The sequence below is a fragment of the Hordeum vulgare genome, chromosome 4H (assembly GCF_904849725.1).
Source record: "Hordeum vulgare subsp. vulgare chromosome 4H, MorexV3_pseudomolecules_assembly, whole genome shotgun sequence".
Classification (NCBI taxonomy): domain Eukaryota; kingdom Viridiplantae; phylum Streptophyta; class Magnoliopsida; order Poales; family Poaceae; genus Hordeum; species Hordeum vulgare.
Genome location: NC_058521.1, coordinates 9,632,611 through 9,703,744, shown reverse-complemented (window position 1 = coordinate 9,703,744; position 71,134 = coordinate 9,632,611). Strand labels below are relative to the sequence as shown.

The 71,134-nt window shown below is 44.8% G+C and overlaps 4 protein-coding genes and 2 non-coding genes across 6 annotated transcripts; 3 read left to right on the top strand and 3 right to left on the bottom strand.

The window, feature by feature from the left end:
* The first annotated feature begins 10,184 nt into the window (after window positions 1-10,184).
* Window positions 10,185-13,633, top strand: LOC123447175 (uncharacterized protein C6C3.02c-like). The gene is made up of 5 exons (XM_045123755.1): window positions 10,185-10,343; window positions 12,286-12,342; window positions 12,470-12,550; window positions 12,626-12,795; window positions 13,300-13,633. Exons 1-5 carry the CDS (start codon window positions 10,322-10,324, stop codon window positions 13,399-13,401), a joined length of 432 nt encoding a protein of 143 aa, XP_044979690.1. The 5' UTR covers window positions 10,185-10,321; the 3' UTR covers window positions 13,402-13,633.
* Window positions 10,819-10,970, top strand: LOC123451654. The gene has a single exon (XR_006632481.1). It is a non-coding gene; the product is annotated as a small nucleolar RNA snoR138 (small nucleolar RNA).
* LOC123451641 lies at window positions 11,136-11,251 on the top strand. Its single transcript, XR_006632469.1, has one exon. It is a non-coding gene; the product is annotated as a small nucleolar RNA U19 (small nucleolar RNA).
* Window positions 13,634-15,819: 2,186 nt separating the features above from the next.
* On the bottom strand, window positions 15,820-19,148 carry LOC123447174 (gamma-glutamyl peptidase 5-like). The gene is made up of 4 exons (XM_045123754.1): window positions 18,642-19,148; window positions 16,580-16,735; window positions 16,303-16,470; window positions 15,820-16,207 (listed from the first exon to the last, which is right to left on the bottom strand). Exons 1-4 carry the CDS (start codon window positions 19,020-19,022, stop codon window positions 16,061-16,063), a joined length of 852 nt encoding a protein of 283 aa, XP_044979689.1. The 5' UTR covers window positions 19,023-19,148; the 3' UTR covers window positions 15,820-16,060.
* Window positions 19,149-40,349: 21,201 nt separating this feature from the next.
* On the bottom strand, window positions 40,350-42,157 carry LOC123447173 (uncharacterized tRNA/rRNA methyltransferase YsgA). Its single transcript, XM_045123753.1, has 4 exons — window positions 41,808-42,157; window positions 41,433-41,715; window positions 41,173-41,223; window positions 40,350-40,770 (listed from the first exon to the last, which is right to left on the bottom strand). The coding sequence occupies exons 1-4, from the start codon at window positions 42,074-42,076 to the stop codon at window positions 40,351-40,353; spliced, it is 1,023 nt and encodes a 340-aa protein (XP_044979688.1). The 5' UTR covers window positions 42,077-42,157; the 3' UTR covers window position 40,350.
* Window positions 42,158-58,359: 16,202 nt separating this feature from the next.
* LOC123447171 (protein tesmin/TSO1-like CXC 3) lies at window positions 58,360-64,026 on the bottom strand. Its single transcript, XM_045123752.1, has 11 exons — window positions 63,729-64,026; window positions 62,346-62,515; window positions 61,496-62,237; window positions 60,760-61,187; window positions 60,590-60,661; window positions 60,256-60,436; window positions 60,072-60,167; window positions 59,909-59,975; window positions 59,227-59,389; window positions 58,750-59,126; window positions 58,360-58,660 (listed from the first exon to the last, which is right to left on the bottom strand). The coding sequence occupies exons 1-11, from the start codon at window positions 63,768-63,770 to the stop codon at window positions 58,650-58,652; spliced, it is 2,349 nt and encodes a 782-aa protein (XP_044979687.1). The 5' UTR covers window positions 63,771-64,026; the 3' UTR covers window positions 58,360-58,649.
* Window positions 64,027-71,134: the final 7,108 nt, after the last annotated feature.

Below are 71,134 nucleotides of genomic sequence, written 5' to 3'. Positions count from 1 at the left end.
GCACCAGCTGACTGCCCCACCATTCAACACATATACGTATCCGGTTTGTGACTTAGAGTCATCCAGATCTGTGTCGAAGCTAGCATCGACGTAACCCTTTACGACGAGCTCTTCGTCACCTCCATAAACGAGAAACATTTCCTTAGTCCTTTTCAGGTACTTAAGGATATTCTTGACCGCTGTCCAGTGTTCCGCACCGGGATTACTTTGGTACCTCCCTACCAAGCTTATCGCAAGGTTTATATCAGGTCTGGTACACAGCATGGCATACATTAGAGAGCCCACGGCTGAAGCGTAGGGGACAGAACTCATCTTCTCTCTATCTGCTGCCGTGGTCGGCGACTGAGTCTTACTCAATCTCATACCTTGCAAAACTGGCAAGAACCCTTTCTTTGAGTTTTCCATATTGAATTTCTTCAATATCTTGTCAAGGTATGTACTTTGCGAAAGACCTATGAGGCGTCTCGATCTATCTCTATAGATCTTGATGCCTAATATGTATGCAGCTTCTCCAAGGTCCTTCATTGAAAAACTCTTGTTCAAATAGGCTTTCATGCTCTCCAACATCTCTATATCATTCCCCATCAATAATATGTCATCCACATATAGTACGAGGAAAGCTACAGAGCTCCCACTCACTTTCTTGTACAGACAGGCTTCTCCGTAAACCTGTATGAACCCAAACGCTTTAATCACCTCATTAAAGCGAATGTTCCAACTCCGAGATGCTTGCACCAGCCCATAGATGGAGCGCTGGAGCTTGCATACTTTGTTAGCACCTTTAGGATCGACAAAACCTTCTGGTTGCATCATATACAACTCTTCCTTAAGATTCCCGTTAAGGAATGCTGTTTTGACGTCCATTTGCCAAATTTCATAATCATAAAAGGCGGCAATTGCTAACATGATTTGGACTGATTTCAGCTTCGCTACGGGTGAGAAAGTCTCATCGTAGTCAACTCCTTGAATTTGTCGAAAACCCTTTGCGACAAGTCGAGCTTTGTAAACGGTTACATTACCGTTCGCATCAGTCTTCTTCTTGAAGATCCATTTATTTTCTATGGCTCGCCGGTCATCGGGCAAGTCCACCAAAGTCCATACTTTGTTCTCATACATGGATCCTATCTCGGATTTCGTGGCCTCAAGCCATTTGTTGGAATCCGGGCCCGCCATCACTTCTTCATAGTTCGAAGGTTCACCGTTGTCTAACAACATGATTTCCATCACAGGGTTGCCGTACCATTCTGGTGCGGAGCGTACCCTTGTGGACCTTCGCGGTTCAGTAGTAACTTGATCGGAAGCTTCATGATCATCATCATTAACTTCCTCTTCAGTCGGTGTAGGCACCACAGGAACAACTTCTTGCGCTGCGCTACTTTCCTGTTCGAGAGGGGGTGTAATTACCTCATCAAGTTCTACCTTCCTCCCACTTACTTCTTTCGAGAGAAACTCTTTCTCTAGAAAGGATCCGTTCTTGGCAACAAAGGTTTTACCTTCGGATCTAAGATAGAAGGTATACCCAATAGTTTCCTTAGGGTATCCTATGAATACGCATTTCTCCGCTTTGGGTTCGAGCTTTTCTGGTTGAAGTTTCTTCACATAAGCATCGCAGCCCCAAACTTTAAGAAACGACAACTTAGGTTTCTTGCCAAACGACAGTTCATACGGTGTCGTCTCAACGGATTTAGACGGTGCCCTATTTAAAGTGAATGCTGCAGTTTCTAATGCATATCCCCAAAATGATAGCGGTAAGTCGGTGAGAGACATCATAGATCGTACCATATCTAATAAAGTGCGATTACGACGTTCAGACACTCCGTTGCGCTGCGGTGTGCCAGGCGGCGTCAGTTGTGAAACGATTCCACACTTCCTTAGGTGTGTGCCAAACTCGTGACTCAAATATTCTCCTCCACGATCAGATCGTAGACATTTAATCTTTCTGTCACGTTGATTCTCAACCTCACTCTGAAATTCCTTGAACTTTTCAAACGTCTCAGATTTGTGCTTCATCAAGTAGATATACCCATACCTACTCAAATCATCGGTGAGAGTGAGAACATAACGATAACCACCGCGAGCTTCAACGTTCATTGGACCACACACATCAGTATGTATTATTTCCAATAAGTCGGTGGCTCTCTCCATTATTCCTGAGAATGGAGTCTTAGTCATCTTGCCCATGAGGCACGGTTCGCATGAGTCAAATGATTCAAAGTCAAGAGACTCTAGCAGTCCATCAGTATGGAACTTCTTCATGCGCTTAACGCCGATATGACCAAGGCGGCAGTGCCACAAGTATGTGGGACTATCGTTATCAACTTTGCATCTTTTGGTACTCACACTATGAATATGTGTAACATCACGATCGAGATCCATCAAGAATAAACCATTTACCAGCGGAGCATGACCATAAAACATATCACTCATATAAATAGAACAACCATTATTCTCTGACTTAAATGAGTAGCCGTCTCGCATTAAGCAAGACCCTGATACAATGTTCATGCTTAAAGCTGGTACTAAATAACAATTATTAAGGTTTAAAACTAATCCCGACGGTAGATGTAGAGGTAGCGTGCTGACGGCGATCACATCGACCTTTGAACCATTCCCGACGCGCATCGTCACCTCGTCCTTGGCCAGTCTTCGCTTATTCCGCAGTTCCTGCTTTGAGTTGCAAATGTGAGCAACAGCACCGGTATCAAATACCCAGGAGCTACTACGAGCGCTGGTAAGGTACACATCAATAACATGTATATCACATATACCTTTAACGTTGCCGGCCTTCTTGTCCGCTAAGTATTTGGGGCAGTTCCGCTTCCAGTGACCTTTTCCCTTGCAGTAGAAGCACTCAGTCTCAGGCTTGGGTCCGTTCTTTTTCTTCTTCCCGGCATCTGGCTTACCGGGTGCGGCAACAACTTTGTCGTCTTTCTTGAAGTTCTTCTTACCCCTGTCTTTCTTGAAACTAGTGGTCTTGTTGACCATCAACACTTGATGCTCCTTCTTGATTTCTACTTCTGCAGACTTGAGCATCGAGTACAACTCGGGAATTGTTTTCTCCATCCCTTGCATGTTGTAGTTAAGCACAAAGCCTTTGTAGCTTGGTGGGAGAGACTGGAGGATTCTGTCAATGATAGCATCATCCGGAAGTTCGACTCCAAGTGAAGTCAGACGACCGTGTAACCCAGACATTTTGAGTATGTGCTCACTGACAGAACTGTTCTCCTCCATCTTACAGCTGAAGAACTTGTCGGAGACTTCATATCTCTCGACACGGGCATGAGCTTGAAAAACTAGCTTCAGCTCTTGGAACATCTCATATGCCCCGTGTTGCTCAAAACGTCTTTGGAGCCCCGTTTCTAAACTGTATAACATGCCACACCTGACCAGAGAGTAGTCATCACTCCGCGCTTGCCAGACGTTTAGAACGTCCTGGGCTGCTGCGGGAGCGGGAGGGTCACCTAGCGGCGCATTAAGGACATAAGCCTTTTTAGTTGCTTCAAGGATGAGCTTCAGGTTGCGAACCCAGTCCGCATAGTTGCTACCATCATCTTTCAGCTTGTTTTTCTCTAGGAATGCGTTGAAGTTGAGGTTGATGTTGGACATCTACAATATTTATAACGACAACTTTTAGACTAAGTTCATGACAATTAAGTTCATTTAATCAAATTAAGTATGAACTCCCACTTAAATCGACATCCCTCTAGTCATCTAAGTGATACATGATCCATGTTGACTAACCCGTGTCCGATCATCACGTGAGACGGACTAGTCACCATGGTGAGCAACTTCATGCTGATCGTATTCAACCATACGACTCATGTTCGACCTTTCGGTCTCTTGTATTCGAGGTCATGTCTGTACATGCTAAGCTCGTCGAGTCAACCTAAGTGTTTTGCGTGTGTAAATCTGGCTTACACCCGTTGTATGCGAACGTTAGAATCTATCACACCCGATCATCACGTGGTGCTTCGAGACAACGAACCTTCGCAACGGTGCACACTTAGGGGAATACGTTCTCGAAATTTTAAGAGGGATCATCTTATTATGCTACCGTCGTTCTAAGCAATAAGATGTAAAACATGATAAACATCACAATGCAATCATATAGTGACATGATATGGCCATTATCATCTTTGCTCATTCGATCTCCATCTTCAGGCATCGCATGATCATCATCGTCACCGGCATGACACCATGATCTCCATCATCATGATCTCCATCATCGTGTCTCCGTGAAGTCGTCAAGCCAACTACTACTATCACTACTACTATGGCTAACCGTTAGCAATGAAGTAAAACAGCAAGCACATGGCGTTGCATCTCATACAATAAATTAAGACAACTCCTATGGCTCCTGCCGGTTGTCATACTCATCGACATGCAAGTCGTGAAACCTATTACAATAACATGATCATCTCATACATCATACATGCAACATCACAACTTTGGCCATATCACATCACATGTCAAACCCTGCAAAAACAAGTTAGACGTCCTCTAATTGTTGTTGCAAGTTTTACGTGGCTGATTTGGGTTTCTAGCAAGAACGCCTTCTTACCTACGTGACAGCCACAACGATGATATGCCAAAGCTATTTACCCTTCATAAGGACCCTTTTCATCAAATCCAATCCGACTAGAGTAGGAGAGACAGACACCCGCTAGCCACCTTTATGCACGATGTGCATGTCTGTCGGTGGAACCAGTCTCACGTAAGCGTACGTGTAAGGTCGGTCCGGGCCGCTTCATCCCACAATACCGCCGGAAAAGAATAAGACTAGTAACGGCAAGCAAATTGACAAACCATCGCCCACAACTTTTGTGTTCTACTCGTGCATAGCATCTACGCATAGAAAACCTGGCTCGGATGCCACTGTTGGGTAACGTAGCATAAATTCAAAAAATTTCCTACGCATGTTCAGATCTTCCTATGGAGAGACCAGCAACGAGAGAGGGGTAAGAGCATCTTCGTACCTTTGAAGATCGCTAAGCGGAAGCATTGCTAGAACGCGGTTGATGGAGTCGTACTCGCAGCGATTCCGATCCAGTGCCGAACAACGGCACCTCCGCGTTCAACACACGTGCAGCCCGGTGACGTCTCCCGCACCTTGATCCAGCAAGGAGGAGGGAGAGGTTGGGGAAGAAGACCAGCAACACGACGGCGTGGTGTTGGTGGAGAGACGAGGTCTCCCGGCAGGGCTTCGCCAAGCGCCGGCAGAGAGGAGGAGGAAGAAGTGCAGGGCTGCGCCGAGGGGGAGGGAAAACTGTGTCCTCCAAAGGCCAAAAGTGCCCACTATATATAGGGGAAGGGGAGAGGGGGTGCCACCCCTAGGGTTCCCACCCTAGGGGGTGCGGCAGCCCTCCCAGATGGGGTTTGTGGCGGCCAGATGGGGAGGAGGGGGTGGCGCACCCCTCTGGTGGGCCTAAGGCCCACCTAAGTTAGGGTTCCCCCCCTCTTTTTCTTTCCCCTGCGCCATGGGCTGAGTGGGGAGGCGCACCAGCCCAACTAGGGGCTGGTTCCCACCCCCACTTAGCCCATCTTACCTCTTGGGGTCGCAGCCCCCCCTTCGGTGGTCCCCCGGGACCACCTCCGGTGGTCCCGGTGGTCCCGGTACGTTACTGGTGATGCCCGAAACACTTCCGGTGTCCGAAACCATCCGTCCTATATATCAATCTTTACCTCCGGACCATTCCGGAGCTCCTCGTGACGTCCTGGATCTCATCCGGGACTCCGAACAACTTTCGGTAATCTCGTATAACAATTCCCTATAACCCTAGCGTCATCGAACCTTAAGTGTGTAGACCCTACGGGTTCGGGAGACAGGCAGACATGACCGAGACACCTCTCTGGCCAATAACCATCAGCGGGGTCTGGATACCCATGGTGGCTCCCACTAGTTCCACGATGATCTTATCAGATGAACCACGATGTCAAGGATTCAATCAATCCCGTATACGATTCCCTTTGTCTGTCGGTATAGAACTTGCCCGAGATCCGATCGTCGGTATACCTATACCTTGTTCAATCTCGTTACCGGTAAGTCTCTTTACTCGTTCCGTAGCACGTCATCGTGTGACTAACTCCTTAGTCACATTGAGCTCATGATGATGTTCTACCGAGTGGGCCCAGAGATACCTCTCCGTCACACGGAGTGACAAATCCCGACCTCGATTCGTGCCAACTCAACAGACACTTTCAGAGGTACCCGTAGTGCACCTTTATAGTCACCCAGTTACGTTGTGACGTTTGATACACCCAAAGCACTCCTACGGTATCCGGGAGTTGCACAATCTCACGGTCGAAGGAAAAGATACTTGACATTAGAAAAGCATTAGCATACGAACAATACGATCTAGTGCTAGGCTTAGGATTGGGTCTTGTCCACCACATCATTCTCCCAATGATGTGATCCCGTTATCAATGACATCCAATGTCCATGATCAGGAAACCATGATCATCTATTGACTAACGAGCTAGCTAACTAGAGGCTTGCTAGGGACACATTGTGATCTATTCATTCACACATGTATTAGTGTTTCCTGTTAATACAATTATAGCATGAACGATAGACGATTATCATGAACAAGGAAATATGATAATAACCATTTTATTATTGCCTCTAGGGCATATTTCCAACATTACCGCCCGCGAGCCACGAGATCCATCTACCCAGTTGTTGATGTTTGTTTGCCTTCTGCTACTATTTGTTTGGATTGAGGGAAGCTAGAGAGGCTTGCTTGCTACTGTGTAAGATGCGTGAGAGAGCAAAGGGGATTGAGAGATCAGAGGGATGCAGTGTACAGATGAGCTTGGGGGAGCGGTCGTAGCAGGGATATGATGTCCACTTGATGGAGAAGACTGAGTGCAGGGAATGTTGCTTGCTGCTGCTATTGCAATTGATGTGTTGTTTTGTAATATTTTTGATGACCCGCTCCTGTGTGAGACTGAAAATTGGGCTGGGGGAGTTGTAATTCAGTTACATTGTGGTTCGGTTGAGAGTAAAACGGAGGAAAGAAGCAAAAGAGAAAGGATAAAAAAAATCCATGGTAGACAAAAAAGTCATTTCCTTTTTCTACTGTCCACCGCATTAGCAGCAGTTTGGGACAATCCATATTGTTAACAGTACACTCCCCTATGTATAGTTTAGTGGCTTGTTCCTACTTATGTGAAAAGATTCACGACTATTTCTATCAAGTAGAGAGCATTCTTCTTGTTGGACCATTAGTATACTTCAGTTCTACTCGAGCATCCATCTTATTTGTGTGATGTTTTCGTACATAAATTTGATTTTGACGAAAGACAACAGTCTAGACCTGCTTTAAAAAAATTATGATACCATCACCTAATATGTTTTTGTTGTTATCAAGGAACACATATTACTTGCATGGTTGTGACGATGAGCAAGCACACAAGATGATCTGATTGAGGTTTCCCGAGATAGTGTGTATCATTGCTTTGTGCATGCTGAAAAGGTTTTGTATATGTACTGAATTGATAAAATTATAGTTGCCTTCGGATTATTAATTAGCAGACAGATCGAGACTGGAAGATTCTTCGGGAATAGAGGTGCCGCAAAGGCCCCAACAGTTAGATTCTTCAAGAATATTATTTCTCCTTTTTGCTGAAGGAACTCTTCTTTTAGTTGTGGTTCTCACAAGATTCTGAAAAGGCGGGAAACATGGAACCATATGTTGGCTGAAGAAGGCCAACATCCTTGATTGCCCGTTGCCTTCTGGTTCAAAGGTAAATCAACAAGCACGCTTACCTTATTTAAGAACAGGTTCTGTGTGAAATATTGTTATTTATTTAATTTGTGTTTTATTTAGTGGATTCTTAAAGATGAAACCAGTATGATGGCATCTACCAAACAGAACCATGGCATATCTTTTTCATATAAGTCGTGTGATGGCAAGAAGACTGCAGCAATGAGGATTGCTATGTAGAATCTATTGTTGTACTATAATATTGATTTTATAGTCATATGTATATTATTTTAATCTTACAAAGTAACAAGTGAGTTGAAGATCACAAAGTCATGTTTAGCTATATAGAAGTGAACTCATTTATTAGTTTACTGAAGTGATTATCTAGAGCTTGTGAGGGAAAGGAGAAAGCCAACAATCCTAGTGAATTGTCTACTGGCAGTGGCCTGATATGGTGACATGCCTGCATCTTTTTCCAAGAGATCATTAATGTATCATATGATCATGCTGTAGTTTTATCCTTTTCTCTTGTTTGATGTACTCCAGTTTCATTTATTCAGTGGTGACGGAGGACAATTATTTACTGTGGAAGTGTTCTGAGATATAGTAGTCGAAGTTGTGGTTGATCATACTGTAGTCAAAGATGAGTACAAACACAAGCTGTTTGACACGATGTGGTTTCTGACTGCATGGGACGCATGCATATATAGTACGTTTGTGAAGCTAAATGGATGCATGATTCTAGGCTCTAGATATCTTGGATAAAGATTAGTGTATGTAAACATTGCCTCTTTAGCTCTCTAAATGAAACACCTGATAGTTAACATGATTTCTGGACATTTGTTTGGAGCTTAGTAGGCTTGAACACGCTGATGTTTATTAAGATGATTTTGGAATGTGCTTTGCTCTCGATGAAACCATTTCCCCTGTAGCAATGCACGCACAACCCCGAGCCTTAGATTGTAGGTTGTGACATCGTTGGTGATGGCTCATTAGAACCTCACCAAATTCGAATATGGTGTGGCTTGCCACGCCATTGCTGACGTAAGAGAGGCAGGGGTTAACGAACTGGAGTGCAGGATGCGGGAGGTCGACGATGCTAGGGATGATCGCAAGGTTTAGAGGGTTCGCCTACAACGGAGACGACCGCTTATTTTTTGCGGAGGGGGCTTCCACTCGGGCAAGGGGGCGATGAGGTAGCGAGTGACAACACTTGCTGACCGTGGATGGCGGACACAAGTGGTTGAAGGTAGAGTTGGGCGGGTCGATAGGGTAGAGAAGAAAAAGGTAGGCGTCGGAAGAATAGCGACAACACTGGGTTGTCGTGGCGGAGGAGAGGCAAGGGGTTAATGTACTCGAGTGTGTGGGGTGCACGAGATCACGGGCACGAGTGATGGTGGTAGGGTTTAGAGGGATGGTTGGCATCGTCCTGGCGGCGTGAAGAGGGGGTAGCATGTGACAACACTCACCAGTTTTAGGGTGGCGGCGACAGGGAGAGGTAGGCGGGGTTACAGGGTGGATGAAGAAAAGAGCAGCAACGGGAAGAAGAAGAAGAACCAGTAGCAGAGGTGGATCGCCACTGGCAGAGAAGGGGTAGGGGATTTAATGATTTGAGTGTGGGTAAGGGAGGTCTCGTGTGGCGCAGATGGTGGCATGATTTAGAGGGATGGATGGCACAACATGCTGCATCATTTCATTTGCACAGTCCATCATGAGCAGTCATGGAAAAAGAAGAAATTGGTGAAACTACGTTAGAAAGATTTGCTTGTATGGAGAGACGAGGAAGAATGCACCTCATGACGGTCACCTTCATCGTCTACGTATTGTCAATGATTGTTGACGTAGAAACGTAGATTATCTGCATTGTTGCCCGTAGCAACGCACGAGCATTCTACTAGTAGCTTCTAATGACAATACTAAGCAGTGAGGGTGACATAAATGATAAAACCTTTTAAAAAAATCAAAATCTACAATACCAAACATCTATAACATGAAACTACATTCCATAATGAATCCGATGATACTGATTTGATATTATGGATGTTGATTCTTTTTTTTATAAGTTCTGTCGTATTAGAGATATACTTTGACTTTAAACGTACTAACTTATACGGAGAGTAAAAATGACTGGAGGGAATATAAACCAAAAACTGCTATCTAGTATTTGAATCTCACATAAATTCCTTTTTCTTTTTCTTTTTGAGGGATATTTCCTCTTGATTTCTTCGGGACACACACAATCCCTCGTCCGAACGAGCCGGTGGGATCTAGAGTCTTCGGAGGGTAAACAACACAGCCTCCTCATCCTCATCCTCACCAGAAAAAAAGGAAAAGAAATGGTCGTCACCCGTTAGCCACACCACGCAATACGGCCCCACCCGTCATCGAGGCTCACCGCATTCCCGGCCCCACACGTCAGCTTGCGTGCCTCGCAAGAAGATGGCGAGCCAAAGAAAAAAAAGAAGGAAAATCCGCACCCGAGACCCGTCTCCGGCTATAAAATGCCAGCCCTAGGGCTAGGTCCGCCTCAGCGTGTCCCCATTCCGATCCGTTGCTCATCCATTCCGGCGCCGCCTCCAGCCTAGGGTTTCCGTCTCCCGCCCTCACCACCCGCCATGGCTCGCCGCAGCGGAGGAGGTACCAGCTCCGCCCCTCTCCACCCACCCCCTCCCTGTATGTATGGTCTCTCGTAGGGCGTCGCTCGGATCTGGCGTTGCGTGTAGATTTGGTACCTGCTTCGGACGGATTTCGGTAGATGATGCGCATCTGAGTGCGGTTGTTGGAATGATTTGTTTGCGCATCTGGGTGCGGAAATCGCTGGATCCGTCGGAGATGTTTGCTAGACAGGTTTCCGTTGGGGGATCGAACGGTTCCAGTAGAAATCAGGGAGATGATTGCCCTCGAATAATTGGCTGCGGATCCCCATTCCCAGGCGGTTCAGACAGGGGCATAGAACAAATCGGCACCCGTTTTTCTTTTCTAACAAGGGTCTGATGCATGTCGACCCTCATTGTCGGGTTCGATATCTGCTCGCACCTGTAGTTCGCCACTGTGGATGGTTTTAGGAACAAATTGTGTATATCTTGATTATTAGTAGGTTATCAGTAGATGCATTGCCCTCGAATAATTGGATGTAGATTCACATTCTCATTCGGTTCAGACAGGGGCGTAAAACAAATTTGAATCCTTCTCTTTTACATATGATGCATATGAAAAGGGATGCTGGCTTCTGTCAATCCTTTCTTAAGATGGATTCATATAGCTTTGCATGGTTAATAATTTGTCGTTTGCTCTTGTACGGTGGAGTCCTAATACTTAGGAATTAGATGGGTTTCAGAATGTATTTAGTATACATGTTCTATGGTTTGTAGTGTCCCTTTGGTGTTGCACCGTTGCCTCTTTGAGTAGCCATTACGGTCATTTATACTGTCTTGGCTTAGTTAGGAGGCACATATGAAATGAGCATCTGATGCTCATCCAGGCCTTTTGAGGGGGCAACTCATCTGTGTTAACTAGATGTGCTCCCCAAGCAGCCCGAGACATTCCATGACTGTCATGCTTCTGCATTGTATGTTGTGTCAGTTTGATGGTACAGCTGTCATATTACTATAAGTTTACACTGTTACGGCAAAGTTTGTGATGTTTGCCTTTTTGAGTAGCCATTATGGTTGTAAATACTATCCTGGCTTAGTTAAGAGGCATATAGAGATAATTATGTTGGATTTTATTCTGGGAACCTCATTTATGTTAACTAGGAGTCCTAAGAAGTCCTCAACATTCCTTTGTTATCTAATTTCTGTAGTTCCATTCTTTTTATTTTTTTGTGATCATGGTAGAATATTTAAATAGGCTGTTGTAGTGGATTCTCCAGACTGTAAACCTGGCTGATTAATTGTTTATATAATTTGGTTGTTTTCCTGTTACTTGCCTTCTTGAGTAGCCATTATAGTTATGCATACTATTTTGGTTTAGTTAGGGGGCATATAGAAATGGTTGTGTTCCAATCGCTTAGGCTTTTTATAACAGAACATCGTTCTTTTAAGAAGCTGTTCTTATGACTGGTCTTGCACATTGTGTTGTTTACTCCTCCTGTTTTCAGTGTAGCTCTTGCTCATGAGTTTCAATCTAATAAGTGAACTAGCTTGGAAGCACTCTTGTTTTGTCTCATTAGTTATGATATAGTATTGTTTAGATTATGGTTTCTATTACATTCTAAAATTGATGTGCCTCCTGAAAAACCATCTGCTGTTATTATTATATCTGCATTTGGTTCAGACAGGGGGCACATAACAAATGTAATCTATTGAGGGAATGGATGTGATTTTCTGTTCATCCCTTCTTAGACTGATTCTGACACTAATTGGTCATTGTGTTCAAAAGTTCTAATGCTATGCTGTTGTTAGTCACTGGTTTCAGCATCACTAGTTTTGTTGCATATTTGGCATGTGGTCTAGGACTTTCTCTCATATTTGTGTTGCTTCATATCACCATCTTCTGTAGTGAATAGATCCCATCTATGAAAACATATGTACTTGGTATTTATATTCCTGGTAGGCTCATTTTTGCCCTTGCCTAACAGGAAGGTCTTCCCGCCCTGCTCCACGTGCTGCTCCTGTGAGAAACCCACCAGCTCCAGGTAATTATGGTATCCTGCTTAATTGATCTCTTTTGAAATCACAAGCTATTCAATTGAATGCGGTTATTCATCTGCTCTTATTCGGTGTAGTTGCTAATTGAGATTTAACACTTTGCATTCTTTGCAGCCCGTCAAGCTCCTCCTCCTGCTACTACCCAGAGCAGCGGTGGCGGTATCATGAGCGGAATTGGGTCCACTATTGCTCAGGGTTAGTTTTTTTCACTCTTAACTGCAATGAAGGCCTGCAATCCAGACACTAACTTCTTTTGTCCAAAATTTTCAGGCATGGCTTTCGGTACTGGCAGTGCTATGGCGCACAGGGCTGTTGACGCTGTGATGGGTCCCCGTACCATTCAGCATGAGACTGTTGTGTCTGAGGCCGCTGCATCTATGACTCCAATGGACAATGCTGCTGATGATAAGTGTGGCAACCCATCCAAGGCCTTCCAAGATGTATGCCTCCCTCACCTCCTCCCGCTCACTCATTTGTCGACATGCTTAATATGTTTTGACCGTTTGGACTAGACTTTGATTCTGCTACCCGAACTTCATTTGTTCTTTTCTCTTACATCAGTTATTGTTTCACTTCAGCGCATACTTCCTCCGTTCCTAAATATAAGACCTTTTGAGATTCCACTATAGATTACATATGGAGCAAAATAAATGAATACACTATGCAGTAAGATGACATTTGTATTACTCCCTCCGTTCCTAAATACATGTCTTTTAAAAGATATCACTAGAGGACTACATACGGAGCAAAAATGAATGAATCTACACTTCATCCGTATGTAGTTCCTTAGTGAAATCTCTAAAAAAGACTTATTTAGGAATGGAGGGGGTAGAATGGAGAATTCTTTGAGTTAATGTCAGTGCCACCCCAGTTTAGTGATATCGGTTTGTGTGATCACTTGGTTAATGGACATGTGTACTAACTGTTGTTCACTGTAATTGCAGTGCATCAACCACTACGGCAGCGACATCAGCAAGTGCCAGTTCTACCTTGACATGCTGAACGAGTGCCGCCGGGGAGGAGCTGGGGCTGGTTCAACTCTTTAAGCTGCTGCTGCTGCTGCTGCTATCTTGATTTGGGCTTAATTTGTCGGAACCTGTTTTCAGTCATGATGATGATATATATATCTTTTAAATAATTCATTGGCGATATTCTGAACCTATATGCCACAGCATGTCTATTACCCTAGTTTGTGGTCTCTGCTGTCCTGGGAGTATTTCCTTGTATTGATGTTGGAATTACCTTCATGGCACTGGGTATAAATATGGAGTTTAAATATGGTGTGGTGCAACTTAGTTTCATATTTTTCTTCCAATTTTGTTGTTTTTGGAGATTCTTCCATAAGTTGATGCATGTGTAATTGCCGTAAATATGTGCAGTACCAGTTGGAATTGGGCAAACCTTGCAAAATGGATCACCAAAACCAAGATTAACTCTAAAGAATCCCTTTAACCTTGAGGTCAGAATACCACACCATATCCTGGAAGCACCAACTTTGTCATTTGACATTATTCTATTGCTCTAGCATTCCTGGTTAATGCCGACATACAGCCATAGGTCATGCGTCATGCTAGCTCAAGCATCTCCTTTTGCTTCCTCTCAATATAAGAAGCTCTTTTCTGGCGACGTCTTGCAAGTCCACCGCCATGAAGTTCACTTCCTTTGAGATTAGTGTGGGTTTCATCTCGCTTACTGAGTTCTTCTTTTGTATGTCAAAAAAGATCTTCAATTGCTCCTCTTTCTTATGTTCGTTCCTCTTTTCCTTCCCCTCTCTCCTTGTCAATTGCCACCCGACTTCTTTTTTCTCCACCTTCGAGCCGTCCTCTTTGCTGTCTCCACGACCCTATCTTTGCAGGCTTCAGCTTCTTTGGGCCAACAATGTGGGCGGCCACGATGGGGACGGTGGTGTCCAATAAGGGGGCGGTGATTGGGTTGGGATCTTTTGTCGAAGATCGCACCACATTCTTTGTCCCCAACTACTTCCTTGCGCGGACGACGGTGTAGTGCCGGGCGCGGACGACGGTGTAGTGCCGGCGGGAACACGGAGGAGATCCCGCGGTTCCATTCCTGACAGAGTCGGGACCTGTGGTGGTGGAGGGGGTGGCAGGAAGAGAAGGCAAATTTGAGAGAGTTGAGCTGGGTTTGCGAGTTAAGAGGTTAAGAGCAACTCCAGCCGCTCCCTCAAGACGCCCCCTAGGACACCTTTTTAGGCTTGGTATTAGGCTCAGGGATGCTTTTTGGTCGAAAAACGGCCCAACCATGCCAAAACGGTCCAGCCATGCCCCAAGCACCCCTAGGGATGTCCTAATAGCGTTGCCATACCCAAGTGAAACCGGGCGCGCTGGGGGCTTTTGGGGGCGTCGGCGGAAGTTTCGACGATTCGTCTTTCCACGTGTTCTTTTTTTGGCTCACTTCATCATTTTTTCACAAACTTTTGATTGGGGTAATGATGTGGCTTGAAAGATGCACACACATTATCGTCAGATGAAGCATTTGGCCCCTCAAAACATTGGCTAGATGTGGTTAACTCCACAAAACATAAAATGTTACGAAGTTGTTTTCAAGGGATCTGGTAGTCTTAGCTCGATTGGCTTGTCACCGAGTCGCGGCACAAAAATCCCCCCAGAACGGTCCCGTTGGGGAGCAAAACCCAAACGTGTGCCGTTGGCAAGTCTATCTCCGTGCCACATGTTAAATCCCAAGCCGAAGCTGGCGAACGGTCGCTGTGCAACCGAGGCGTGGTCCTGTACCTCTGTAGATCGCAAGGGACAGGCGGCGCTCCGCCGTTAGCGGTGACGGCGACCTCTGCCCGCATCGCCGGAGCCGAGCAGCACCACACATCACGGCACAACTGCCTGCGGTTCAGTGAACCTGGACGCCCATCCTATCTGCAACCGCAAAAAGTGTGCGGCCGTCGGCGCAAATCCGGTAGCAGTAGCCGCTCTCGGGCCACCATCAGCCAACCGGTCGTCCGAATCGCGGTCACCGGCACATCGGTGCCGCTACCTCCAAGTTCGGCACCGGCACGAACAAATTCTCTGCACAACACATGTAAGAAAAGATGAGCAGTTCAGCTCCAGCACGGTTGTGACCGAACAGAAGTGCATCTCCAACTCGGTTCATCAAAATGTTCGGATTGAACGGTCTGGGTGCTTTTAGGCCTCAAACGTTGTTCATCAAATGTATGTCCGTGCACTGGTCCGAACATCCGGAATCTCATGAACTATCCTTAAATTTGAAGAGCTTTGGAGGAATTCGGACATCTGCCCCGCCCAGAGCCGTCGAGCTCCTTCACCTTGTCCAATCTTACCAACCTTTTCAACAGCTTAAAGTAGGCACAGATCACCAAAATGCTAATTCCGTTTCAAAACAAGTGTCGTCGGTTTAGCGCAAATTTATAAATTTATAGACGGGAGGATTCCATGATCTGAAAATATCGTCAACAGATACGAGAGGCTGTCAAATTAGCACCCGATCGCTCTTTATTAAAATGCTTCGAATAAATAGGCGGTTTTCTGTACAAGATGATGATGGTGGATGGTGTCAAGCTTCGAAGCAGAAAAATAAGGATTAATTCTAGGCTCGCAATAACAATCCCCTCCAGCTCAGTAACGCTACTATGTCCTCCTCCTCCTCCTCCGGCGGCGGCGACGGCCTCCTTCTCAGACCCGCCGCCGTCTCCTCCTCCTCCTCCTGCTCCAACTCCTATAGCTGCAGCTTATGTTGCTGCTTCTGCTGCTGCTGCTGCGGCTGGAGCCTGCCCTTGAGGAAGCCCCTGCACACCTTCTTCCAGAACTCCTTGTCCGGCTGCCGCACGTCGAAGCTCGCCTTGGCCACGTCCACCTGACAGCCCTGCTCACGCACAACGATCATCGGCTATTAGTTTCCGAAACAACATGGGAGATCGCCGCACTACTTGCAGCTCATGAACTGGTCTGAAGATTTACCAGGAGGAGGTTCTGGCGGAGGAGGCGGTCGGCGATGCTCATGAGGATGTCCTTGCTGTACTCGGGGTGGCCCTGGACGCCCATGGCGCGGTCGCCGAGCCGGAACATCTCCACGCCGGTCTTGTCCGACCGGGCCAGCACCTCGGCGTGAGGAGGCAGCTCCCACACCTGAGAGTGTCATCAGACGAGCTCAACATCAGCACACTGTAAAACCGACATTGACATGTACGTACTAGCAAAAAAACAGTGGAGCGAGCGTAGGGTCTGTGTAGTGCACCTCGTCCTGGTGGAACTCGATGATGGGCAGGTGCACCGGCATCTTGAGCGGCGCGAAGAGCCTCGCCGCCGCGGCGGTGGGGTGGATGCAGCTCACGCCGATGTCCCACCCCTTGCACGACCTCCCCGTCTTCCCGCCCAGCGCCCGGCACAGGACCTGCAACACAAAAGAAGAAAAATCACCGTTAATTCACCCCTCGCTGCTATCTGCATATGCAAAACCCATCTGCTGTTCCTCAACTACAATTATTGAGATACAGATGAAGTAGATGGTAAAAAAGTGTTCGCATCTTTCAGACTGTTAGACATTTGTCAGATTGCGAGGAGAGAAAATATTAGCGAATCAAAATATTACAACTTTGTAGTGAATGACAGCTAATACTGCATTACGCAGGTCCGACATGCATGCTAACATTAGTGACTGATTAACGCGTAACCCGACATCATCATGCGCCGAAGCCAAGCGCGTCTATACAGAGGACCAAATTAACTTCCGGCTGGCTGTCATACATCGGTCACCGGCGACAGCGGGACCCGGCGGCACATGACATCCAGCCAGCCCGTCGTTAGATCGTCCGATTGGAGCCATTTTCACAGTTAACTAGCGTCGTTTTCTTAGGACGGACGGAAGCATTCAGCGACCGTGAATCATGGACAACCTACATGCATTATCTATCTATATCTATCTATCTATCGAACCACATGATCTCTGGGAGAAAAGAAGTCAGGTCTTGCACTAGCCGCTGTCACGCGCCAACATAACATGCCGTACGGCTCCGAGAAGGGAGCTTTGACTTTTGCATGGTATAATATACTTGCATCGCAAGCCTGTCATCGCTTAGTTTTCTTAAGAGGTGAGGTCAGGGCTCGTTGGAAAATAGTTTGACCACTAGGATATAGAATATGTATCTACGTATCCAAGAAGTGCAACCCAAGTCGAGCTCTCCTACCCGATCGATCGCCCCTTGGGTCATACGCAGGGACGGTCAGATCCCTCAACAGCCGATATACTCAGTCAGCCAGGGGTGTATAAAAAAAAATAGCCGCACCGACACTCGACCTCGGATGATGCCCTCCAGGGTGGACGGCCACGTCACCGACACGTCTTTGTGGCCACGCCACGCACGCCAGAGGGGAGGGAAAAGGCTGGCGGCAAACGGGTGTAATAAGGCCGGTAGCTTGCTTGCACGCATGAGCACCATCCTAATCACGCGTTCGCGCCGGAGCACGACGGCGGCGGTGGCGTCGTCCGCGAGGCCACCGGCGGGTCGGTCGGTTGGTTAGTTAGTTAGACGCGTCACGCCGCCGGCGTGCGTCCAAGCTGCAGCGTTTCAAATGTTCAAACAAAACAATAATCAGATGTTAGTCTTGCGTGCCTCGTTACCGGCAAGTTGGCGGGCAGAGCCCGGCAACGCCACGTCGGACCACGTGAACCAGATCACCGTCTCATTATTATTAATTTGTTAACTAACCCCTAATCAGCTACGCCATGGCCACTCTCGGCTTGGGATTTCCGGTATTCTTGAATCCTTTTGAGTTCAGTTTTTTACTGAATTACTACTACCTCGTGCGCGTTCAGTAAAGAGCGATTTGAAAACACAGATGTAAGCAATTCATTGGCAAGAAGCATTTTTTTTTCTACCCCGACCAGATGCATCTTTTTCTCCTCGGAGTAGACAGTAGAGTAGAGTATACTTCTGACTACGAGAACGGCCACTTGTATGTTCATGTGTTTGTTTATTTACCACCATCTCTGCAATGCAGCTCTGCTCTATTCAGATTTAAGCTTTTTTTCTCCGTAAGAATTAAGCATGCGTTTTTTACCCTGCTGGTTTTGGTTTTACCAGCCGAGCGCGTGGTGAAGAAAACAGGGGGTAAAAAAAATGGAAGGCCCTAGAAGGGCGCCACTCCTCTCAGCTGGTGCGGCAGCGAGGCGCCAAACCCGGACGCCACCGGCTCCATCTCACGCACACGGAAAGAACATCCTACCCTCCGGCCGGGACGCCGCCGGGAAGAGCCAACGAAGAAGCGAACGGACGGAGGGAGGTAGGGAGGGGACGCACCTGGTGGCCGAAGCAGACGCCGAGGACGCGCTTGCCGGCGGCGAGCTGGCGGCGGACGAGGTCGACGAGGGCGAGGATCCACGGCTCGTCGCCGTGCGCGTCGCTGCAGCTGCCGGAGATGACGAAGCCGTCGACCCCCGCCGCGTCCTCGTCGGACGGCAGCTCCCCGCGCACGGCGCGGTACACCCGCCACCGCTCCCCGTCCTCCGCCAGCAGCGCGCGGAACACCTCGAAGTAGCCCCCGTACGCGTCCCGCACGTACGCCGAGTCCTCCCCGCACTGCAGCAGCGCGTACGTCCCCCCTCCCGCCGCGGTCACCACCGGCACCGGCGCGGCGGCGCGGCCAGCCTCGACGGCGGTCTCCAGCGGCCCCATCCCCATGCCGACCGCGGCGTCGGCGAGCGAGCGAGCGAGCGAGCGCCGAGGAGGAGGGATCGGGGAATGGGATTGGGCGACGGACGGGATTGCGCTCGCTCGCTGGCTGGCTGGCTGGCTGGCTAAATTGGCTCGCTGTGGGGGAGGAGATGAGGGGGCAGTATTTAAAGCCGTTTTCTCCCGTGGCGCAAAGTAAATCCCCCTCCCCCCTCCCACAGTAACTCCGGTTTACCGCGCGCGCAATCGCGGCTTGCCGTTTTTTATTTTTATTTTTTTCTGAGCGCGTCACGGGCCGGTTTCTGAGTCGTGGGCCTCCGCGGATCATTTCCTTCTTCCTTTTCCTCACGTACCGGATTAATTCACTTCCTTCTATCCAGCGAATGGATGTGTGTGTGACAGTGCTGCTACTGTTTTTTCTTCTTCTTTGGGGTGAAGTGCTGGCGTTGTGGCAGTGGCAAGGGAGAAGATTCCGCCACGCCATTTCTTCGTTATTTTTTGTGTTTTTTTTCAGGAAACAATAAGGCTCTGCTCCGTATTTTGATTAATTTTCCAAACTTTCGAAACATATTGTACGTACAAGAAGATGGAAAGAAAAGATATACATAGAACAAAGCCTGGAGCCAAGATGATTTCTTTTTGTGCGTGCGTGTTTGTAACACTGACATCTTGTTTGGTACATGCATTAGTAGGAGTAATATATATCAGTTTGTCGGTCACAGACAGGGTCAGGCCCACAGTCAGTGTCGCCGGTACGTCGAGGCTTGCGCCTCGTCATCGTCTGGTGAATCGGACGGAGCCGTTCCGACCTGTCTGCCACGAAGCGATCCTGTTCAGATACTCCTGTCACACGGTGTCACGCCGCTGACGCGGACACGCACGCCGGAGCCTCTGCGTCCGTTTGCGCGCGCGCCAGTAGAAAACCACGGCCCATGCACGCTTCCCGAGGTGTACGAAACGGCAAAACTGCCATCACAAGCCTCACTTTTCTTTTAAAAAATATTTAGGAAAACCTCAGCGTACCGTGTCAAAGGCTCAAAGGTACTGGTAACCGGCACTGGGTTTCTGCCGGTTTTGCGAATGGACCTGGACGTGGTTTTGGAATAGGTAGAAGGCGTCCAGGTTCGATGAACCTCCCTGCCATGAACTCCGGATGGATTGGAGGGATAGATAGCACGTCGCTAGCTTATTGCGAGGCATGAAATAAATTCCATTTGGCCCCCGATGGGATCGGGATATGCTCCTACGACTGCCCTCACTTTCGAACTTCCAAAGAATCGCTTTTTTTCTTTAGCATAACTTCCAAAGAATCGCTTGGCATCAAAAACATCGGGATTGATTCGTCTCGATCACCTAGTATGGATTCGTGAAAATAACACCTTGCCAAAAATTGCACATCGTGGAGATGGAAAAGAATTTGCATCGACCCCTTTTTCGTAAATCATACTTCTCCCTTCGTTACAAAATAACTGTCTTAATCTTAATACAAATTTGTACTAGAACTAGTATAAAGTTGAGACAGTTATTTTGAGACGGAGGGAGTATTAATAAAGAGGACGATGATTTATTAATTTCCCCGATTCCTTTCTGCAAAAAATAATAATACTAGTGTCTCGATTTCTATATATTTCAAGGCTTTCCTTCACCAATCACCAGTCTTTAGCCACTTGCCGAGAGAACTATTTTGATCCTAAGCTCACACCCTCCCTCGTTGACAAAAAAAATCCAAAATATAGTAAAAAAAACATACTCCCTCTGTTCCTAAATATAAGTCTTTCTAAAAATTTCACTAGTAGACTATATACGAATGTATATAGATATATTGTTGAGTGTAGATTCATTCATTTTGCTCCGTATGTAGACCCCAACTGAAATCTCTTAAAATACTTATATTTAAGAACGAAAGGAGTATAAAAAAATGATACTTTTAAGACAAACATTCATGAATAGCTTAACAATCTGCAATTTTTATGCTCTCTGATGTTTCTTTTACTATTTTTTGGGATTTTACTGCATGTTTATTGCATTGTTCTCTCCTCTCCTAGTTTAAATTTTAATATTTAAATTTTGTTGCAAAAACTTGATTTTTTTAACATATGCATTCCAAAATCTACTTAATTTAGAGGACAACATATCACATCACACAAACACATATCATATCACATCACACACGGAGAGAGAAATATCAACATAACTGGATATATGTGTCATGGGAATCACTCCATTCTTCATTGCAAAAGATACTTACATTAATCATAGACATTTAAATATTGGTTTCATATAATGTACTTACAACACACTACATTACACATCTTATTATTGTTTTGTCCTCTGATTGTGTCTGGCCTACTAGCCTAGACAAACCGGATATCATACCATCGTGCGCAATCGCATCATGGCGTCCTACTAGGATACCACCTCTGTGACCCCTCGTCCTGCTAACTATGTGTGAGGTCTCATGGTAGCTATATTAAAGACAGTGCAAACACATCTCATTAGAAATCGAGCCGCATGCCAAGTGTGGCTAGCAACCTAAAAACAAACAATGTCAAGATATGATATGGTCCAGTTGGTGAGTACTTAGTTCTCCTGATAGTTAGGTTGTGTTTGGTTGAGATGCAGATTCTAAAAAAGCTGTTATGAAAAGGCTGATGTGAAAAATTTGTTGTGAAAAAGCTGAAAGCTGAAAAGTTGGGGTACCCCTAGCTTTGAAATTTACACTAGGGAAAACCTACATATTCTCAAAAGCTGCTTTGACTTTTTACCCCTGTGGTTAGATTTTAGCTTTGTAAAGCAGAAGTTGGTAAAAAAAAAAAACTGAACCGAACACAACCTTACTGTGGCTGAAATGCCAGATGTAGATTCTTTTGCTTCAGCTGGCTAGATTTTGAGCTCCATGATGTGGTTACCATATTAGTAATGTTTAGGTTTGCTCATTGTCTCAGTAAGAACAATACTCCATTTTTTAAATGGAAAAGAAGGCCGTTTGACCCCTTTTACAATGAAAATATACTCCATGTGCTCGGAGTTACTGTCGCAGGAACGGATAAAAATGAATGAGAGCAACAAGTAATTCGGAACGGAGGAAATACTCCCTCTATACCCTATTAAAATTATAAATATTTCGATACAAAGAAAATATATATGATATGGTCCGGCTCAAAATACACAAATAAATAAATCAACGTCGCATAGAATATGACCCCTATCAATTATAGCACGAAAAGGGCTCGACCTAGCTGCTCTTCGTCATATGCCACTAGCAGACTAGCCACACAATCTAGACCGTGTTTTTTTTTTTTTTTGAGAGAGAGAACAATCTAGACCGTGTTGAGTGACCAAACAACCAACGAGCTAGCTAGGCATGGAATGGGGCAACGCGGGGCCAGTTGCATTTGTTGCGTGCCATGCACAAATAGCCATGTTGCCCACTGGCATTCGACGCCGTACGTGGACAAGTAGGAGGGCCAAGTGCGTGCAATGCAACACCACACTGTTACAAGCTGCATGGGGCGTCGTTTTGCACGGGAATTCCTGTAGTAGTTTACGCGTGCGCCGTGTGCTGTAGCTGCAGCGCCCACATGCACGCACGCTACGACGACGACGACGCCGACCGCATGTGGCCGCATGTGATCGCCGGCGATACGGACAGATCCTGCTTGTCTCGCCGGCCGGCTAGAACTTTTCTGTTTTACCTTTCACTACCTTCATAAGAAAATATTTGTCAGAAAGTGTATAAAGATGAATATATCTATAAGTAAAATACATCTAAAAACATTTGTTTCTTTGACAAATATTATCGGATGAAAGGGGTATTTTCTAAAGCACAGACACACATTCCGGGTGAAAGGGGTATTTTGTAAAGCACGGGCACACCCACACTTCAGACACCAGGCCGTATATATACGCATCTCTTTATCTATGTGCACAACTATAAAAAGAATTTTCGGGCTTCTTCGGTTCTAACACCCGTCGTTGAAAACTTCTATATGAGGTCTAGTCTAGTTATTAGAACAACTCTAGTAGACCCCGCATCCGCCCCGACTCGTAAAATAACTGTCAAAATGCGGGTACGGGCCGGAAAGCCTGTCCGACCAGACCCCGCATCCCGTCCCGGCCCGTAAAATTTTTTGGGAGGCGCGGCAAATTCTCGACCCCAACCCGGGAAAACGCGGGTTTCCCCCTCGCGGATGCGGTGCCCTGCATCACAGAGAAGCAGTTGGCGAGGGGGGGGGGGATATTTCAGCCCGCGCTCTTTTCCCCCTCCTTCCGTCGCCGCCCGCCGTCGGCGATTCCGGCCATATCTGCAGGCGAGCCACTGCACCGCCCTCCGGATCCGGCGAGAAGAGCCGCCCCCACCGCCGAAGCCACCGGGGATCGACCACCGTCGAGCGCACCCCGTCGTCGCCGCCCGGGATCACCCGCCAGCGGTTAGTCCTTTTTTGTAATTTTTGCGAGCTGTGCAAGAAGATGGAGTTGACCCCGTGCGAGAAGTTCTTACTATCCGATTCGGACGACTCGGATGTTGAGACCATGCTTGCGAACTTTTGGCTGCAAACATTAGTCATGGCGTTTGGCATGAAGGAGCATGGAGACGAGCACCGGAAGAGGAGGCGGGGATCGACTGTCGGGCGTTTGTGCATTCCTCGGAATCGCCATCTTGGGAACGAGATGTTGATCCAAGATTATTTCGCGGAGAATCCTACATATCCTCCGCACCTCTTCCGAAGAAGGCACCGAATACGTCGATCCCTCTTTGTGAAACTTGTTCAAGCTTGCGAGGCAAATTGCCGGTATTTTACTAAAAGAAGGAATGTCGCGGGCTTAATGGGATTTAGTGCATATCAAAAAAATCTCCGCAGCTATGCGGGTGATTGCATACGCCTTTCCGGCTGACTATGCCGATGAGTATCTTCGCATTGGTGAAGATAGCACAATTGAGTCCATGTGTAGATTTGCGAAAGTGATCATCCGTGTCTTCGGTCCTGAGTATCTTCGGGCACCCAATGAAGATGACACAAAGAAATTGATGGCATCTAATGAGAGGAGAGGTTGGCCTGGCATGTTAGGTAGCATTGATTGTATGCATTGGAATTGGAAAAATTGCCCCAAGGCTTGGCAAGGAATGTATTGTGGCAAGTCTCGTGATGCAACAATTGTGCTAGAGGCCGTAGAATCCGAGGATTTATGGATTTGGCATTGCTTTTTTTGGTATGCCGGGCACTCTCAATGATATCAATGTGTTGCAGCGGTCTCATTTGTTTGCTAGGCTTGCTAGCGGTGACGCTCCTGCTTGTGACTACACTATCAATGGGCATGAATACACAAAGGGGGTACTATCTTGCAGATGGTATATACCCTCCTTGGTGCACATTTGTCAGGAGCATCAAAGAACCCAAAACAAAAAAACAACGTGAATTTGCAAGGATGCAAGAGGCAGCCCGCAAAGACATTGAAAGAGCATTCAATGTTTTGCAATCTAGGTTTGCCATTGTCCGTGATCCTGCTCGTTTTTGGGATAAGAAAACCTTGAAAAACATCATGACATGATGTATTATCCTGCACAATATGATTCTTGAAGATGAGAGAGGATTGAACTTAGAATTCTTTTACGACAATGTGGGTAGCCGTGTCAAACTAGCTAGAGACCCAAACCGCATTAGAGCTTTTCTTCACACATACAAGGAGATTGAAAATGCAGACACCCACTTTCAACTTCAGGAAGATCTCATTGAGCACCATTGGCAAAGGGTTGGACAGTGACTTATTTTTGTATTCATTTGTATTTGTATTCATGACAAGTTTTGTATTGCACTATTTAAGTTTGCTACGGTTATTTGAATAATTATTTGTAATGCGGATGATTATTGTATTATGTTTGATTCGAATAATTCAGTTTGTTTCCTATTGTTGAATTATGTTGTATTTGATATTTGCGGGCTGATGATATGCGGGATGCAGCGGCGCAAAGAGCAGACCCCGCAAAGCCGACCCGTGAAAAAGTATATTCCGCGAATATACTTTTTACGAATCCGTTTGGGGGGTTTGCATCTGTGCCAGCCCGGGCCAGCCCGCAAAAGCTATTTTGCGCGAACTGCAAACGCGTTTTGCGGGCCGGCGGGATGCGGGGTCTGCTAGAGTTGAGAGCAACTCTAGCAGACCCCGCATCCCGCCGGCCCGCAAAACGCGTTTGCAGTTCGCGCAAAACCCCTTTTGCGGGTTGGCGCGGGCTGGAATGGATGCAGACCCCCCAAACGGACCCCGTATAAAAGTATATTCGTCGAATATGCTTTTATACGGGTCGGCTTTTGCGGGGTCTGTTCGGACACGACTGCGTCGCCCCGAAAACAGAAAACGCTCAATCTCGCATTTGACATAAGGCTGCTCATAGTGGGGAGTAACTTAGCCAAGTAACATGCACATGTTACTGGTCTATGTTACTACCTCCATAGTGGGTAGTAACATTTGTGGGATGTCATATTAATTAGGATATAGACTCATTTTGTATTGGTATGTGTGATGTTACTGTAACATAGCTAGTTACCGCAAGCACCTCTCTCCTCATTAACTCACTGCCACATAAGCAAATTTGCATTGTAATGTGTGATGTTACTACTATGTTACTCCCCACTATGGCCAGCCTAAGGTCTCACAAATAAGTTCGAATTCAAACAAACATAACACAGGTTTACGCGCAAAGAAAAGCCAAGTTTAGGACGACAAACGCAAAAGAGGGTCTTGCATCATCTTGGTCGATCTTCACTCCGCGCCATCGAGTCCATCTTGAAGTTCATCGGCATTGCCACCATATGGAGCAGGGAAGACCATTCTCCTCTTCAAGATCTCTTTCCTTGCCATATCATGCCATGTTTTGGTGAGGTCGTCCATGTCATCGCGGTTCATTGACATGATCTTGTTCTCTCCCGCGAGCAACAAAGATTCTTTGTCGATCAACTTCCACTTTTCGCACTTTTGAAGCAACTCCCAACAATGCTCTAGTTTGAAGAATTTGTCTTCCGAAGCTTCCATGTCTTTCAATCTATGTTGGGCAACCTTGTCCTACACAATGTGAACAAAGTGATGTAATCAATTCGCATGATGCAAATATGATTACACACAACTTGAATAAAGGCAAAACAAACTCACATAGTCGGATTCACTTTAAAGTGCATTGCGTACTTGCTCCAAACAAGTTGTCCAACGGCTGCACATAGGATTGATATTCTCCCAACGCCCTTCAAGCGACCGAAATGTGCGTGGAGTCCTATTGAGATACTTTGCCATAATGCAGAAGTATTGATTTTTTATCCTTTGCTAATATCTCTTGGCGGTTTGAAATGTACTCGTGCATACATCAAGAGACACCGCACTCCATGCTTGGATCAAAACTTGATCTTCCAAGATCGTGTAGTTCTTCGATTTTTGGCTATATTGAACGATTGACAAGTCACGAGCTATCGCAACAAAATGGCAAAAAAGAAAGGAAATGACCATGACCGAAGACGCATACCTTCCGGCCATTTCATCGAACACCTCGCTTGCGGGGGGAGCGACACCGTTGAACGGCATCATCGGGGCATCTCTTTCCGGGATGGAGTGAGAGGATGAAGGAGGAGCCTGAATCTCTTCCTCTTGACGCCTGCGGCCTTGGTGACCATCTCCACCGCCGGCCGAGATCGCACAACAGCCTTAGCGCCCGGAGCGCGAGCGTTCTTGGCGGGGGCTGTCGGATGAAGGAGGACCACGTTGCCCTGCCGCTTGCGGGTAGGCGCGGCGCTAGCTTGAGCGACGGCGGGGCCAACATTGTCGACGAAGGCGGGGCCAACATTGTCGGCGACGGTGGGGCCAGCATGGCCGACGACGAGATCCGCCCGAGGGGAAGGAGCGTGCGCGACCTCGACGGTGATGGGGGGCAGCGAGGAGGCGTCCATGGCGGCGAGTGACGGTCACGGAGGATGCACCGGAGCGTGTTGTGGCGACGCAATGGTGGCGGCGGGTGGGGGGAGCGGGAAAGGCTGCGTGAAAATGTCCCTCCCGCAAAATCTTGCTGCAGATAGAGGCTGAGCTCGGGTCGGCCTCCCGGCCCGTGAAACTATAGGTTGGGAGGGAATTTTTGCCGCGTCCCGCAAAAAATTTGCGGGCCGGGGCGAGATGCGGGGTCTGATCGGGCAGTTTTTTTTGTTTTGACTCGTACTTTGACGGTTATTTTACGGGTCGGGACGGGATGGAGGGTTTGCTAGTTGCTCTTAGAGTCTAAAATGCAGGAGTTTTCTTTTCTATCCCCCCTTGTGTGCGTAAGCTACGGATCTATGCCTTAGCTTTTGAATTACAGTAGATTTGTCTCTGTTTTTCGGTGCGTGCGTGCATGCATGCATGCATGCATGTGTGTCCAGCACTCTCAAGCGGAGGGTTTAGTCAATTCAACCACACGAACACGCTCTTTAATTAGTCTTTAGGTATGGGAATCTAATCGACAGGTTTAATCTTGCCGGCCTCAAATCATTGAAGCTGCCAAGAAGCTTCGTGGCTACGCGGCATATATTTCAAGTGGTTCCCCAAAGTGCCCAAGTCAGCAATTTAGTTCCGTAATGCATACTTTCGACTTTATAAAACCCGGGTTCCAGAGTACGTTAGTGCTATTATAACTCACTATCTTCAGGACTTCATTAGCAAATCCATGTTCTCGGGGATGTTTTAGCATCGTATGCTCTTTATTGATACCGTTTTGCTATATTCGTGAGATCTTGTGCGGAGATTTGTGCGTGCAACCGCTCCATATGAAACTATATAGTCTTGTTGCATGTCAGTGCACCGGCGTGCATGTAAGTCTCAGTCCACTATACTATCTTTGTCCGGTTATAAATGTACGTCTAGCATATAATTTTTTTTCCAAAAAAAGTGTACATCTACACTTTAATAAATGCAATCGTCTCCTCGTAATCATTTGCTCCACTGTATCCTCCAATCCCATTCTTCTCCGCTGCATCCTTTCCCAATCCTCATTATTCTCCTTTAATTTAATTGATGGAGGCTAATAAGAGGACAGAGAACTAATATGTCGTCCATTACGTTGAGGTAAACTTGTTGACGGACAGAGGAAATAGGCACCTCTTATTTGAACTCACACCCGTTAAAAGAACTAGATGCTAATCTAGGTAAAATAACAGGCCAAGTTTGTTTTACGCGCAAGCCACATAATATATATCTACGCAGAAACTTGCAGGTGCACAACATGATAACACGTATACATATCAAATTGTCTTTATTTTTTTATCCACCAACTACACACAATTTGTGGGTCTCAATTTCAAATACTTAACGCAAAATACATAAAAATGGCTTGGGGGATGGACATAAAAAAATGCTCCCTCTGGTCCTCCTCTCGTTGCCCCCGTGTGGCGGCAGAGGAGGAACCCTAAACGCACCGCCCCCAACCAGCCACCTCCCTCCTCCTCCCTCACCATCACCAAAGGGCGTGGCCGGGCGAAGCCAGGCCGCCGCCACCGTCGGGGCCTCTTCATCCCTCGCGTGTGATCTGCGCGTGTAGGTGCTCTTGGGTTAGGCTATGCATGGCATAACTGCTGAGTGACACTGGGTGCCGGCACACTTGCACAACGACACCTTGTTGCTGTATCGCACAACAGACGAGTGATGGCAGCGGTGGCCTAGGTGGACCACCGAGACAACTTGGGGGCAAACCTTATATCTCATCGGGATCAAGCGATAGTGGTGCTTCTTCGCCGTAGTCCCTCCTGATGAGGGAGTCGTTTCTGAAACTTGCGCCGGTTTGAGGGACTAGCGGCGGCGGTGCTAAGGTCGTGGCCGCCTCGTTTCTTCGTGTCGTCGGGCCGTCGGAGCGGGAGACTTGAAAGGACCGATGATAAGAGCAAACGAAGTAAGAAGTCGGAAGGGACCACCGTGAGGTGGCATAGTTGGAAGGGACCATCGCCAAAGGGCATGCCAGGGCCATCACCACCGCCAAGGGACAGCGCCTCCGCACCGCCGTCGTCCAGATCTGCGTCGAAGCGCCGCCAGCCGAGGGGCTCCGCCACCAGGACCGCCTGCTCGAGCCGGGATCCTGCAACGCCCGCCCGCGCCCGTCGGCGACTGCTGCGAGGGGGAGGGCGGCGGCGGCACGCTGGGAGGGGAAGAAGAGGGGAGCCGCCCCGGTCGCCTCGCTCGGGAGGGCGACGCGGGGGGGGGGGGGCTCGGGGGTGGGTGTCCACTCGACACTCATGCTGATGGCAGAAACGACCCCACTCTTGGTAGGAGCGCAAGAGTATTTATCTACTTATAAGTTATCACATCACCATGTATAGTTGTATGTATACACTATCTATACATACGTAGGAGTTGGTTCACGTACGGTTCTCCCCTCGTCGCGTCGGTGCCATCGAAACAAGCAAGCTCGTTAATCAGTTGGAGTAGACGACATCACATCACACATCCGTCCACACACACACACACACCACACCACGCACAAGCCGGCGACACATACCGTCCAAACTTACATATAGCACAGACAAAAGGAATCAAAAACTTTGTCCTGCCTGCCTGGCCCCAAACCCTCACTCATCACTCCTCAGCGACGTGTGCGGCTAGGAGCGAGCCCGGCACACGCTACTACGTACACTGTCCATCATCACACGGCGGGACGACACGACTCATCGACCTCCGCTGAAAATGCCGGTGGAGTAGTAATGCGCGCGCTCCAGCACACGATGAATGCCGCCATTGTCTGTTGGCTCCGTTGGGCGTCCAAGGCTGCTGGCCACGGTACGTGGGTTCGCGGGCGGTGACACGCGAATGGCGCGCACGCACGGTGGCTACTGCATGCAGGGTAGTGGTAGAGTGGTGCCGGTACTGGGCAGGACATGGAGCTTGGAAGGATCGGATCTGTCGCCCGTAGGATTGGCCGATCTGGTGCTCTGACTCTTCTCTTCCCGGAAAGGCCCGGTAGCATTTCCCTTGTAAGAATGAATGCAGTGTGTATGTAGATGCATGCCAGTACCACGGCAGCTGGCCCCCTCGTATTTTAACGACTTTTTTCGATCATACATTTACGAAAATAAAATTAGTTTTACATGTAGTGAAAATAGCACTCTATCCATCCGTAAAGAAATATAAGAACGAGCGATTAAACCACTAAAGTCTTTCGAACACGAATCGAACAATGTATTTTAAAAAATGCTAGAAAATCCAACGTCGGGTTTTCAAGGATGACACATCGAATGTTTTTTCATGGCAATCTGTGTCGACGCTAGGATGGCGAATTTGGTTTACAAGCACGGCAATTTCGTGACAAAAAAACTTGAACCGAGGTGGATTTCTCATGTGTCGCCAGCTAAGCTTGCCGTCGTCTTCAAACATAATTTGCCCATGAAAAATGGTTGGTTTGTCATGTCTAAAAATCTGATGTTCGCTAGATATTCCGGTCCTGTATTTTTATGCTATATCAGTTGTATTTTACAAACTAAATCCAATTCAAAAGCCCTTCGTCGTCACCAAACATTGGATCGGATTGGGCTCGCCATGCACTACCGAAGACCGTGGCCTGTTTGCGGTTGCACCTGCGATGGTATTTGTAATGGCCACACTGCCAAATTCTGGAGCTCTTCGTGGCTCCATGGCCTACGCCCTTGTGACATTGCACCTAGGATCTTCGAGCTCTCTCGCAAAAATAGCTCCCCAATCCAACAAACTCTAGCAAATAACTTCTAGATTTCATGCATCAATATGAGTAATGGCTTCAATCTTGCCACATTCAACAATTTGTTGACCTCTGGAGAAGCTCACCACTATCACTCTAACCCCTGAGGTTGAGGACATCATCCTTTGAAAGTTCACTAAGGACGGCACCCATGGCGTTTTCTCTGTCTACAAGGCTCAAGTTGAGGGTCTTACTTCTTAAAACTTGGTCCAAGTGGTTTGGAAGGTCTTCCCCCTCCCTCCTAGGTGCAAATTCTTTGCTTGGTTGGTTCTCCAAAACATGATTTGGACATTTGATCGGTTGCTTTGTCGGGTTTGGCCGAATTGCGGCCTCCACCCCCTTTACAAGCAAGACCAAGAGTCGACGGGTCACCTTTCTTATCAACGTTGCTTCACTATCCGCGTTTGAAACGACATCCTTCCTTGGCTCGGGACGCATGCCATCCTTCCAGCTACTTGGGTCGTGATGGCTTCGGTAAGGGATTGGTGGAATGGAAACCTCATGTTTCGACGTAGATACCCCAAGGCGCTTGCCTCCTTGATGGTTGCTTATTCCATCGGGGATTTTGGTGCGAGCACAATGCTATAGTATGCTGTAACACCTTTGCCCTTTCGACGATCATTATTGCCAAGATCGAAGAGGTGATCTCTCTTTGGGCTTGGCTAGTGCCAAGCATCTGAGTGTTGTAATGCCATGAGAGTAGGCTTTTATTTTTTCCTTTGCGGGTCTTGTGGCGAGTTGCTCAGGTCGGCACGCGAGGGAGCACGACGGCACATGCATCATGGCTGTTGTGGACGAGGCCGTGTCGTACCGTTCCTCCCGTGTATGCGACCACACCATCTGTCGTTAATGTTAGCGGAACCACCCCATGCCGGCGGAGAAATAAGCCGACTTTACGGGAGACGGAGATCGGCGAGACGGCGTCCAACACGTCAGCACCTGCAACCATCATAGAGAAAAACTAGAACATGGGTGGCCGTCGTTGCTTGGGTCCCAGGAAGTCGACAGTGGCGCCATCATTGGCTTACACAACTGGTTTCTTGCCCCCTTCATAGGCCACCGTCGTCCCCTCCCTCAAAAAACAACCCTCACCTGTGCATCACGGAAGCCGAAAGGCACACTTCCCCTCCGGGTGAAGCATATCTCTCCGTCATCAATCTGATGAGCAACGATGCCGAACATGAAGAAGTGAAGACTCTTGTCCTTTCCACCAAAGCATATATCTTTGGGCTCACGACAGTCCGATGAGCGGGCTGCAGGACATTGGGTAAACAAAGGGGATCCCCCATGGCCGCCCTAGACCATTTAGGGTATCCATGTGGTGGGAGTGGATATCCGTCAGCTCCGGCCGTAGACCGGTTTTACCTTAGCTTGCTATAGTTTTTAGTTAAAATGTGTTTGGAATATAAATGTTCTCATCCGGTCTGTATGAATACCACCCGTTTTCATGAAGTCCATCCGGTTTGTTAAAACAATGTGTGAAATGTATGCGGTGTTCGGCTCCCGCATTCGTGTCTGTGGACTGATCCCCTCCGATGCGGTGTTTGTTTTGTGGGTCAGCGTTGGAGATGCTCTTACAACAATTTATTTGTGTTCCATTATGTCTGCATTTAATTACTTACTTAAGGGTTTATGAAGTTAACATCACATGGCTATAAACTTCTCTGCTCCAATGGTACGCACCGTCGTCTCCTCGTCAAAACCTGTGTTCCGGCGCGGCGGCTAGAAGCTGCAAATTAAGCTCTCGACGTGGCCCGCAGCCGCTAATATTGGTCAAGTGACCTGACCTCCAAGGCAGGTCACGTACCGGCAAGAAAGTCAACTTAATTTGCTCATAGGAGCGCTTGACTTTTTTTCTCTTTTTGACGTGCTAATGTCTGGAAGAAACATCTCTCTGTCAAGTCCGTAGACCGGCCTCTACTTTATGAATCCTTGGCCGAACAACTTTGTTGAAACACCTTTGTTCACAAACTATATGAAATAACTAGTGTTATCACCAATCCAAAATATATAGATGTTCAAACAACATTGACCACCAGGTTCGTACTTTGACCATACTTTGAGTCTAACTGTGCACCCCACAAAACAAATACTTATCGGCTTCCACACAATTATATTGCAACTTCCTAAGAACATCTACATCTGGACCCCTCATAACCGTCTCAAACACCCGGGCAAGTCGCCTGGTCACTAACCGGTCATAAAAAATCGACTCACGCGAGCCTCTCAAATGGGTCTTAAACGCTCGTGCTGACTCGCACCCCTCATATTCAGTTCAAATATGGGGTGGATATGGGCATGCCCGTCACGTCTGTTTAGCCCGCACTGACCCGCATCAACCCCATATATGTTCGTCCCCATTTGCCCGTCGGACCAAACCTTAGCCACTTCACTCCATTCCCCTTCACTTCCATTCTCCGCCCAAACTCATCTCCGACGATCTCCGGCCTTCTCCGGCATGGAGCACAGCGGATCTGACTCCGACCAGTCAGGATCCGTCGACTGGGGTGTCATCCCCTGCGGGTTGGAGGAGGCAATGGCGGTCCACATTGCACTTCGCCGCTCCCACGAGGACAGCGCCAGGCCGACGGTAGGATCTGTCCGCGGTGACTGCATCGCGTCGGCTCAACGAGCGCTCGAGTCCTCCGGGGCTGGACCATCGCGGTCCCGACGGCAGGAAAATCTCTCCTTCCCCATCATCGATTCGGCGGACCGCGAGTCCCACCGGGAATGGGTTGCCCGTCGTGGGAAGCAGAGGATAATGGCCGCCGAAGCCCGTATCACGGAGGAAATGACGAGGGCGGAGGCGGTTGATGTGGCGGCGCGGGCGGTCGAAGAGGAGGAAGCCATCCGGTCCGTATTTTGAAGAAACAACAGTGAAGGAACACGCGAGCCCTCACCCGAGAGTGGAATCCTCTCGGACTGTTCATGAAATTGCGGGACTGCCATCGAAGGTGGATAAGGAGGTTGGCGACGGCGAGGACAGCTCCGACGACAAGCAGATCCGTCTCAATCCGTACCGCGTCTTTGACAGGTACTTCCGCAAGAAGGACGACAAGGGCTTCAGGATAGGGAAGGGAAGCCATGGATGATGTCCACCATAGCCAAAGATGTCAAATTTTGGTAGTCCGATGACATGTTAATAGTGATGGAGTACTCGGCCGATGTGTGTAATGCATTGACGTAGTAGTTGCATGAGTTTGTATGGATTTGAGATATCATATTTGAAATGTCTGGTATAAAATATATTATTTGAGGCGTAACCGGTCAGTACCCGCGAACATTTGAGGGGTCGGATTTGCCAAGTCCGATTGTAGATGGTCTAATGAACCATTAACTCACTATTGTGATGAGGATGTGGGGCTAAAAGTGGTTTCATATTTTGGGTAAAATATGAGTTTATTCTGAGGATGTGGGGCGAAAACTATGATATGATAGCCCATTTTTTTTGAAAATCTAAATATTCATGTCATGCAATAAAATGGCAAAAGTAAACCATTTTGTATGTGCTTTTCATAGAATATGTGACCATATTGGCCAATGATTTTCCCTGGGTACTACTTTTTAGCAATTCTCCATAGTCACCAATTGTACTTTCTCCATCCTGGTTATTTAAGATGGTTTTGCATAGTTGAAGTTTTTGGAAAACTTGAAAAAAAATGGGATGGTGGAGATGACGTCGGTCAGGAAAATGTGTTTCTGTTCTTTTATTTTTTTGAGGAAGATGTGTTTCTATTCTAGTCTTCAAAGGGGCATGTACTTTTTTGATAGTCTGTCAAAAGGAAAAATGCCTGTCATAGAAGAAACTAAATGCTTTGGACCTTGTAAACTACTCGCTCTACCATGGAGGTCAAGCCCCATGTTTGCCGAAATTAAGCATTTGGGTCGGTTCCACCAGAGACCACGCTATTTCTTTGTAAAATGCTTCTCATGTTTTTGACCGACAATTTACGTCGACTGACCGCCGTCTAGCCGGTTCGTCTGGGATTTGAAATAGAGCCAAATTTCCAAGTCTTTGTCAAGTGGAATAATTCAATTCTGTGTGTGTGTAACACACGTCGATTCATCGGCCTTCTTTGTCAGGATATGGGTATTTTTAGGTCAAGTTCAAGCACCAGGCCAGGTACAACGGTTGATTAGAAAAGGGTAGACTTCTTAGCACGTCATTATTTTTGGATCTAGCAAGACTTGCCCTGTTCTGCAAGCAGGTGACGCCTGAATATGCATTGTCATTCAGGAAAATTTGGGATCAAACACAATGTATATGGTTCAAAAGTCGAGGTTCAAGGTCAAGGGTCCTTAACAAAACATTCCTCTTGTTAGCACAGCGCCGTTATTTTCCTTTCGGTTTTCATTCAGGAAAAAAGTAGTACTATATTTCGGTTCCATATTTACGGCTTCATGTGCGCAGAAACAATATGGCTCGGGTGCATTATTTCTTCCTATCATCCCTTCATGACTTTATGTTGAACATTAATTTCTTTCTAAAACGAGAACACGCTCTTGGCATCTGCATCGACCGATGTACACAACCATTCACAAGTCTAAAAGCCATCACTTTGCCAAGTTACTCGACCCACTTGGCCATCATCAAGGAGGAAACACGAGGCATACCGGAACAAAATTTGAAAATGGTGCCCATCGAAAAAAACAAAAACCCGTGCCACAGCTCGATGTCGACGAAAGACGGAGAGGGAGATAAGAGGGGTCCCCCATGAACACACTTTGGATGGCTGCCATGGCGCACACACGAGCAAGAACAGCCAGCCACGCCCTATGGCTTTGGCTTTGGCTTTGGCGTTGGTGAGCGGTGAGTCGGAAAATTGTCTTGTACCACCAAGGATTTTTGGCTGCTCACCTTTGGTTCCCATGTCCTGTCGCATCAACATAGTTGGCATAGGCATCAAGGATCTTCCATATTCTTGGAAGTTTTTGTCCAGTATCACCAATCCTATTCATGTTCTCGTCCATGTGATTCCAAGTGTGTTAAATCAGTGACACTTATTTTGGATCAGAGAGAGTGATATTATTTGACGCATTTTCATGGAATGATCTACAGATGTATGTCCAGGACGTCGGTTCTTTCATAATTTAGGATGTCTTCTCTTATGTGTGTAAAAACATCACTAGTTAAGGTAGTCAAGAGGTCTATCATTACGAGTTACTACAAAACAAAAACCTTATGGTTCAGGCAACCAAAATTCAGAGTCGTGGGCTCCGGTAGAACCAGCTCTGTTTGTTTGATATAGGATTATGCCGTTGACGTCACACTCAAATCAGTTCAAACTACAAGGCGGTTTAGATGAGTGCTATGGCTGAATATCTATACCTTAGAAGTAATCTTTCAACACGCCAAGGGTAACTCCGAGGCTTTTCACCGCATCAAGTCCACCCAAATAATACCCCTGAACGAATAATGTATCCTTTTGGAATTTAAATAATTGCAGCAAGATATATTTCCACCATCTCGCAATTTTTTTTTCACGATTACCGCTTACGGGGTGACGACAATGGGAGGCAGAACAGCCACATGGGGGGGCATGGGCAGCTCTCCCCAGCAAATAATGAAGGCGGAAAATGTTGCTCGCCATTTTTTTTAAAAAGAGAAAAATGTCGCCAATGATAATGCGCGGAAAAGAAAGAAAGAAAGAAAGAAAGAAAAAAAGAAAGAAAGAAAGAAAGGGAGATGCGGCAAAAGCAAAGGGAGTACAACTCAGATGCATGCACGCATCAAACTCCAACCTAAGCTGCAAGCAGAAAAGGGTTAACTCACATGATCTCTTTCCCAGAGGGGCTAAGGGCCAACCTGGCGGCGCTTGATTGAGCAAATGATGCACCAACCAGCGATCTCCCAATGCCATTTCTCTATTAGTGCTCATAGATCTATCAAGAGAAAGCAGACAAACCGAACCGAAGATCGTAAGGTACACCAAGATGCTCGTAGTTCTGGAACAACACCAACTCTACATGATTAATGCTACTCGCAAAGGCGTATCTATTGGCCTCTGAGCTTTAGCATGGACAATTTGAGAAAATTGCATGGTGATGTGCTGGCCACTAGACAAGAATTTGCCTAATATGGCCATACTGATAATGCTATATTATCTGGTGAGAACTAAAAGATAAGAACCATGCGACTCTATGATATTGGAAGCATCTCGGTTCCGTGTAACCTTCTGATCAACATCGAATAAACATTTCATATGCGTGTGTGCGCATGATTGGTTCACAGCTAGTTTGTGTTTGCACTTCTCCACATGTGAAGTACAAGTAAAAGCACATGGCCACTTCAATAATGTTTGGAACAGAAATGGTTCGGCAGATCGAATGAAAATTGCAGCCAGTGGATGGGCATAGTCTAGAGCAGGAAATAACATGCAAAATGATGTATTGGCTGATGGACAGGGATAATATGCCCAGGCAGTCAACAGAGTAACAGGCTAGACCGCAAATACTTACAGTGCTTAGCAGCGAGTTGGCCAGCAGAAAACTAATGGACTTGGGAACCATCCGTATTCATTTCTGAAAAATGAACAGCTGATTACTGTGACTGATCTCGAAACGACATAGCTTGAAAGTGAAGAAACCTATCACTTTCAGAAAAGCAAAAGTACGGATGGAGACATCATGCACAATGACAAGAAGGCCACTTAACAAAGGATAGCAGGAATAGGAGTTCACGATCCTCGTTTCACCACCTTACAAAACAAAGTAAAATCTGCTGCCTGATGTTTTAATTATGAGGAACTCTCGAAACAGATTACTTCACAGTTAATACCAAGCGTCTAAAAGGCCAAGACACAAGCTGGACAACAAGCCATCTATCAATAGAACCAAAACAAAAGCCAACAGAATAGGGTAGCACATTCCCTGCACTGCTTATATGTTAGTAGATACTAAATACGCGCAACGTTTCATTGCTTTCTCCAACTTCTTGACTTCTTAATGTTCCGCAGTGCCAGACAGCACATAGGTGAACCAACTTCAACTTTATTTCTTGAGTTTGGCTTTCTTTTCATGGATCGGTCAGTACAGGTTGTCGAGGTCCCGGAGCATTCCATTCTATCTTAAACTTGTCATCAGTCACTAGTACTTTGGAAGCAAAAAAGTTATGATACTACCATGTAGCTGACGCTGCATTCTCGAAGTACTGGCCCCTATTTAAACCAAGTGGATGATTGCTCACCAAGTCAGCACACAGTCCACACATTATGTCATGCATCTTTACTTGCAGTACACATTGCATTTGTTTCCAGTTGCAGTGATCAGGCACAACAATGCACTAACCATTTTGCTTGAGCGAATGGGTGGTTCAGCGGGAATCCCATCTCATTCAGGCAGTAAGAGGTTTATATACGCAGGGTGCACTGCCTTGCAAGAGAAGTATATTACTTAATCAAAGTTTTTACACTAGGTGTGGAAGCTCCTAGCACCGGGTCTATCTTTTTTAAAGTTTTTAGCCAACTTTGTTGCGCTATTTTTCTTTCAGAACATACACATTAAGTGTAAGATGAGCAGTTTTACACCAGCATAAATAAATATATCAAAGAGAAATAGAAACCCACTTATCAGATATTAAAAAAACAATGTAGGAGCGCATGGAAGTAGTTAAATAGGATTATAAATTCCTAAACACGACAAAATGATGGTACTACTCCAAGGAAAATAGGAAAATGTATTATCGGATAAAACAGTCCTAGCAAACTCTATCTACCATACAAAAGCAATGGATCACAAGATACTGTATAAGGTGGCAAACATTGTCGCAGTCATATCAATTATCACAAAGGTAAAATTGTTGTATGTGCTCATAAAACAAGAGCCTTGAAAAATAGCGTTGTTCTGTCAAAGACTGCATCCACATGAATCGAAGTGCACTACCATCTTGGTGAATGACAGACGTGCATACATCTACTACAATAATGGAACAGCGAAGTTTGCAGATGAGTCAGCATGCTCTTGTAAGTTAATAAAGCAAGCATTCGCCTGAAAGTGAAAGCCATCCTTTCTTTAAACACCGATTATCAAGGACCAAAACAGGTTGAAGTGCGGCCAAAGCAACTTCATAACGTGTCTTATTTGAAAACAACACCATGTCTGTTCAGTCATGGTGGATCACATGCAAGACTTGTTAATAAAACCATGGAAGATGTCATTGTTGTGTAGACACATTGCCAGGAGATTTGCTGATATCGTTTATCAACAATGAGATTCTATTTCAAGTAATCAACCCTAGCACATATCTATGTCACTCCTCAACTGAGTGACACGAGCATTATATACCCGCACATCTATTTGTTATGCATTATGGTCAATGGCTTGGCTAGAACATTAAGCAACAGTTGCTAGACCCTAGTTAACAAGTTTTTAAACTTTTTCCTCTATTAGGTACTATACAACATAGTGAAGGCAAGACTAGTTCAGTTGGTAAATGTTCATATCAAATATTTCAAGCATCTGACATCACAATTGGCAACATGATTCAACTGTTAGCTGATAAACAAATTCTACTACTTCAGTTCCACAGATAAACACTTGGGCCGGACAGGAGGATATGGCAAGTGTTAATACCTCAATTATCCAGAAGGCCATTTGCCTTGCCATATCCTCCTGTCTGGCTGCTGGGCCTGTTGCCTTCTGGTCTGGCTTTGGACCGGGTAGAAAGATTCTTGTGGCAAGTGTTCATAAGACATCATTTATGCTGATAATTTGAAAAGCTTATAGCCAACTTTAAAGAGAGTGTTCTCTGTCTACAGTGTTATAAAACCCTTAAGACCACAATAGTTTATGGTTGAGATTTGTTTTATCAGGTCAATATATACTGCCATTGCCATGAGTATTCTTTGGCATCATCAGTGTTAAGAGTCCAAGCATCATGTGTCACCGCTGATTGTGGATACGACTCCAAGGAGCAAGGGTAGGCCGGCCGTGGCTTCGGAGATGAGAGGGAGAGAAAAACAGGATTGGTATTAGATCATCTGTTAATTTCATTCTCATTCGTTTCCACATAGGTGATGAATGATATCTCCGTTTGTACAGAGATGGCATTCTTAACTCATAATCAACCTATCTCAAGTTCCCGACTAAACCATATCTTTCTAATCCTCCTCATATTTCGTAGAAGTGATCCTAATAAATCAATCTTAAAGGGATAGCCTGCTGGCTATTGTCTGGTGTCATTCACCTGTCTTTGTGTCGCGCCACACGACAGCTATAGTGACCTCCAGAATATGCACTACCAGAATCGCACAGAATCATGTTTGAGTCGCATGCAAATAGAAGCGAAGTAGTCTGAACCATTTTGTCAGTCTTTGCAGTTTCATATGGGTTCATCCTTGTGGTAGACCATTGATCAAGCCTTGCAACAGGAGGATCAGTAAAACTACAGAAATGCATGACAGTAGAAAGATCCATGAGACAAACATCAAATTTGCAGTAGGGTATGTTTCTTGTTCCTTGAAAAATACATCAAACAACCTGTTCTAATGAAATAATGTTATGTCTTGCATTTCCTTTAATTTCTAATTAACATCTTGCGCCGCACTTAATGGTACCTTTCTTCACTTCAAATTAGATGTCAGAAACAAACACCCACAAAAATATATATGAACTGGACAAGCAGGTAATTTACGGCGTTAAGATTCTGCTATATGTTTGCTGTTTGGGTTGTAACATAAATAAAAAGATACCCCCAGCAACAGAAACATTCAGAGATTCAAAAATACCTTCCATAGGAATGCTTACAAGATCACAAGCTTGGACGGTCTCTTCAGAGAGGCCATTGCCCTCACTTCCTAACACTAAGCACAGTGACTCACTCACCAGTGAATCTGCAAGTTCTTTGGACAGCGCGTGGGTTCTTGCGGATCCATCACTGCTACTTTCTGGATGGCCTGCAAACATCTTCATGCCATATCTAGTTACCAAAGCATGCAGATCACACCAGTTGCCGGAGACAATTGGAAGCTGCAAAGAGGCTCCACGGGCTGCACGAAGAGCCTTTTCATTGAAAGGATCACAGCAAGCCGGAAGAAGAAACACCCCATCCTGTTGGTTGTTTGTTCTACATGTTAGAAATAATCGATGTCTGCGAAGTGAAAACTGAAAAGAACTAAATGCATTTTGCAGACACGCAATCCCTGAATCAAAGCTACATAATACATCCAGTGCAAAAACTACGTGTTTAATTTAATCCAGAAAGAACAACCTACTTTTTGCCTAATGAAGCATCGACTTAAGAATATCCTTAATGACACTAAGGGTTATACTGTCACCCTCTAAAAGGTCCGAAAACCTAACAATTGCATGCTTTCAGTTCTATTACACTTCATCTTACCTTGCTGATCACATGAGTTTTAACTTCATATATACAATAACAGAAGAACGTGTCATGTGAATCGCGTAAGCTCCAGAAAGCATGAACAATAGCTGAAGGAGAAAACCGCATACCCATTTGAACGCACAAGCTGACCTTATCAACGTTCCAAGGTTACCCGGATCCTGCCAAGTATCAGAAATCAGAATCATCACCGGCATCAGATGCACCATACAGTACAAAATTGAAACCCAAGCTTGTGAGATGTACTGTAAATAAACCACTTCAGAGTTCAAATAAGCAACAGCCCCCCGAACCATGTGACTATGCCCCCCATTTTCTGCACAAAAAGACTGCTACTGAACAATGGTGGGGTGCCGCTCATCTTCTTCACCTGAATCCCATCAAGGACTAGGATCCTCTTGGGAGACTGGAACGAGGCATCAAGACCAGCTCCACCCTCGTCATCACCGAGGTCACAGAAATGCCTGGGCATGTGCATGACAGCAATCGCCTCGGTTGAGTCAACCGACTGCATCCCGGAGATCTTCTTCATCACAGTGGCGCTGACATGCACAACACTGCCGCCAGAGAGCTCACGCAGTTCGTCCGGGACCTCGGCGCCGTCCAAGAGGAGCAAGCAATCAATGGCGACGGACCCAAGCCTGCAGATCTCCCTGCGGCGAACGGCGAGGAGGAGGAGCGAGGAATTAGAAACGAAAGGGCGCTGTGGAAAGGATCGGAGCGACGGGACGGAAGGGTACAGTACAGGATGGGGGCGAGGCCGACGAGGACGAGGCGGCGGCAGGACCGTCGGTAGGCGGCGGAGTCCCGGAGCCTCACGCAGCGCTTCACCAGGGGGTTGGCCACGCTCGCCACCTGCTTGCGCCTTTGCCCGCCCGGGAGAGAAGGCGACTTGGACGCGGCCGTCACGGCGGCACCGGCAGCGGCGAGGCGGCGGCGGCGGAAGGCGCGCACCGAGAGCGCCGGGGAGGTGAACGCCGGGGGCGATGGCGGCGGGGCGCGCGCCAGTAGCATCGCCGGCGGCGTGTGGTATCGCTCGCTCCGCCAACTTCGCTTCGGGGGTTCAAAGCCAGAGTTATCTACTTTGCGCTCAACGTGTCATTTTTCTTTCTATTGCCAAAAAATATAATCTGTTTTCGAATGAAGGAGATGAGATGGTTATACTCCCCCGTTTCAAATTTTTTGTCTTAGCATTGTCCAAAAATGAATGTATCAAACTACTAAAATATGACTAGATACATTCATATCTAAACAAATCTAAGACACGAATTTTGGAACGGAGAGAGTAGTATATTGTTAAACAAAAATTTCCGACCAATTCATCAGCTGTCAATGTAGTAGTAAAAAAACATCAAAAGTACAAACATCCAGGTCGGTAGACCACCTAGCGACGACTACAAACACTCGAGAGCCAAAAACGCATCGTCGTCATCGCTCATTCCTCATCGCAGTCGGAAAAACCTTGTTACAATACACACTCGAAAAGTGGCCGCGCTAATGCCCCACAGAACCAGCACATCAAGATAGGGACGGGTATTTACCAACTTTTATTGATCTACGATCCTCGCTGCATGCCAAAATGTCTTTCACCTTTGAATTACTCTGTTTTATCGAATTTGTGAGAGATGTCCCTTTTTAAAATGAAATATTGGTCTATGCATCACAAAAAAAAGCAAATCAGTAAGACTAATGTCTACTTACTTATACCTTTGAAAGGTCCATCTTCCTGAAGGAAATCTTTTGGGCCAGCTGGAGGTCGTGTGGGCCTATTGACAGAGAGACGAGCTCTGGTGTGTTGAGCAAAAAGTATAAAGATTCCATACCTTATATAAAGAAATAGCATATAATCTAGAAGAGAAGGAGATCAAGACAGACCACATGATAGTAAGCATAACGTATATTTTGACTTCTCGTAAGGCGATGAGACGGGAAAAGGACAAAAGCTCCCTTTTCACTTTGGATTTTAGCACCCAATTGATTTTCTGTACTAAGGATGACAACATGGTCATTGGATAGGTAGTAAATGAGATGCATTATTTTGCAACTGAGTGCCCCTCTTATGAATAAAAATTTAACTATGGATCATGTTAATGAAAAGAAACGTAGATCAAAAGGATCCAAACTATAGACACACGAACACATACGAACGAAGTTCGGATCAACATGGATCCACCAAAGACAAACACCGTTTGAGTCCCTCTAGATCTGTCAAGACAAACCTCCATGCGCCCTCCGACGATGTTAGAAACACCACCAGGATGGGGTCTAGAGAGGAAGAACCTTATTTAATCTTCAGAGTGCCGATGTCGTCTCACCTCTCTCGGCAGGACACAAACCCTAATAAAACTATAAAAACATCAAAATACAGAGCCCTCCCACCAGGGCCAATTATCCAAATTATGTGGTTCAACTGATTGAATTAGAAGCAACTAGAGATTGTGGATTTGATACGTTGTCCGACCTCGGCCTCGGTGACTGGTGTTGGAGGGGGGCCCATCAGGCTGGTCATGGTGGGAAATAACTTACACTAGTAATACGCATATGCTACTAATATATATTACTAGCTCCATAATGGATAGTAACATATGTGTGGTGTCATGCAAAAATTCATTTATTTAAAGGGCAACGATATTTGGCAACTATATATGTGGTAGATAGGGAAACTATATAACGATCTCTGCCAACGAGGCAAAACGCGCTACGAGGAGCGAGACCCAGATAGCGGATTGTGGCCCACCAGAAAATCCCCTCACGTTCCCACATCGAATAATACCACCACTCTCCCATGTCGCCGCACCACCACCCTTCCCCCTCTAGTTCTTACCTCCGACAAAAGGAAACCTCACCCTGCCTAGACTCTCCTATCGACACAAAACCATATCGTAACTCCATATCTAGAGGGTCAAGAACAATCCCCAATGGACTCTTCTCTTCGTCTTCTATAGACAAGATAGTTATTATCAGCTCCAAGATGGGGAAATTACTAGGGATTTGACAAAAAATCCAACAGGAAACATCCTATATAGTGTTGGAAATATGCCCTAGAGGCAATAATAAATTAGTTATTATTATATTTCTTAGTTCATGATAATCGTTTATTATCCATGCTATAATTGTATTGATTGGAAACACAATACTTGTGTGGATACATAGACAAAACACTGTCCCTAGTAAGCCTCTAGTTGACTAGCTCGTTGATCAAAGATGGTCAAGGTTTCCTGGCCATAGGCAAGTGTTGTCACTTGATAACGGGATCACATCATTAGGAGAATCATGTGATGGACTAGACCCAAACTAATAGACGTAGCATGTTGATCGTGTCATTTTGTTGCTACTGTTTTCTGCGTGTCAAGTATTTGTTCCTATGACCATGAGATCATATAACTCACGGACACCGGAGGAATGCTTTGTGTGTATCAAACGTCGCAACGTAACTGGGTGACTATAAAGATGCTCTACAGGTATCTCCGAAGGTGTTCGTTGAGTTAGTATGGATCGAGACTGGGATTTGTCACTCCGTGTGACGGAGAGGTATCTCGGGGCCCACTCGGTAATACAACATCACACACAAGCCTTGCAAGCAATGTGACTTAGTGTAAGTTGCGGGATCTTGTATTACGGAACGAGTAAAGAGACTTGCCGGTAAACGAGATTGAAATAGGTATGCGGATACTGACGATCGAATCTCGGGCAAGTAACATAATGAAGGACAAAGGGAATGACATACGGGATTATATGAATCCTTGGCACTGAGGTTCAAACGATAAGATCTTCGTAGAATATATGGGATCCAATATGGGCATCCAGGTCCCGCTATTGGATATTGACCGAGGAGTCTCTCGGGTCATGTCTACATAGTTCTCGAACCCGCAGGGTCTGCACACTTAAGGTTCGACGTTGTTTTATGCGTATTTGAGTTATATGGTTGGTTACCGAATGTTGTTCGGAGTCCCGGATGAGATCACGGACATCACAAGGGTTTCCGGAATGGTCCGGAAACGAAGATTGATATATAGGATGACCTCATTTGGTTACCGGAAGGTTTTCGTGCATTACCGGAAAAGTTTCAGGCTCATCGGTAGTGTACCGGGAGTGCCGGGAGGGGTGCCGGGGACCATCGGGAGGGGTGTCACGCCCCAAGGGGTCTCATGGGCTATGGGAAGAGATAAACCAGCCCCTAGTGGGCTGGAATAAGTTCCCACTAAGGCCCATAAGGTTTGAGAAGGAAAAAAACACAAGGTGGAAAGAGTTTCCAAGTGGGAAGGTGGAATCCTACTCCAAGTAGGATTGGAGTAGGACTCCTCCACCTCCAATTTCGGCCAAACCTTGAGGGTTTGAGGCTGCCTCTTCCCTCCCCTCCCTCCTATATATAATGAGGTATTAGGGCTGATTTGAGACAACTTTTTCAAGGCAGCCCGACCACATACCTCCACGGTTTTACCTCTAGATCGCGTTTCTGCGGAGCTCGGGCGGAGCCCTGCCGAGATTAGATCACCACCAACCTCCGGAGCGCCGTCACGCTGCCGGAGAACTCATCTACCTCTCCGTCTCTCTTGCTGGATCAAGAAGGCCAAGATCATCGTCGAGTTGTACGTGTGCTGAACGCGGAGGTGTCGTCCGTTCGGTACTAGATCGTGGGACTGATCGCGGGATTGTTCGCGAGGCGGATCGAGGGACGTGAGGACGTTCCACTGCATCAACCGCGTTCCCTAACGCTTCTGCTGTACGGTCTACAAGGGTACGTAGATCACTCATCCCCTCTCGTAGATGGACATCACCATGATAGGTCTTCGTGCGCGTAGGAAAATTTTTGTTTCCCATGCGACGTTCCCCAACAGTGGCATCATGAGCTAGGTTCATGCGTAGATGTCTTCTCGAGTAGAACACAAAAGTTTTTGTGGGCGGTGATGTGCGTTTTGCTTCCCTCCTTAGTGTTTTCTTGATTCTGCGGTATTGTTGGATTGAAGCGGCTCGGACCGACATTACTCGTACGCTTACGAGAGACTGGTTTCATCGCTACGAGTAACTCCGTTGCTCAAAGATGACTGGCGGGTGTCGGTTTCTCCAACTTTAGTTGAATCGGATTTTACCGAAGAGGTCCTTGGATGAGGTTAAATAGCAACTCATATATCTCCGTTGTGGTGTTTGCGTAAGTAAGATGCGATCCTACTAGATACCCATGGTCACCACGTAAAACATGCAACAACAAAATTAGAGGACGTCTAACTTGTTTTTGCACGGTATGCTTGTGATGTGATATGGCCAACGATGTGATGTGATATATTGGATGTATGAGATGATCATGTTGTAATAGTTAATATCGACTTGCACGTCGATGGTACGGCAACCGGCAGGAGCCATAGGGTTGTCTTTAAACTAACGTTTGTGCTTGCAGATGCGTTTACTATTTTGCTAGGATGTAGCTTTAGTAGTAATAGCATGAGTAGCACGACAACCCCGATGGCGACACGTTGATGGAGATCATGGTGTGACGCCGGTGACAAGAAGATCGTGCCGGTGCTTTGGTGATGGAGATCAAGAAGTACGTGATGATGGCCATATCATGTCACTTATGAATTGCATGTGATGTTAATCCTTTTATGCACCTTATTTTGCTTAGAACGACGGTAGCATTATGAGGTGATCTCTCACTAAAATTTCAAGACGAAATTGTGTTCTCCGCGACTGTGCACCGTTGCTACAGTTCGTCGTTTCGAGACACCACGTGATGATCGGGTGTGATAGACTCAACGTTCACATACAACGGGTGCAAAACAGTTGCGCACGCGGAACACTCGGGTTAAGCTTGACGAGCCTAGCATGTGCAGACATGGCCTCGGAACACATGAGACCGAAAGGTCGAGCATGAATCGTATAGTTGATATGATTAGCATGGAGATGCTTACCACTGAAACTATTCTCGACTCACGTGATGATCGGACTTGAGATAGTGGATTTGGATCATGTACCACTCAAATGACTAGAGAGATGTACTTTTTGAGTGGGAGTTCTTAAGTAATATGATTAATTGAACTAATTGTCATGAACATAGTCTAATGGTCTTTGTGAATTACGATGTAGCTTGCGCTATAGCTCTACTATTTTTATATGTTCCTAGAGAAAATTTAGTTGAAAATTGATAGTAGCAAACTTTGCAGACTGAGTCTGTAAAACCGAGGATTGTCCTCGTTGCTGCGCAGAAGGCTTATGTCCTTAATGCACCACTCGGTGTGCTGCACCTCGAGCGTCGTCTGTGGATGCTATGAACATTCGACATACACGTTTCTGATGACTACATGATAGTTCAGTAAAAATACTTAATGGCTTAGAAGCAAGGCGCCGAAAACGTTGTAAAACGTCACGGAACATAAGTGATGTTCTAAAGAGATGAAATTGTGATTTCATGCTTGTGCCCTTGTTAAGAGGTACGAGACCTCCAACAAGATTCTTTGTCCACAAAGTAAAGGAGAAAAGCTCAATCGTTGAGCGTGTGCTCAGATTGTCTGAGTACGACAATCACTTGAATCAAGTGGGAGTTAATCTTCCAGATGAGATAGTGATGGTTCTCCAAAGTCACTGCCACCAAGCTTTGAGAGCTTTCGTGATGAACTATAACATATCAAGGATAGATACAATGATCCTTGAGCGATTCGCGATGTTTGAAACTGCGAAAGTAGAAATCAAGAAGGAGCATCAATAGTTGATGGTTTGTAAAACCACTAAGTTTCAAGAAAGGCAAGGGCTAGAAGGGATACTTCGTGAAACGGCAAAACAGTTGCTGCTCCAATGAAGAGACCCAAGATTAAACCCAAACCCGAGACTAAGTGCTTCCGTAATGAGGGGAACAGTCACTGAGGCGGAGCAACTCTAGATACTTGGTAGATAAGAAGGTTGGTAAAAGTCGAAAGAAGTATATTTGATATACATGATGTGTACTTTACTAGTACTCCTAGTAGCATGAGGGTATTGGATACCGGTTCGGTTGCTAAGTGATTAGTAACACGAAATGATAGCTATGACATAAATGGAGACTAGCTAAAGGCGAGGTGATGATACGTGTTGGAAGTGTTTCCAAGATTGATATGATCAAAACGTCGCACGCTCCCTCTACCATCGGGATTGGTGTTAAACCGAAGTAATTGTTATTTGGTGCTTACGTTAAGCATGAACATGATTGGATCGTGTTTATTGCAATACGATTATTCATTTAAAGAGAATAATAGTTACTCTATTTGCTTGAATAATCACCTTCAATGGTTTATTGAATCTCGATCGTAGTGTTACACATGTTCATAATATTGGTGCCAAAAGATACGAGGTAATGATGTTAGTACCACTACTTGTGGCACTGCCGCTTGAGTCATGTTAGTATAAATTGCATGAAGAGGCTCCATGCTGATGGATTTTTATATTCACTTGATTTTGAATCACTAGTGACATGCTAATCATACCACATGAGCAAGGTCTTGTTTTCATTGAGATGAAACAAGATAGTAACTTGTTGGAAGTGATACATTTTGATGTATGCAGTCCAATGGGTGCTGAGGCACGTAGTGGATATCATTATGTTCTTACTTCAACGACGATTTGAGTAGATACTAGAGTATTTACTTAATGAATCACAAGTCTGAAATATTGAAAAGTTCAATTCTGTTTCGGAGTGAAGTTTGTCGTAACAAGAGGATAAACTGTCTACGATATGATCATAGAAATGAATATCTGAGTTACGAGTTTTGGTACGCAGTTAAGACAATGTGGAAATTGTTTCGCAGTTCATGCCACCTGGAACATCATAGTGTGATGATGTGTCTGAACGTCATAGCCATGCACTATTTGGTATGGTGCATGCTGTGATGTCTCTTATCGAATTACCACAATCGTTTATGGGTTATGCATTAGAGACAACCGCATTCACTCTAAATAGGGCACCGCGTATTTCCGCTGAGATGACACAGTATAGACTGAGGTTTAGAGAAATCTAAACTGTCGTTTCTTGAAAGTTTGGGGCTTCGACACTTATGTGAAAAAGTTTCAGTCAGATAAGCTCGAACCCAAAGCGGATAAATGCATCTTCATAGGATATCCAAACCAGTTGGGTACATCTCCTATATCAGATCCGAAAGCAAAATGTTTGTTTCTAGAAACGGATCCTTTCTCGAGGAAAGGTTTCTCTCGAAAGAATTGAGTGGGAGGGTGGTAGAACTTGATGAGGTTATTAAACTATCACTTCAACCAGTGTGTAGCAGGGCGGAGGAAGTTGTTCCTGTGGCGCCTACACCAATTGAAGTGACAGCTGATGATGGTGATCATCGAGCATCGGATCAAGTTACTACAAGCCTCGTAGGTTGACAAGGTCGCGTACTACTGCAGAGTGGTACGGTAACCCTGTCTTGGAGGTCATGTTGTTTAGCAATAGTGAACCTACGAGTTATGGAGAAAGCAATGGTGGGCCTAGATTCCGACAAATGGCTGGAAGCCATGAAATCCGAGAGAGGATCCATGTATAAAAACAAAGTGTAGACTTTGGAATAATTACTTGATGGTCATAGGACTATTGATTAAAAAAAAATGGATCTTTAAAAGAAGACAGACGATGATGGTGATAAGTCACTATTAAGAAAAGCTCGACTTGTCGCAAAGATGTTTTCGACAAGATCAAACAGTTGACTATGATGAGACTTTCTCACTCGTAGCGATGCTAAAAGTCTGTTAGAATTATGTTAGTAGTTGTTGCATTATTTATGAAATATTGCACGTAGGATGCCAAAACATTGTTTCCTCGACGGTTTCCTTGAGCAAACATTGTATGAGATACAACCAGGAGGTTTTGTCAATCCTAAAGATACTGGCAAGTATGCAAGCTCCAGTGATCCTTCAATGGACTGGTGCAAGCATCTCGGAGTTGGAAAATATACTTTGATGAGATGATCAAAGATTTTGGGTTTGTACAAGGTTTATGAGAAACTTGTATTTCCAAAGAAGTGAGTGGGAGCACTATAGAATTTCTGATAAGTATATGTGGTTGACATATTGTTGATCAGAAGTAATGTAGAATTTCTGTGAAGCATAAAAGGTTGTTTGAAAGGAGTTTTTCAAAGGAATACCTGGATTGCGCTACTGGAACGTTGAGCATCAAAGATCTATGGAGATAGATCAAAAGCGCTTAATGAAAGTTTCAATAAGATGCATGCCTTGACAAGTTTTTGAAGGAATTCGAAACAGATCAGCAAAGAAGGAATTCTTGGTTGCATTGTAAGGTGTGAATTTGAGTAAGACTCAAAACCCGACCACGGCAGAATAAAGAGAATAGACGAAGGTCGTTTTCTATGCCTTAGCCGTAGAATCTAAAGTATGTCATGCTGTGTACCGCACCTAATGTGTGCCTTGACTCAAAGTCTGTTGAGAGGTACATAGAGTGATCCGTGATTGAATCACTAGCAGCGGTCAAAATTTATCCTTAGTAACTAATGGATTAAGGAATTTTTCTCGATTATGGAAGTGGTTAAAGAGTCCGTCGTAAAGGGTTACGTTGATGCAAGCTTTGACACTAATCCGAATAACTATGAGTAGTGAAACGGATTCGTATAGTAGAGTAGATATTTGGAGCATTTCCGAATAGCACGTAGTAGCAGCATCTATAAGATGACATAAAGATTTGTAAAGAACACACGGATCTGAAAGTTTCAGAACCGTTGACTAAAACCTCTCTCACGAGCAAGACGTGATCAGACACCATAACTATATGGGTGTTGGATTCATTGGATTGACATGGTGATGTGAACTAGATTATTGACTCTAGTGCAAGTGGGAGACTGTTGGAAATATGCCCTAGAGGCAATAATAAATTAGTTATTATTATATTTCTTAGTTCATGATAATCGTTTATTATCCATGCTATAATTGTATTGATTGGAAACACAATACTTGTGTGGATACATAGACAAAACACTGTCCCTAGTAAGCCTCTAGTTGACTAGCTCGTTGATCAAAGATGGTCAAGGTTTCCTGGCCATAGGCAAGTGTTGTCACTTGATAACGGGATCACATCATTAGGAGAATCATGTGATGGACTAGACCCAAACTAATAGACGTAGCATGTTGATCGTGTCATTTTGTTGCTACTGTTTTCTGCGTGTCAAGTATTTGTTCCTATGACCATGAGATCATATAACTCACGGACACCGGAGGAATGCTTTGTGTGTATCAAACGTCGCAACGTAACTGGGGTGACTATAAAGATGCTGTACAGGTATCTCCGAAGGTGTTCGTTGAGTTAGTATGGATCGAGACTGGGATTTGTCACTCCGTGTGACGGAGAGGTATCTCGGGGCCCACTCGGTAATACAACATCACACACAAGCCTTGCAAGCAATGTGACTTAGTGTAAGTTGCGGGATCTTGTATTACGGAACGAGTAAAGAGACTTGCCGGTAAACGAGATTGAAATAGGTATGCGGATACTGACGATCGAATCTCGGGCAAGTAACATACCGAAGGACAAAGGGAATGACATACGGGATTATATGAATCCTTGGCACTGAGGTTCAAACGATAAGATCTTCGTAGAATATATGGGATCCAATATGGGCATCCAGGTCCCGCTATTGGATATTGACCGAGGAGTCTCTCGGGTCATGTCTACATAGTTCTCGAACCCGCAGGGTCTGCACACTTAAGGTTCGACGTTGTTTTATGCGTATTTGAGTTATATGGTTGGTTACCGAATGTTGTTCGGAGTCCCGGATGAGATCACGGACATCACAAGGGTTTCCGGAATGGTCCGAAAACGAAGATTGATATATAGGATGACCTCATTTGGTTACCGGAAGGTTTTCGTGCATTACCGGAAAAGTTTCAGGCTCATCGGTAGTGTACCGGGAGTGCCGGGAGGGGTGCCGGGGACCATCGGGAGGGGTGTCACGCCCCAAGGGGTCTCATGGGCTATGGGAAGAGATGAACCAGCCCCTAGTGGGCTGGAATAAGTTCCCACTAAGGCCCATAAGGTTTGAGAAGGAAAAAAACACAAGGTGGAAAGAGTTTCCAAGTGGGAAGGTGGAATCCTACTCCAAGTAGGATTGGAGTAGGACTCCTCCACCTCCAATTTCGGCCAAACCTTGAGGGTTTGAGGCTGCCTCTTCCCTCCCCTCCCTCCTATATATAATGAGGTATTAGGGCTGATTTGAGACAACTTTTTCAAGGCAGCCGACCACATACCTCCACGGTTTTACCTCTAGATCGCGTTTCTGCGGAGCTCGGGCGGAGCCCTGCCGAGATTAGATCACCACCAACCTCCGGAGCGCCGTCACACTGCCAGAGAACTCATCTACCTCTCCGTCTCTCTTGCTGGATCAAGAAGGCCGAGATCATCGTCGAGTTGTACGTGTGCTGAACGCGGAGGTGCCGTCCGTTCGGTACTAGATCGTGGGACTGATCGCGGGATTGTTCGCGGGGCGGATCGAGGGACGTGAGGACGTTCCACTACATCAATCGCGTTCACTAACGCTTCTGCTGTACGGTCTACAAGGGTACGTAGATCACTCATCCCCTCTCGTAGATGGACATCACCATGATAGGTCTTCGTGCACGTAGGAAAATTTTTGTTTCCCATGCGACGTTCCCCAACATATAGATAGTTGTTGAGCAACACAGTAGGTATGAGTTAGAGTATTTATGCCTATTGCTCTTAAGAGTTGTCAACTCTCTAGATGGTTAGACGTCTATCTGAGTGACCAAGAGTAATTGTGGTCATTGAAGACAAAGTCTTAAGCAACCAGGAGTCACCATGGTTAGCGAAACAAAGTCTGTTGAAGGTTTGAAGATGGCCAACAAGAATCTGCCCTGAGTGAAATCAATTGGAGTTCAAGGAACTTCACGTTAAGGAGGATAGGACGGAGGGAGGCTAGCTAGTGTGTTCAATCACAAGTCTCTCTAATTGGATGTAGCTCTTCTGCAGAAGAGTGAATTGGTCTACCAAACCATATGTTGCCATCGAGCATCACTCTTTACTTCTCTGTATGTATTTATCTTCTACAGTTCTCTCTCGGCTGAGTTCTATCTATTGTGTTGTTCTTCGGTTCAATTTCATCTAGTTATCTTTCAAATCCATGTATCTGTGGTGTAACCATGTTATGATGTGTATTTTCTTTCACGATTCATAGGGTTGTTTGTGTGTACGTTCGACTAACCTTTATGTGGTGCTACCTAGTTATCTGTCTAAGTTTGTCTCTAGTGAATATCTCTCACTAATGTGTATGTTTGCCTTCTATGTAGTGTGTATTGTGACATGTATGCAAACGTATCTATGTTGATAGTTTTGTTTCATTCCTTCAACAATAATTATTCTTGAAGTATTATGTCTTTGTACCCACAAGATTATCATCTCGCTCATAGAGTCTTCATCTAATATATCTGTCATATAAGTTTATCTTCTATAAGTATTTATCTTCCATAGATTTTTCCATGCTTAGTTTTATTTTTCGTTGTGTTGTAGCACGAGATTCAAGTTTCAAAAGAAACTTTAAATCTCTCATTCACCCTCTCTGGTTGATATACTCTCGATCCTACACAACCGGGTGCAACTACATGGCCCCAACGCGACTGTAACTTGGTTGTTAGGGGGTATTAGCCAGTTGCATGTCCACTGCTAGATATGCAACTACAAGTGTTGCAAATCGACTTCAACTGCATGACCGCCAACTTGACTAAAACTGACGAGTAGGCTGTTATCAGCCAATAGTATGTCCACCGCTAACACATAACTATAAGTGCCGCAACACAACTGCAATTGCATGGTCCCCAACTGATATGGGTCCTTGGTCAGCTGTATGTTTAATGCTGGACAAGCAACTTCAAGTATTGCAAGCCAACTGCAAATTGCATGGCTGCCACGATTGCAACTCATGGCAAGAGAGGGGGGGGGGGGGGGTTCAGCGAGTTGCATATCCACAATTAGACATGTTCATTTTTTTTATTTTAACTAAAATCAGGAAGTTTTTATTAAAAATGTGAACTCTTATGAACTGGTGAATTTTTATTTTAAATTTACGGTATAAAAATGTTATATTTTTCAAATTCATGAGGAAAAACTAATTCACGCATATTTTCTGGATTTGCGAACACTTTACAAATTCATGGCATTTATTTAAAAAATGCAATTGGTACATACAAACACCATGCGTGGAACATCTTGTTCTCTTGTAATTTTTAAAAATTTGGCTTTCGTTTCTTTGTATATAATCATTTTCCATGTTATTTACAAAGTAGAATATACAGCCCTAATAAATTTCATTTCAGTGTGATACAAAAATTAAAGAAATAAAAAAGTAAAACACCAAAAGTTTGTTATTTTTTGGGACACAAAAAAGTTAGTAATGTGGGCAAGCCCAACGGAGAAAAGTAAATCCCACCTGAAATAACAACAGTCGTAAGACAACCAGGGTGTTTCAAAAACACCAACCAGAGTCAGTCTATGGCAATGACATATCTTATTTCCCACGCGGGTCAGGACATAGCGACCAAATACGCAACACCGTCCGCACAAAATAGGCCATTTCATTAGGGCATGTACAATGGTTGATAAGATAATTTTATGTTAAATCTTACATGTAATTTAGCGATGATAAAATAAATGTCTTACAATGGGTCATTTCAATCTTATCTTTAATAACTAGTTATTTCTAAAAACGTGATGAGACATATTGTGTTAAGAGATTATATTTTGCCTTTTCTTAGATAAAATCTTGCATGTAATTTAGCGATGACAAAATAAATGTCTTACAATGAGTCATTTCTTAGTTTTATCTTTAATAACTAGTTATTTCTAAAAATATGATGAGACATATTGTGTTAAGAGATTATCTTTTGTCTTTTCTTAAATAAAAGAAGACAAATCCGTTCTTATGAATTCTCTCTCCTCCACCTCATCATTTATCCTACGTGACACTTTTAATATAGCATCATTGTACATGGCCTTACTCCGTCTCTGCATTTTCTCTATCGATCTTCTTTTGTTTATTTTCTTTTCTCTTTTTCGTGTCTATTTTTATTTTTACTTTTGATTTTTTAGTTAGCAAAAATTCTCAAACGTTTTTAAAATCATGAATGTTTAAAAATCCATCAACTTTTTTGATTTTTTTTTAATTTGTGAACATTTTTTAGAATTCAAGAACATTTTTTTCAAAGTTGAAATATTGTTTTGTATTTATGAACATTGTTTACAATTTTTCAACATTTTTTTTCAATTCACGAACATTTTTCAAAGAAGGAGAGCGTTGTTCCAGCGGTATAGTTGTTGCCTTGTGAACACAAGGTCATGAATTCAAGTCCTGAAAAGAGTCTCTTACAGAAATATATCGAACAACTGCCTACAACAGGCTCAAAATGTTCAGACCCTTTCCCGGACTAAGTACAAGCGGGAGCTATGTGCACGGGTCTGCCCCTCGTGGACAATTTTAAAACTCACAAAATATATTTTAACTAGTAAACATTTTTTTGAGCTCATACACTTCTTTTGAATTCACGAATATTTCATGAATATCTATCAGACTCACGACCGTTGTTTCAATTAGTGAATATTGTTTGACTTTATGAGCATTTGTTTAAGTCTTGAGTATTTTTTAAATTCCTGAAGTTTTTTGAATTCAAAAAAGTTTTTTGGATGATTTTTTATATGAATTCACAAAAGTTTTGATTTTTCGTTTTTTGAATTCATGAACACATTTTGAATTCACGAACAATTTATTCAAATTCACAAACATTTTTAATTCATGAATATTTTTGAATGTAAAATATATTTTTTTCAAAATAGAAATGCCCAAAATTTTGAACATTCAAATGAACATTTTAAAATTCGATTTTTTGGAATACTGATTTTTTTAATAAGGAAAAAAACATTGTTAAAAAATGAGGGTGCCTGTGCCGGCTATGGGTCACCCCAAGATAGTGTGGTGGAGGGGTGCGCGTTAGTTGGTTGCCCCTCCTCCGCTTCCCTTCCCCCGTTTGGAAATCGATGCTCTCTACATCAAAACTAAAAAAAAGGTATTTCCTCTATAAAGAAACACAAGAATATTTAGATCATTAGTTAGTCTAGTGATCTAAATGTTTTATATATTTTTACGAAAAAAGGTACCAAACAAACGAGAAGGGGTCGCACACAACAGTTGATCGACTGGCTCGACACGGACTCCATCACGAGCCCATCTGCATTCTGTGCAGCCAGGAATCAGAGACCCTTGATCATCTTCTGGTTGGTTGCGTCTTTGCTCGGACGACATGGCATGAGGTGCTATCCTGGTGCCGCCTCATTGCTCACCCCCGAATGGCACCCTGGGTTTCTTTGAGTGGCTCACAACCCAAATCCACTCGCCCCCTTCGGCTCTGCGCAAGGGCTTCACAACGTTGGCAATTCTAACCGCTTGGTCCATCTGGAAGCACCGCAATGCTGGCAACTTCGACGACCTTCAGCCATCCATTGCACGTCTCGTGACCACCAATCAGGATGAAGCGTTTTGAATGGGCCGCTGCCGGCGCGAAGAGACTGCACGCGATCATCCCTGTAACCTGATCTCGTGCTCTCGGGGCTGGGCAACCCCCTTCTCTTCAGCCTGACTTGTATGCATCAACGCCTTCTTGTGTACGTAGTCGGATGCATCCCTTGTAACTCTAACACTCTTTCTCTATCAACACTCTTTCTCTATCAGTGCAATGATGCCGAGCGTATTCCGAAAAAAGAAACCGTCACTTAATTAAATCCCAGTAGGTGGAGAGTTAGGCTCATCCATAAATAATTTTGACCGTGCTAGAAGCTCCCACGTGATTATATGAGGTAAGCTTTACCCATGCACAGTGCAACACAGAGAGGCCGCGTCGCAACTTGCTTTATACCAGCATTTTAAGTAACGGCCAATAAAATAGACTTGGAAAAACTAGACCTGGTAGGACGTAGAAAAGAAGGAACAAATGTACGATAGACAATCATGTTATTGCATGACCGCAGTGATGAATTCTAACACGGACTAAGGCGATGTTTATAATCTTTAACTCAAGCACTGGGAAGACCAGACCCATCAGCGGAGAGAGTGAGAGACCATCCTGTACCTTAGATAGTGGTGACACCACACATAATATTGATACTTCTCCCGTCTTAAAATAAGTGTCGTAACTTTAGTACTAAATTAGTACAAATTTAGTACTTAAACATCGACACTTAATTTGGGACGGAGGGAGTATTACACAAAGATCATACTAGTGGTTAAGTTATTAGCAAAATGCACATGCACTGTCTGTTATTTCTAAGCAACATTGATCATTACCACTACTGAATCCGCACAAAAAGCAGCAACAACAACAATGATGATGATGACGATAAGCATTGTGCACTGGTACAGCAGATGAATCATCGACAAAGATCAAGACAAAGTTACATGGCAATGATCACTTCATCACCATGCAAACTTGCTAAAGCATAAACTAACCGCTGCTTTCTCCCTAGTACTAGTTTATTTAGTCCCTTGTTGATAGGGAAGCACCCCACCACTCCTTTGGAGACTGCACTGTCCCCCGTCTTTTGATTACTCCAGCGCCCGATGTCCATCAAGATGCATCGGCACTGGCGTCTGCTTATTTCATCACAACTAATTGTACAGTGGCACCTTCTCCCTCCCTTCCAGTTTAAAAAGGCCCATCTCAAAATTCTTTCCCCCCGCGCCGCTGCGATTTCGGACGAAAACGCAAGGACGCAGGGGGTTGGGTTGGGATGTCTGATCCGGCGGTTGGGAGTTGACGCATCGGACACACACGGATGCGACTATCGCCCGTCCCTTTAGAAAACAGGAAGTACACTCTTGTAAGATACTCCCTCCGTAACTTAATATAAGACGTTTTTGATACTCTTGGACGGAGGAAGTATCTTTGTAACGGAATTACTACTGCATTTTCTTGTCTGCCTGACACCAGTTGATAGCAAATTAACCCGATTTTTTTATAAAAAATTTTTTTGTCGCACCCGTGCTCATCAGCCTGACATCTTTCTTGCCACCTGCGCAATTATTTTCTGACTCTTGTAAGAGCAGAGAGAGGATGAGCCTGGCATCACAAGTTCACAACACCCACTAATTGGCACTGTTCTCATACTACATTAGTTGACAGCAGGTCCTTTTACCTTTCTACATGAACTCGGATCATGAAAGAGATGCATGGCCAACCTGAGATAAGTTCCACACCGCAAACAAATCATCTTAATGACATGTCTGATCAAGCGCTCATTCTTTTCAGGCAAATTCGTGACCTCGCATAGTTTCTCAAGAAAAAACTTGGAATTGAATTGCGCCAACCAACTAAAACCTCCTGGCTAATCAGAGGTGATTTATGTAGTATTAATAGAATTTAATGACGACAACGATGACAGCTTCATAACATCTTACATACAGAATATTCACTCACTACATATGCTACAAATACAGACTACCTCAGTTCTAAGTTCTAACATGACATGACATTCTCTACCTTGCCGCAGAGTAATATGTGTGGTACCATTCTCGGACTACAAGTCGTACTCCGGTCGCGGATAATCGGCTGCCCAGCCCAGCTTTTAAGATGGGCCTGGTTCCAAGGAAAAACATGGATTAGCTTCTGCAACAGATATAAAACACAAAAAATCATATCATGTCTACAAAATGAATAAGCCTGACCTAAAGCAAGAGGTGTTGCGCTGTCGGAGCTGCATATTGCAGACCCACCGTTCGTGTCTCCGATCAGTGACGGAAACGAGGGGATGGATTTCAGTATCAGCTTCCGCCCTCCTTTTCGGTTTGGTGAAATGCTGAGTGCATTGTGTGGCGGTGAAACTCTTTTTCCATTAGGGGAGCAAGTCTTCACGATACCAGGAGAGGAAGGCTCCCTTAGAATATCAGGCATTTCCTCAATGAACACGCTATCACCAGCCTTCGGGATTTTGCAAGACTGAACTGTTTCAGATGCTTTTGAAGACCGAGAGGAACTCCCACTGCGGGCTTTACGTGGTCTAGGTGGCTTTGCAATTGAGAAGTTTGGCTGTTTGAGCAAAGAACTGGAAAACATTGTACAGTTATTAATAAAACATGTTAAATGCATCTATTTTCGAACTTGTTAGAATATTCCACATATTAGACTAAAATGTACCAACAAACCTGGAAACATCCCAAGGTGGTGTTATTGGGACGACAAGCTCGACCAGTTTGTGATCTTCACTATGTACATTAGCCTTTTGTTGGTCATTTTCCTTCTCTTTTCCACAACTTTCAGTCTGGTCGTCCTCTTGCTTCATTTCTTCATTCTCAGCTGATACGGCAACTGAAAACAGAATATAAATATCAGATTGAAGTAGAAACAGCAAAAACCAGGGTAGCTGTGTTCACTTAATCATTTCAGACACTAAGTTGGGCACATTAGGCACTCAGGTATCTATATCCTAGCTACCTCGAAAGTCTGAATGAAAACAGACATGTAACACTGTCATGCATACAAAATGTTGATCATTCAGAGTGAAACTGTATTAGAAGACAATATGTTGATCATTCGGAGTGAACTGTATTAGAAGACAATGTGTGTCATTAAAAACCTAAAGTAGCATGGTACCCTGAAATTTCATGATTAAGAGTTAAAACAGTGGTCCATGCGAATAAGAATTAATTACTTATAACCAGGATAATTTGGTACTTTTATGGATCTTCAGTGCAAAGAAATGTAGGCGCTACGACACAAGTTATCAATACATATTAAAAAGCAACATACTGTGCTTTTTTCTAGAAAAATGATTTGCAAGTCTGTAAAGTAGCATGGCTGGACAGATTACAAAAGCAGAACGCTCACCATCTCTAGTACCAAAAGTGTTTTTGCAGGTTTCGCATCTGCAGTTGTTGGAGCAACCAACACCTCCCTTTTATTAAATCAAACAGTTCAAGCATAAGTAACAAACCAGAAGTATAATTCCAAATGAAGTCACCAATATCAGTTTCCAAAGCAATTATAGTACCTGATAGCATTCACAGTACTTCTTGAGACAGCTTGACTTCTTGCAATTGCATCCTCTCTTATGACGAGCAGAAGCAGGAGTGTTTTTAGGATCTTCCTGCAATTCATTCCATCGTTTCAGCATCACATGATAGGGTATAATGACTAACATAAGTAGATATGAATTTATTAATAAAATTACCCACCTGAGCCTCCTGGCCAGCCTCAGACATGCGGATCACTTTTGGAGCAAATGCCAGCGGATTGCGGAATTCTATGTGCTTTCGAGTGGACAGAACAATTTCCTCATGTATAGGCTTGTTAAGACATCCTTGACATGAACAAGGTTCGGAACAGTACACGCCAGCAGCAAAGCACTCGCAATAACTGCACATGCAACATTGCACACAGATTATCAAAAGCGTACAACATCGATTCAATTGACTGTACACATACTAAAATGTGCAGTATAAGTAAATGGTGTGGTGGCATAAACTTCCATATCCAAGATGGTGGCATAAACTTCCAAAACCGACTCACAGTTTCAAGCACTTCGACTTTTTACAGCTGCAACGCTTGCATGACTCATCATCGCCATTATCTGATTTACGCCTGCTCTTCAACATAAAGATGTCAGGTAACTAGAATATAATGAAACACAGAAATCAAATAGGCTATCCCTCCCAAGACAATCAGAAGTAGAAACAAACCTCTTCTTTGGGGGGCTGCTGCTTTGACTTGAATTATGATCATTTCCAAGAAAACCTCCAATTGAGCAATCATCATTATCCATCTGAAGGTCTAACAAACCACCACCTGAATGGACAGAATTCACGCCAGCAGACCCATGCACGGCCTGTTCAGTTTTCAGTGATGGAACCAAGGCACTAGCCAAAGGGTCCTGACAAGCCATTTTGTCTTTTGATGTTAAAGCAAGGGCATTCAAATGAAGACCAATACCACGGAATACGTGTGGTGGAGTTTTTCCTGGATTTCTGTGATTTTGTGCAGGACTTTTGCCTTTGCATGTTGAGAAGGACAAATCCCCAACAGATTCTTTCTGCACAGTCCTATGTGAATACCCAGCTGCCTCAAAAACAAGGCAGCGTCTTCGAACTCCTCGTTGTTGGGTCTCAACCTAAACATGCCAGCAGGAAGAAAAAATAATTAGTGAATATTATGACGGAATATTTAGCCATAATGCCATATTGACTTCATACTCGAGACAGTTGCTCTAAAAGTCTGAACTTATGGAGAGAGGCAGGAAATAATATTTCAACACTCGCCCTCAAGGCAAGAATCCTCTTAGAGATAAGAGGGAAGAAATTCCTATCTAATCCATTGCAATGTAGGAGTACCAAATATATCTCTGACAACAGTAATCTACTGCTCACAAATGAAGTTAGAACTACGTGAAGCATGAGCAAGATTGCATAGTATCAGTACCTTGCAGCCTAATGGAATACATCCATTATCTTCATTAATATTATCCTGTATTTCTTCACTTAAGATTGTCTTTTTATCTTCAGGAAAAAACTGGCCATTTTCTGTCTTATCTTCTCCCACTACCATCTCATGATAGTATGCTTTATTGGATGTAGTGGGGTGTGTTCTACTATCAGAGATGTCAGCAGCACCTCCTGCAAGTTTTGATAGCAAATATCCACAAGATTCTGCATTATTTACTGCCAGCTGAACTCCTGTGTGATGTTGGTCCATTGACGAGTCAAAGGCCAAAAGTTCGCCCGAAGTGACAGAAACTAAGTCATCCCATTCACATCCCATAACTTGATTTTCTTTTGAAGTCTGGCAACCATCCTGGAGCTGCATGTCAGTGGAAAACAAACATTTCCTTTTCTCCATAGTATTATTAGTGGTTTGGACTGCTTCTAATTTTGGACATTTGTCCTGTTTAAGATCTGATCTAACACTAACACCGTGGCAAGGCGCTGTGTTGTGATCCGGACTGCCAGAATCGAATCGACCAGGTTGAGGCAAATCATTAGGCCCATTGGGAGGATCAACAATGCTTTCATTTACTGAGCAGGTAATCATCGTGTGGCTCTCTCGAGTTATAGTGCTAGTGCAGGCGAACAATTTAACAGCCGTTGAAGAAGTGGATGACTTGTTTTTATCGGTGCCATCCTCCATACAAAGCTCATTTTCAGTGTAGTCAGCAAAAGAGCTCCTGACAAGAATAGGTACCAGCATGAGCATGAGCATCAGGATTAGGTCCAAAAGTAAAATATTTTCACTCAGTAAGTATCCACAAGTGTCTGGGAAGGAAAGAGCCTACTTGGTTTTTTTTGACTCCTTGTGCGCATTGTCATGCGGGGAAGTGAAGATTGAGGAAACGGAGGTGATGTTGAGCGACTGATGGTATGCTTGGAGGCCATTCCCAGAATACGCAGACTTGAGAGGCTCAATCGGAGACAAGCTGTCGATGAAACTGAAAAGCGGCGAGTCCTGCATTCAGAAAAGAAAGAGATGAGGGGCTGCAAAGCAGTAGATGATGACCCAATATACTGGAACAGTGGAAATTAACAACCATTCCAGAAGAGCAAAACAAGTGCACCCGCAAAAGTAGGCCAAAGTCGCGCTTAATGCGGTAGCAATGAACAACACATGCTGTGCAATCCGTGCATATAATTCCTCTTCCTTACAATCAATTAGAGCGGGTTTTTCGCGGACAAAAGTGATAGATGAGCAGTTCATCTTGCCTATTCGCGACTAGACTATGAAGGGAAGTCGTGTTTCTGACAATGACAATAAAGAGGTAAATCCTCCATCCATCCAACTTGTGGACGACACCATGAGTGCAAACATTTGCAGCGAAAGCCCACCCGCACGAATCCCAAGTCAAACATTGAGGCGAAATGGACCGGATCTGACCCTGCCGGCTGCTGGAGAGGAGGTATGCATGCATGCATTTCAGGAGCAGAGACCACACTGCAAGAAGAAGAGGACAGAGCACTCGTCTCCAAGACAAGATGAGTGAGTAGATGTAGTAGAGCAGAATGTGACAGTGAGAGGCGTAGTGAATTGTGAAGTTATATGTGATGAAAGTTGTCTGCGGCTCCCCTGTGTTTGGTCGTTTCCAGGCCTCCTTTGTCCTGTAGGAACCGGATCCCTCTTCCCAGATTCGTCACAGCAAGAGCAAGAATGAAATCAAGCCGCTGGCGCTGGCGCTGGGTTCCAAGATATGAGCTGGATTTGCTTACCCACCCCCCTCGGTGAAGATAGCACCAAGAACACAGAAACCAGCCTCGGCGACAGGCAGGCCGCCGGCGGAACCAATTGGCCGGAGGAAAGGGCTTCCCACGGCCGGACGGAGGGAAATCCGGCGCCTAAACCGCCGGAACCAATTGGCCGGAGGAAAGGGCTTCCCACGGCCGGACGGAGGGAAATCCGGCGCCTAAACCGGCGGAACCGAAGCGGGAGGGGCGAGAAACCGACCGACCGACCGACCAACCGACCAACCGTTGGAAGCGCTCGCTCCGCCCGCCGCAAAAAGAAAACAGAAATCCGTCCGTCCGGATCCCGCTCTCCCCCGCAGAGCGGAGGGAACGCGACGGCGCGGCAGAGGCGGCGGCGGCGGCTCGTGAATAAACGAAAAGGAAATCCCCAAGAACACTACATAAAGAGAAACAGAAGAGACGGAATTGGATAAGAGAGGGACCTCCGCTCTGGCCGGCGCCGCCGCGCGGTCCGGCGTGTCCATCTGTCTCTCCGCCCCGCTCCTCCCCTTCCGGCAGCGGCCTGGCTCTCCTCCCTGCCGCTCCTCGCCCTCTGTACGTATGTCTCTCTCTCTCTCTCTCTGGGACCCTTGCGTTGGATGGAGTAGTATACGACGCGGGTGGTGCCACGGAATGGATCGATGGATGCCGGGGCGATGGATTTGAGAGGCGCGAGGGCGGGAAGGCCGCCTCTTTTTGGGGCTTCCGCTTCCGCTTCTCTTTTTCTTTTTTTCTTTTTCGGCTGCGGGCGGCTCAACTCAACCTCATCTGATACACTAACCGGGAAGGGGAATTTAAAAGGGAAGCCAAGGCCGCGTGACCAGCAGAGGCGAGGCGGAGACAGGTGGCCCCCCCAGCATCGATACATATATACTGGTACCTAGTACTACTACTAATCACTAATCACTGCAGCTATATTAAATACTACCAAAATCATTAATTCGAGGAAGTAAATCCGTGTCTGCATGATCTTTTTTTTTTCCTTTGGAAACTCTTACCTCCCACCGGCCGTTCCGCCGCGCTCTTCGTCCGTCGATCTTGATTAGATCTGACGGCCGAGATTGTGCCCGCGTCCGGCGGAGCCGCGACCGTTTCCTGAAACAATCTGAGGACGTTGTTCCTGTAGCTGGAAAGCAGTCGACCGCAGAAGGTTTGCTCTAGACTAGATAGGGGGATTGCTCGACGGGGAGTTTCTTCGCCTCCGCTCCCCTGGCGGCAGAACCTCATCGCTTCGTCCCCAGCTACCTGATCGCACCGTCCTTCCGCTTCGTCGGTAACACCCGTCTAGGATCTACTCCATGGATGCGCCCCTTCTTCTCGTTGCCCATCTTGCGCTTCCAGGCTAGCTACCACTAATGGAAAACGGGTCTTTGGCCTGGACCCTTTAGTCCCGGCCTTCCTCTGGGCCGGGACTAAAGGCCCGGCCACGTCGCCCCAAATCGCAATGTCGCCTACGAGGCTTTGGTCCCGGCCCGTAAGGAGCCTTTAGTCCCGGTTTGTGTCTCAAACCGGGACTAAAGGGCTACGCGGTGTGCAGCCCGCATGTGCGCCACCTTTAGTCCCGGTTTGTGTCTCAAACCGGGACTAAAGTCTTCTACCTATATATATTGGCCACAACCCCCCTCTCCCCTCTTCCTTGCATTTTTCTTGGATGAAAGAGTGTGGGTGTGTGCTAGCTCTCCATTTTTCTTGGATGCACTAGAGGTGTTTGTTGAAATGTGTGTTAGAGCGATGTCGCTTCAGTTCACCGAATACAACTACGATATGAGATGCCCGAGCCACGCTTAAACCTCTTCCTCTTTATTTCTACTTATTCTAAAAGGTTAGCAACTATATTTCCTCGTTTAGACTGTGCGGTACTAATTTTTAGGATCGTGGTTGTATTTGATATACTATCGTATAACGCAGATGAGCCATCCATGGATGTACGGTGATCGACGCACAGCCGCTTACAGAGAAGGCGTGCATTCTTTTCGAGATGCAGCCGATGAGAAGTACTACACTTCCTCAAGAGTCATTCAGAGCCACCTACTTCGGTCCGGTTTTATGTCGGGCTATAATGTTTGGACCAAGCACGGAGAAAGAGGGGTTATGATGGAAGACGACAATGAAGAAGAAGAGAACGATGATGACAACTACCGATCTATGTTCCCTCAGTATCCTGATACCGCAATGGAAGACAATGAAGAAGAAGATCAGGATGAAGAACGGGAACCCGCTGATGATCTTGGTCGGGTCATTTCTGATGCACGACGAGGTTGTGACACAGAAAAGGAGAGGTTGCAGTTCGAGCAGATGTTACAGGACCACAACAAATTGTTGTACCCAACTTGTGAAGATGGCCAGAAGAAGCTGGGTAGCACACTGGAATTGCTGAAGTGGAAGGCAGAGACCGGTGTGACTGACTCGTCATTCAAAAAGTTTCTGGTACTGATGAAGAAGATGCTTCCAAGAAAGAACGGATTGCCCGCCAGCACGTACGAAGCAAAGAAGCTTGTCTGCCCTCTAGGATTAGACGTGCAGAAGATACATGCATGCCCTAATGACTGCATCCTCTACCGCGGTGAGAAGTACGAGAATATGGATAAATGCCCGGTATGCACTGCATTGCGGTATAAGATCAGAAAAGATGACCCTGGTGATATTGAGGGCGAGCCACCCAGGAAGAGGGTTCCTGCCAATGTGATGTGGTATGCTCCTATAATACCACGATTGAAACGTCTATTTATAAATAAAGATCATGCGAAGTTGTTGCGATGGCACGTGGAAGATCGTATGAAAGACGATAAGTTGAGGCATACCGCTGATGGTCGGCAGTGGAGAAAAATCGAGAGAGAGTTCCCGAGATTTGCACGTGACACGAGGAACTTATGGTTTGGTCTGAGTACAGATGGCATGAATCCTTTTGGGGAGCAAAGTTGCAGTCACAGCACATGGTCTGTTACTCTATGTATCTACAACCTTCCTCCTTGGTTGTGCATGAAGCGGAAGTTCATTATGATGCCAGTGCTTATCCAAGGTCCAAAGCAACCCGGCAACGATATTGATGTGTACCTAGGGCCATTAGTTGATGAACTTTTACAGCCGTGGGCCGAACCAGGTGTACGTGTGTGGGACGAGCACAAACAAGAGGAATTTGACCTTCGAGCGTTGCTTTTCGTAACCATCAATGATTGGCCTGCTCTTAATAACATTTCAGGACAGTAAAACAAGGGATACAATGCATGCATGCACTGTTTGGATCAGACAGAAAGTATATATATGGACAAATGTAGGAAGAATGTGTACCCGTACAATCGTCGTTTTCTTCCGACCAAGCATCCCTTAAAGAAAAAAGGCAAGCATTTCAATGGCAAGGCAGAACCCCGGGGGAAGCCTGACATCCGTACTGGTGCTGAAGTATTTGATATGGTCAAAGATTTAAAAGTAATCTTTGGAAAGGGTCCTGGCAGCCAACCTGTTCCTAACGGCCCCGATAAGCGCGTACCCATGTGGAAGAAGAAATCTATATTTTAGGAGCTACCCTACTGGGAAGTCCATGAGGTCCGCTCGGCAATCGACGTGATGCACCTGACGAAGAATCTCTGCGTGAATATTCTAGGCTTCCTAGGCTTGTATGGGAAGTCAAAAGATACACCGGAAGCACGGGAGGACCAGGAACGTCATAAAGGAAGAGATGACATGCATCCAGACAGTTTCAAAGGCGTGCCAACTACGCTCTTACTAAGGAAGAGAAGGAAATCTTCTTTGAAGTTCTTTTCAGTATCAAGGTCCCGACTGGCTTCTCGTCGAATATAAAGGGAATCGTAAATATGAAAGACAAAAAATTCCAAAACCTAAAGTCTCATGACTGCCACGTGCTTATGACGCAATTGCTTCCGGTTGCATGAGGGGAATTCTATCGGAAAATGTTCGCCTGGCAATTGTGAAGGTATGTGCATTCCTCAATGCAATTTCTCAAAAGGTAATCGATCGAGAAAGTCTATCAGGATTACAGATTGATGTGGTCCAATGTCTGGTCAGCTTTGAGTTGTTGTTCCCGCCATCCTTCTTCAATATAATGACACACCTCCTAGTTCACTTAGTCGAAGAGATCAGAATTCCCGGTCCTGTGTTTCTACACAATATGTTCCCCTTCGAGAGGTTCATGGGAGTCTTAAAAAAATATGTTCATAACCGTGCTAGGCCAGAAGGGAGCATCTCCAAGGACTATGGAACTGAGGAGGTCATTGAGTTTTGTGTAGACTTTCTTCCTAACCTTAAGCCGATTGGTGTTCCTGAATCTCGGTATGAGGGTAGGCTGACAGGAAAAGGCACATTAGGAAGGAAAGCAAAAGTATGTATGGACGGGCATTCTTTCTCTCAAGCACACTACACAGTTCTACACAATTCCACCGTGGTGGCTCCGTATATCGTGAGACACAACAATATTCTACGCTCCAAAAACCCAGGGAAGGCTGACTCTTGGATTAAAGGGGAACACGAGATGACTTTCGGCAGTTGGTTGTAGACACATCTCATGAATGACGACACCGTTGGAGATCAGTTGTACTGTTTGGCCAGACCACCATCTTCGACTATATGTACTTTCCAAGGGTATGAGATAAATAGGAATATATTTTACACGGTTGCCCAAGATAAAAAGAGCACCAACCAAAATAGTGGTGTCCGCTTTGATGCAACAGACGAGAATGGGCACTGTTTAGAAACATATTACGGGTACATAGAGGAGATATGGAAACTTGACTATGGACCTACTTTTAAGATCCCTTTGTTTCGGTGCAAATGGGTGAAGCTGACAGGAGGCGGGTAGTGGTAGACCAAAAGTATGGCATGACAACAGTGGATCTTAACAATCTTGCGTACATGGACGAACCATTTGTCCTAGCTAATGATGTCGCTCAGGTTTTCTAAGTAAAGTACATGTCTACAAAAACGAGAAAAAGAAATCAGCAAAAGAAGATATCGTCCGATGAGCCAAAGCGCCACATAGTTCTTTCAGGGAAAAGAAACATCGTGGGAGTAGATGACAAGACAGACATGTTAGTAGATTATAATAAGTTTCATGAAATTCCACCCTTCAAAGTGAAAACTGACCCAAGCATCCTACTGAATGATGAAGATTCTCCATGGCTACGACCCACAAGAAAACAGAAATAATAGATAGGAATATTGGTGCAATAATGTATTAAACCTTTTATGTAATGCATGTATGGAATGTACTAAACCTTTTAGTTTTGAATTATTTATTCAATTTCAAACACTTTTCATTTTCATAGTTTTGTCAAATTCTCAAATATGCAAAAAGAATTTTCATAAACCTTTGTAAGAGATGATTTCTTGTTCGAAACGCTGATACTTCGAGAGAGATTGTCCGTTTTGTACACGAAGTGCATCCAGTTTTTGTCGTAGCCCTCTCAACTTTTTAACACATGCTATGTGGGAGAAATGATGATAGCATGCCAACTTTCAACATTTTCAGAGTTCATTTGTAGTGCTTTTCAATTTCAGGGTCAACTGGACCAAAAAAAACAAAAGTAAATGCACGAAAAATACCAAATTAAGTCAGAAATTTTTGAAAATTTGTGATGTGCCTTTGAATGGTGCATTTTAAACACACAAAAAGTATGGAGTTCAAATAAGTTCAAAAAATGAAATCCTTTTGTAAGAGATGAGTTCTCGTTTGAAACCCTGATACTTCGAGAGAGATTGTCTGTTTTGTACACGAAGTGAATCCAGTTTTTGTCGTAACCCTCTTCACTTTTTAGCACATGCTATGTGGGTGAAATGATGATACCATGCCAACTTTCAACATTTTCAGAGTTCATTTGTAGTGCTTTTCAATTTTAGGGTCAACTAGCTCAAAAAAAATAAGTAAATGCACGAAAAATACCAAATGAAGTCAGAAATTGTTGAAATTCTGTGATGTGCCTTTGAATGGTGCATTTTGAACACACAAAAAGTATGGAGTTCAAATAAGTTCAAAAAAATGAAATCCCTTTGTAAGAGATGAGTTCTCGTTCGAAACCGTGATATTTCGAGAGAGATTGTCCGTTTTGTACACGAAGTGCATCCAGTTTTTGTCGTAGCCCTTTCAACTTTTTAACACAAGCTATGTGAGTGAAATGATGATAGCATGCCAACTTTCAACATTTTTAGAGTCCATTTGTAGTGCTTTTTAATTTTAGGGTCAACTAGCTCAAAAAAAAAGTAAATGCACGAAATATACCAAATGAAGTCAGAAATTGTTCAAATTTTGTGATGTGCCTTTGAATGATTCATTTTGAACACACAAAAAGTATGGAGTTCAAATAAGTTCAAAAAAATGAAATCCCTTTGTAAGATATGAGTTCTCGTTCGAAACTCTAATACTTCGAAAGAGATTGCCCGTTTTGTACACGAAGTGCATCCAGTTTTTGTCGTAGCCCTCTCAACTTTTCAACAAATTCTATATGGGTGAAATGATGATAGCATGCCAACTTTCAACATTTTCAGAGTTAATTTGTAGTGCTTTTCAATTTCAGGGTCAACTAGCCCAAAAAAAAAAGTAAATGCACGAAGAATACCAGATTAAGTCAGAAATTGTTGAAAATTTGTGATGTGTCTTTGAATAATGCATTTTAAACACACAAAAAGTATGGATTTCAAATAAGTTCAAAAAATTAAATTCCTTTGTAATAAATGAGTTCTCGTTCGAAACCCTCATACTTCGAGAGAGATTGTCTGTTTTGTATACGAAGTGCATCCAATTTTTGTCGTAACCCTCTCCACTTTTTAGCACATGATATGTGGGTGAAATGATGATACCATGCCAACTTTCAACATTTTCAGAGTTCATTTGTAGTGCTTTTCAATTTTAGGGTCAACTAGCTCAAAAAAAAAGCAAATGCACGAAAAATACCAAATGAAGTCAGAAATTGTTGAAATTTTGTGATGTGCCTTTAAATGGTGCATTTTGATCACACAAAAAGTATATGGAGTTCAAATTAGTTCAAAAAAATGAAATCCCTTTGTAAGAGATGAGTTCTCGTTCGGAACGCTCATACTTCGAGAGAGGTTGTATGTTTTGTACACGAAGTGCATCCAATTTTTGTCGTAGCCCTCTCAACTTTTTAACACAAGCCATGTGGGTGAAATGATGATAGCATGCCAACTTTCAACATTTTCAGAGTTCATTTGTAGTACTTTTGAATTTCAGGGTCAACTAGCCCAAAAAAACAAAACTAAATGCACGAAAAATACCAAATTAAGTCAGAAATTGTTGAAAATTTGTGATGTGTCTTTGAATGGTGCATTTTAAACACACAAAAAGTATGGAGTTCAAATAAGTTCAAAAATTGAAAGCCCTTTGCAATAGATGAGTTCTCGTTCGAAACCCTCATACTTCGAGAGAGATTGTCTGTTTTGTACACGAAGTGCATCCAGTTTTTGTCGTAACCCTCTTCACTTTTTAGCACATGCTATGTGGGTGAAATGATTATACCATGCCAACTTTCAACATCTTCAGAGTTCATATGTAGTGCTTTTCAATTTTAGGGTCAACTAGCTCAAAAAAAAGTAAATGCACGAAAAATACAAAATAATTGTTTGGATAGTCAAAATAATTAATTTTGAAAATATAAAATAGTTTTGAATTATTTATTCAATTTCAAACACTTTTCATTATCATAGTTTTGTCAATTTCTCAAATATGCAAAAAAAAGTTTTAATAAACATAGTTTTTAATTGAAAATAACAAAATAGTTAATAGTTTGGATAGTCAAAATTATTAATTTGAAAATAGAAGATAATTTTTAATTACTTATTCAATTTCAAAAACTTTACATTATCATAGTTTTGTCAAATTCTC

What these genes read in the sequence shown, in the direction of transcription:
- LOC123447173 (XM_045123753.1), bottom strand. Translation starts at nt 42,076, where the DNA reads ATGCTACTGGCGCGCGCCCCGCCGCCATCGCCCCCGGCGTTCACCTCC. An exon ending in GTCGGCCTCGCCCCCATCCT is followed by an intron (nt 41,716 to 41,807) that starts GTACTGTACCCT and finishes CGTTCGCCGCAG; the next exon opens with GGAGATCTGCAGGCTTGGGT. An exon ending in TAGTCCTTGATGGGATTCAG is followed by an intron (nt 41,224 to 41,432) that starts GTGAAGAAGATG and finishes GATACTTGGCAG; the next exon opens with GATCCGGGTAACCTTGGAAC.
- LOC123447171 (XM_045123752.1), bottom strand. Translation starts at nt 63,770, where the DNA reads ATGGACACGCCGGACCGCGCGGCGGCGCCGGCCAGAGCGGAG. An exon ending in AAGGAGTCAAAAAAAACCAA is followed by an intron (nt 62,238 to 62,345) that starts GTAGGCTCTTTC and finishes TATTCTTGTCAG; the next exon opens with GAGCTCTTTTGCTGACTACA. An exon ending in AGTACTGTGAATGCTATCAG is followed by an intron (nt 59,976 to 60,071) that starts GTACTATAATTG and finishes ATTTAATAAAAG; the next exon opens with GGAGGTGTTGGTTGCTCCAA.
- LOC123447174 (XM_045123754.1), bottom strand. Translation starts at nt 19,022, where the DNA reads ATGGGGATGGGGCCGCTGGAGACCGCCGTCGAGGCTGGCCGCGCCGCC. An exon ending in GCGTCTGCTTCGGCCACCAG is followed by an intron (nt 16,736 to 18,641) that starts GTGCGTCCCCTC and finishes TTTGTGTTGCAG; the next exon opens with GTCCTGTGCCGGGCGCTGGG. An exon ending in TCCGCCAGAACCTCCTCCTG is followed by an intron (nt 16,208 to 16,302) that starts GTAAATCTTCAG and finishes GTGCGTGAGCAG; the next exon opens with GGCTGTCAGGTGGACGTGGC.
- LOC123447175 (XM_045123755.1), top strand. Translation starts at nt 10,322, where the DNA reads ATGGCTCGCCGCAGCGGAGGAG. An exon ending in GGCTCGCCGCAGCGGAGGAG is followed by an intron (nt 10,344 to 12,285) that starts GTACCAGCTCCG and finishes CTTGCCTAACAG; the next exon opens with GAAGGTCTTCCCGCCCTGCT. An exon ending in TGGGTCCACTATTGCTCAGG is followed by an intron (nt 12,551 to 12,625) that starts GTTAGTTTTTTT and finishes CAAAATTTTCAG; the next exon opens with GCATGGCTTTCGGTACTGGC.